This window comes from Lolium perenne, chromosome 2, assembly GCF_019359855.2.
Source record: "Lolium perenne isolate Kyuss_39 chromosome 2, Kyuss_2.0, whole genome shotgun sequence".
Taxonomy (NCBI): Eukaryota; Viridiplantae; Streptophyta; class Magnoliopsida; order Poales; family Poaceae; genus Lolium; species Lolium perenne.
This window is the reverse complement of record NC_067245.2, coordinates 287554398-287625389: the sequence shown is the minus strand read 5'-3', so window position 1 is coordinate 287625389 and position 70992 is coordinate 287554398. Positions and strand designations below refer to the sequence as shown.

General features: G+C 44.8%; 5 protein-coding genes and 2 long non-coding RNA genes across 8 annotated transcripts in view; 4 read left to right on the top strand and 3 right to left on the bottom strand.

Annotated features, from left to right (window-relative positions):
- Positions 1-2122, bottom strand: part of LOC127336326 (probable protein-S-isoprenylcysteine O-methyltransferase) — a 5497-nt gene extending 3375 nt beyond the window's left edge. Inside the window, exon 1 of the mRNA XM_051363130.2 lies at positions 1808-2122. Coding sequence (XP_051219090.1) covers positions 1808-2021 — 214 coding nt within the window. The 5' untranslated portion in view covers positions 2022-2122. The remainder of the gene's footprint in view (positions 1-1807) is intronic.
- A 3333-nt stretch (positions 2123-5455) lies between these two features.
- On the top strand, positions 5456-6412 carry LOC127330699 (uncharacterized). The gene is made up of 3 exons (XR_007869393.2): positions 5456-5751; positions 5829-6025; positions 6268-6412. It is a non-coding gene; the product is annotated as an uncharacterized lncRNA (long non-coding RNA).
- Positions 6413-19316: 12904 nt separating this feature from the next.
- Positions 19317-27043, top strand: LOC127336327 (dual specificity protein kinase YAK1 homolog). Of its 2 annotated transcripts, none has more exons than XM_051363132.2 (18): positions 19317-20082; positions 21088-21287; positions 21799-21952; positions 22032-22141; positions 22230-22299; positions 22373-22455; positions 22553-22634; positions 22733-22773; positions 22911-23033; positions 23207-23351; positions 23444-23543; positions 24132-24214; positions 24471-24545; positions 25026-25115; positions 25224-25996; positions 26074-26232; positions 26454-26710; positions 26792-27043. In XM_051363132.2, exons 1-18 carry the CDS (start codon positions 19894-19896, stop codon positions 26869-26871), a joined length of 2814 nt encoding a protein of 937 aa, XP_051219092.1. In that variant the 5' UTR covers positions 19317-19893; the 3' UTR covers positions 26872-27043. The 2 variants fall into 2 exon arrangements, with proteins under 2 accessions (XP_051219092.1, XP_051219091.1); XM_051363131.2 differs by having other exon boundaries at positions 19318-20082; positions 24126-24214.
- An 841-nt stretch (positions 27044-27884) lies between these two features.
- Positions 27885-30645, top strand: LOC127336329 (alkylated DNA repair protein ALKBH8 homolog). The gene is made up of 6 exons (XM_051363134.2): positions 27885-28422; positions 28530-28616; positions 28989-29114; positions 29303-29587; positions 29997-30062; positions 30205-30645. Exons 1-6 carry the CDS (start codon positions 28012-28014, stop codon positions 30262-30264), a joined length of 1035 nt encoding a protein of 344 aa, XP_051219094.1. The 5' UTR covers positions 27885-28011; the 3' UTR covers positions 30265-30645.
- Positions 30646-31198: 553 nt separating this feature from the next.
- LOC127336328 (pentatricopeptide repeat-containing protein At3g22150, chloroplastic) lies at positions 31199-34237 on the bottom strand. The gene has a single exon (XM_051363133.2). The coding sequence runs from the start codon at positions 34133-34135 to the stop codon at positions 31769-31771; it is 2367 nt and encodes a 788-aa protein (XP_051219093.1). The 5' UTR covers positions 34136-34237; the 3' UTR covers positions 31199-31768.
- Positions 34238-35830: 1593 nt separating this feature from the next.
- Positions 35831-38999, bottom strand: LOC127336330 (pectin acetylesterase 11). The gene is made up of 13 exons (XM_051363136.2): positions 38848-38999; positions 38564-38752; positions 38336-38418; positions 38113-38239; positions 37950-38029; positions 37788-37874; positions 37502-37626; positions 37283-37343; positions 36959-37012; positions 36803-36880; positions 36591-36696; positions 36301-36446; positions 35831-36116 (listed from the first exon to the last, which is right to left on the bottom strand). Exons 2-13 carry the CDS (start codon positions 38715-38717, stop codon positions 36009-36011), a joined length of 1209 nt encoding a protein of 402 aa, XP_051219096.1. The 5' UTR covers positions 38718-38752; positions 38848-38999; the 3' UTR covers positions 35831-36008.
- Positions 39000-45098: 6099 nt separating this feature from the next.
- On the top strand, positions 45099-45722 carry LOC127330700 (uncharacterized). The gene is made up of 3 exons (XR_007869395.2): positions 45099-45387; positions 45469-45567; positions 45636-45722. It is a non-coding gene; the product is annotated as an uncharacterized lncRNA (long non-coding RNA).
- The last annotated feature ends 25270 nt before the right edge of the window (positions 45723-70992 follow it).

The following is a 70992-nucleotide window of genomic DNA, read 5'->3' as shown; positions in this document are numbered from 1 at the left end:
ACGGGGGCTTTTCTGCTTCAATGAAGCAATTGCAGGATTGGGGTGGGAGACAGAAGGGAATTGGACACGTGTCGCTCTCTGGAGGGGGGATCAGGGGAATTATCCCTCGGTGGGATGCTCAGCACTTGTCATTAATTAATCAACTTCTGGTTTTGTTTGTAAAAAAGCTAGTCTGTAGAGGCACTCAAAATGTACTTTCTGGTTTTGGAGTTTCGCGTCAACCTTGATGTGAATCAATTGATACTTGTTCTTTTATTCTACCCTAAATTCATGAAAGTATAGCACCTGGTAGCAATCGCAAGAGATCAGCCAGCACAGGTGTATTATGGGTATTTTCCATCTCAATGCTGAAGTGAAAAATTGCTGAGGTACCTAGTTTTATACAACTAAGGAAAATTGCCGAAGTAAGCATTCTGCCAATACCACTGAAGTCCTAAGCAATCTCAACTATATGAACAAAACCAGACCAAATCAGCAACAATTCAATTGGATCAGTTGGAGCGACGCATTTGGCATCCTTGTGCCCCCATATATGTGCTTCGCATTATCACGTATTATTAACTATAAAACTGCAATCTAAGCATACAAAAAGGCACACGCTTCGGTAACACAACACCTTCTCCAATACTGGTATCTAGACAATTTTCACAACCACCGTCTTGAATTGCAAGAGGGGGAACGAAGAAAAGAACTGCAAGAGGGGAACGAAGAGGCGGCACACTCACAGGTGGCGGTGACGTTACGGTGGCCGTGGAAGTGCTGGGCAGTGCTGCTGCTAGTCGGCGTCAGGGATGCTACTGGCCAAGAGTCATGTGATGCTTCAAGTGCTGGGCAGCGCTGCTACAAACGGCAATGCGACCAGCGGGGGCGTGCGATGCTACTTGCTAGCGGCCAGGGTCGGTGACGTGGGCGGCGATGCTACAGTCGTTGGGTGGCGGTGCTGCCGGAGAGGTCTCGCCGGATTCTTTTTGTCCAACGGGGCGCTTCAGGCGGATGATGGCCAGGATGTTTTTGCTACGCTCGGGTTTTTTTAAACTCCGAATGGGGGCTTTTCTGCTTCAAAGAAGCAATTGCAGGATTGGGGTGGGAGACACAAGGGAATTGGACATGTGTCGCTCTCTGGAGGGGGGGGGGATCTGGGGAATTATCCCTCGGTAGGACGCTCAGCACTTGCCATTAATTAATCAACTTCCGGTTTTGTTTGTAAAAAGCTAGTCTGCAGAGGCACTCAAAATGTACTTTCTGGTTTTGGAGTTTCGCGTCAACCTTGATGTGAATCAATTGATACTTGTTCTTTTCTTCTCCCCTAAATTCATGAAAGTATAGCACCTGGTAGCTCGTTTCGGTTGAAGTGTTAAACTAAACAGAATCTCGCAATCGCAACAGATCAGTCAGCACATGTGTTGTGGGTATATTTTTCATAACAATGCTAAAGTGAGAAATTTCTGAGGCACCTAGTTTTATACATCTAAGGAAAATGCCAAAGTAAGCATTCTGCCAATACCACTGAAGTCCTAAGCAATCTCAACTATCTGAACAAAACCAGACCAAATCAGCAACAATTCAATTGGATCAGTTGGGGCGACGCATTTGGCATCCTTGTGTTGTGACCCCATATATGTGCTTCGCATTATCGCGTATCATTAACTATAAAACTAAAATCTAAGCATACAAAAGACATGCTTCGGTAACACAGCACCTTCTCCAGTACTGGTATCTAGACAATTTTCACAACCACCGTCTTGAATTGCAAGAGGGGAACAAAGAAAAGAACTGCAAGAGGGGAACGAAGAGGCGGCACACTCACAGGTGGCGGTGACGTTACGGTGGCCGTGGAAGGCGGCGGCGAGGACGTACTCGGAGCCGTGGAAGAAGACCAGGGCGGCCGCGAACTGCCACGCCTGCGCCCGCGCCGCCATGGGCAGAGCGGGGATCTGGAGGCCGGAGCTTGCGCTGTGGGTGAGGGCTTGGGCAGTGGGGGTAGATGCTTGGCGAGGTGCCGGGAGGAGGAGATGCCGCATGCGGAAGCTTTTTTGCTAGGGACCTGGACGGGTACGGGGAAAGCTTGGGGCGGCCATGGCGAGGCGAGGATGCTGTCGGGCCGACGGGAGAGAGAGAGAGACAGAGGAGATACTGGGACGTCGAATGGGCCGAATAGGGCTACGAGTCGGCCTTTGTGGGGGATGTATGGCCCACTTTCCATGATTCCAGAGCTTTCAGCCCAAGGGCCTAGTTCTCCAATCCACCTCTCACATCTTTGTTCATTTGTCATCTTAGTGAGATTGAGTGGGAGAAGAATGAACCTACCAAACTAGGGGCGAGCGGAAATAAAGATGCTAAGTGGCTGCCACAAATTTCACTGACCCCCCGGGCCCCCCCCTCCTTCATAGCTACGCCACTGTTCTGCAAGATCAACGTGGATGGTGCCGTAGCGAAGCCGTGCGTTAAAGGGTTGTTGGTGCAGTTTTTCACGACGAACGTGGGAGGTTCTTGCCTTCTTGAGAGCAACGGCCAGCTGCAAATGGCAATGCAGGTCTACTGACCCAACCATGCTGGAGGCGTACGCGTGCGTGCAAGACCTAAAACAACACAAGTTGATGATAGCATCTGATTGTCTAAATGACATCCATGACATTAAAGCTAAGTATTACAAAGGCTACTACTACATGATTCTGCGAGACATAAAGCAGCGTCGAGTATCGTTTTAGGCGACCAAATATGGTCACGAACAGAGGGAAGCAAATGGGGAAGCTCACAGGATAGCTAGGATGGCTACCACTTTAGAGGTTGGGGGTCATGTTTGGCTTTTGGATCCACGGGGTCATTTTTTTATACGCATAAACATTGTGCAATAAAGCTTCTCCTCTTGTTCCTAAAAAAACATATTTGTTCATTTGTCATCTTAAAATATTGGTATTAGTAGTTGTAATAATAACGTGTTCTAAAAAAGTAATTGTAATAACTCTTTTAAATATAGCTGCCTAATTTTTTTATTTTTTATTGTCCACTGCTCGAGTAATAATATGTACTCTAAATAAATACATGTATTATCCTTCTATTTTGCAGACCTTTGCTATGACATGCTTAGTTATGTTTAGGGTTTCTTCGATCTTAGATTTCGTCTTTAAAATTTCAAAATAAAAATGTCAACATGATATACTACAGCGACGAAGCTAGGAAAAGAAAGGAGCATGGGCGAACCAAAAGCTAAGCGAAAAAATGAGAATCAAAGGGCATATTTAGATATATGTACAATTAAAAATATAAGTACTAAATTGATAACTACACGTTCATAACACTTTAGAAGCACAAAAGCTAAAATGAAATATGATAAGTAATTGCTCACTAGATAATAATAACATTCTAGATTTCCAAATGCTTATTCAGACACCCAAAATGGAACTTGTGAAATTTTAAAAGGAGAGTAAGAACTACTAATCTATAAAGTTACAAGGACTTATTCACATTACAAAGCATGACGTTGTACCATTATATACTAATGACGTCGTGGCGAAATCCCTTTATGACTCTTGAAGGCATGAAACCGTATAGTGACATACTTAGCTCCATGACTATCAAATTTATTGTCAACTTCTACCTAGAGGTGTTAAAACCACCATTATAGTGATATTGGATATTCAACTAGACAATTGTACCCTTAAAATCCCGAAGTTTCTATTGGTTATCATTTGGAGTTGTTGTCATGGACCTAATCTCAAATCTCAAATCTCGAATAATCAACAATTGGGACCCTAAGTCAAGGCAGTCGATATTGCAGCCTTTGCAGGAGAAGAGTGGACAGGGATAAAATGAGAATGAAAGAGCAAAGTAGTGATCGACTAAGATACCGAGCATGAGGGTTGCTACAATATGGATGCGACATTCGAATACCCACGACTGGACTGTTGGTGCATTAGGTTAAAAAGTTGTAATTTGAAGCTGGACGATATTTTAGTACCGAAAAACTTTCCATTACGTGTGGAAAAAGGCATGCCATCATGGGCCCTGCCGTTTTTTTAATTCGTAGGTCCACTTTGTTCTAGACGTGTAGTTGAGATATAATTCCTCCATTTATATTAACATGACTTGTCTAAATACACATGTACCTAGGCGCATTTTAGTACACAAATACATGTGAATCTATTTAGATAAATCTGCGACATTTAATATTGAAAAGAAGGTTAATTAATTGATCAGGCTTTATCTTGACATAAATATATCTGTACACTAAAAGTTTTGTCAATATTAAATTGGAATGTGGGAGCATTGGGGGTGTAAACGGATAGGATAATTTGCACGCTGAAATCGGCTCCGAGCCCGTTTTAAGGTCTCCATATCCGATTTTAAATAATCCAAAATTTAAGCAGGTTAATCCAAAGGTTTAATCCAATTTTCGAGTCAAATGCCAATGCCAATTCACAAGGTTAATTAGTAGTTATTGAGTTACCGAATTTATTTGGCAAGCATGTTCAACTCCAGATTCTATCAATTATTGATTTTTAGCATAAATCGTGTCTATCTTTCTATTCTTAATAGGTGATCCCATTTTCCTGTTCTACGGTGAAGCCACGTCGCCTCCTTTTTGTCAACCCGTTCTCGCTGCGTAGTCCATACCCTTCTCGCTGCGTAAGTGAATTATTCCCCCGTCCGCTGTAACGACATGGGCTGAAATTCTCCTCCTCGGCTGCCCACCTCATCTACCTCGTGGGCTTTTTAATCTGCCGGAAAAATAGTAACCTCTGTTCTCCTCTTGCTCCTCGCCTCTATTCCCGCGATCCCTATTCGCCGCTCAATGCGGGAGCGATTCGCTCCCGCTCAAGCGACAGACAGTGTGGGCCGGCCCATTAGCGTCTAGCAGGTATGGTTTCTTCCTTTGTTTTTCGGTTTCTCAGGTTTTTCGGTTTTTTGGTCTGTTTTTTTTTGTTTTTGCTGTGTTGGTTTGCTGATTTCGAAATTTGTTCAGATTTTTTTCTCTGATTTACAAATTTATATTATAACTTTGTTCAAATTCGAAATTTGTTTTAATTCAAAATTTGTTTAAATTCGAAATTTGTTTAAATTTGAAATTTGTTCAAATAATTTTTTTGTTCAAATATGAATTTTGTTCGATTTACAATTATTTGTTTTTAAAACTAAACAATTGTTAAATTTGAACATTTTTAAAATTTGAACATTTTTCAATTTGAACAATTTTTATGTTTGAACAATTTTCAAATCTGAACAGTTTTCAAATTCAAACATTTATTTAAAACTTGAATATTTTTCGAAATAAAAACCATCAGGAAAACAACAACAGATACCACGTATGTACATACTAACGAACTAGCTTTGGTTTCCATCCAGGATGAGATAGCTCGTACGAGATTAATGGGCCCGGCCCATATGGTGTACCCTTAAGCGATAGTGTCCAAGCAGATCGCTTAAAGCGATGTATAGGACCTCCCCTCTATTCCTCTTCATCAACATCTCAGCCGACTCCCCTCCTCCCAACGATTTACGTAGCCGGGCAGCCGGCCTCCCTTCTCCTCAACAGCCGTGGATTAACGCCTGCTCCTCGCCTTTCACATCACAGCAATCAAAACTAGAAACTGCTCATAAATCCCAATAATCACCAATAGAAACTGCTCCACCGAAATTATACGCCGCCGCCAAATCGACCTTAAAAAGAAGTCCATGTTGCCATACGCTTCACCCGCCAGGCTACTCGTGCCCCTGCTCGCGCAGCCAGCACCGTCGGCGGCCACCACGCTGGTACCTCCATTGTCCCCATTCTAATTCCTCTTTTTTTTTCAAACCCTGCATACGTATACTTATTCCTACTCTGCTAGGTTGACCTCCACCTGGAAATCCCATTCACGGTTTCCCCCAAATCTGATATTATTGGTGCCTCCAATCTGATACTTGAAGCCCCCTCGATTTTTTTTTTTTTTGGATATTTTGGCATCTCGCTCTGATTGCTGAAGCTAGAAGACGCTGGCCATCATATCCTCTACTGTGTGACTCTGCACTATACATGTTTCCGTTGGTAAGATTATTATACTCTAACAACTTGATATTATAGGCGGCCTATTTTTTTCCCCCAGGAAAAAAGGAATTTTACTACTTAATAAAGGTGTTACAATCAGAGTCTATAGCAAAATAGATTTCTATAAGAGCGTTGCTAACCAACACCCCTTCCGCTATAAGTTTTACTACTTTAAATTGTACTTTTGTTTATTTTCAATGCCCTGCAACAACGCACTCTCACTATGTATTACAATCTGGCAGGTTAACCTCAGGCTCGCAGATCCGCCTCATGTTTTACTCGGATCGATTCTGCCTGCTGGTACCACTTTGCCGCCTGGTTTATTTCAAAGTTTCGCCTTCCCTGATTGCTCTCTTAGGATTCATGGGTACGCAAATCTAATCTTATTCACTTAGGTTTGAATTTACATTCTGTGAGCACATGCATCTTTTCTGTTTTACCTCCCGGCTAATTATAATGTACATTGTAATTTTATCTCCTGCACGTCTTCACTTAAGTTTGAATTTACATTCTGTGAGCACATGCACCTTTTATGTTTTACCTTCCCTCGGCTAATTATAATGTACATTGTAATTTTATCTCCTGCACTTTTCCGTCAATGCATGTGTTCACAGACTACAAAAACACCGCCTCTTCTTTTCAATTTGCCCATGTGCGCTTGCAGAGATGGATGCCCCTGAAAATTCTCAAAATACTCCAAACAATCCTGGTAGTCATTCCATCTCACGCAGTCGTGGATGACCACACCGTCAGTCGCAACCTGCTGTCATCCCACAATTAAACCATTCAGTTTCTTGCGATAATCGACACCATCAAGCGCAGTCTGGATCAGTGTGTCTATACAAACATTCTATTGCACAGACCAATATTTGTATCAACTTATTAAATTCTCATGTGCTTCATATCGATCACCAGAATGTTCAGTGCGTTGGCGATTTTTCAGCAATGCAATTTTTACATGCAGGAGTGGAAAAGGTGAAGATCTCCCAGCTCAAGAACTTGAATTTTATAATGTCAAACGACCTAAGCAAGAGTATGTATGTTTCCTCATATTGAAGGAGATATGCCCTAGAGGCAATAATAAAGTGGTTATTATTTATATCTTTATGTTTATGATAAATGTTTATATATCATGCTAGAATTGTATTAACCGAAACATTAGTACATGTGTGATATGTAGACAAACAAGAAGTCCCTAGTATGCCTCTTAAACTAGCTTGTTGATTAATGGATGATTAGTTTCATAATCATGAACATTGGATGTTATTAATAACAAGGTTATGTCATTGTGTGAATGATATAATGGACACACCCAATTAAGTGTAGCATAAGATCTCGTCATTAAGTTATTTGCTATAAGCTTTCGATACATAGTTACCTAGTCCTTATGACCATGAGATCATGTAAATCACTTATACCGGAAAGGTACTTTGATTACACCAAACACCACTGCGTAAATGGGTGGCTATAAAGGTGGGATTAAGTATCCGGAAAGTATGAGTTGAGGCATATGGATCAACAGTGGGATTTGTCCATCCCGATGACGGATAGATATACTCTGGGCCCTCTCGGTGGAATGTCGTCTAATGTCTTGCAAGCATATGAATGAGTTCATAAGAGACCACATACCACGGTACGAGTAAAGAGTACTTGTCAGGAGACGAGGTTGAACAAGGTATAGAGTGATACCGAAGATCAAACCTCGGACAAGTAAAATATCGTGAGACAAAGGGAATTGGTAATATATGTGTATGGTTCATTCGATCACTAAAGTCATCGTTGAATATGTGGGAGCCATTATGGATCTCCAGATCCCGCTATTGGTTATTGGTCGGAGTGAGTACTCAACCATGTCCGCATAGTTCTCGAACCGTAGGGTGACACACTTAAAGTTGGATGTTGAAATGGTAGCACTTGAATTATGGAATGGAGTTCGAATATTTGTTCGGAGTCCCGGATGAGATCCCGGACATCACGAGGAGTTCCGGAATGGTCCGGAGAATAAGATTCATATATAGGATGTCATTTTATGTGAAATAAAATGTCGCGGAAGGTTCTATGGAAGGTTCTAGAAGGTTCTAGAAAAGTCCGGAAGAAACCACCAAGGAAGGTGGAGTCCACATGGGACTCCACCACCATGGCCGGCCAGCCCTAGATGGGGTGGAGTCCCAAGTGGACTCCACCATAAGGGGGCCGGCCACCCCCCACATGGGAGGTGGGAATCCCACCTTTGGGTGGGAGTCCTAGTTGGGCTAGGTTTCCCCTCCTATGGAAGGTTTTGGTTTCGGGTCTTATTCGAAGACTTGGACACCAACACTTGGGATCCACCTATATAATGAGGGGCCAAGGGAGGGGGCCGGCCACCCCAAGAACACAAGCTGGCCGCCCCCCATAGAGTGGCCGGCCACCTCCTCCCAAACCCTAGCCAAGCTCCTCCACTCCATATTGCCCGCATTGCTTAGCGAAGCTCCGCCGGACTTCTACACCGCCACCGACACCACGCCGTCGTGCTTTGTCGGATTCAAGAGGAGCTACTACTTCCGCCGCTGCCCGCCGGAACGGGAGGTGGACGTCGTCTTCATCAACAACCGAACGTGTGACCGAGTACGGAGGTGCTGCCCGTTCGTGGCGCCGGAACCGATCGTGATCAAGATCTTCTACGCGCTTTTGCAAGCGGCAAGTGATCGTCTACCGCAGCAACAAGAGCCTCATCTTGTAGGCTTTGGAATCTCTTCAAGGGTGAGACTCGATACCCCCTCGTTGCTACCGTCTTCTAGATTGCATCTTGGCTTGGATTGCGTGTTCGCCGTAGGAAAATTTTTGTTTTCTATGCAACGTTATCCTACAGTGGTATCAGAGCCGTGTCTATGCATAGATGGTTGCACGAGTAGAACACAATGGTTTGTGGGCGTTGATGCTCTTGTTATCTTTAGTTTGAGTACTTTGCATCTTTATGGCATAGTGGGATGAAGCGGCTCGGACTAACTTTACATGACCGCGTTCATGAGACTTGTTCCTCGTTCGACATGCAACTTGTATTGCATAAGAGGCTTTGCGGGTGTCTGTCTCTCCTACTATAGTAAAGATTCAATTTACTCTTCTATTGAAAACATTAGTATCAACGTTGTGGTTCATGTTCGTAGGTAGATTAGATCTCTCTCGAAAACCCTAAACCACGTAAAATATGCAAACCAAATTAGAGACGTCTAACTTGTTTTTGCAGGGTTTGGTGATGTGATATGGCCATAATGTGATGATGAATATGTATGAGATGATCATTATTGTATTGTGGCAACCGGCAGGAGCCTTATGGTTGTCTTTAAATTTCATGTTGAGTAGTATTTCAAAGTAGTTGTAATAGTTGCTACATGGAGGACAATCATGAAGACGGCGCCATTGACCTTGGTGCTACGCCGACGATGATGGAGATCATGCCCGAAGATGATGGAGATCATGTACGTGCTTTGGAGATGAAGATCAAAGGCGCAAAGACAAAAGGGCCATATCATATCACATATGAACTGCATGTGATGTTAATCCTTTTATGCATCTTATTTTGCTTAGATCGCGACGGTAGCATTATAAGATGATCCCTCACTAAAATCTCAAGATAATAAAGTGTTCATCCTTAGTAGCACCGTTGCCAAGACTTGTCATTTCGAAGCATCTCGTGATAATCGGGTGTGATAGAATCAACAAGTGCATACAACGGGTGCAAGACAGTTTTGCACATGCGGATACTAAGGTGGCCTTGACGAGCCTAGCATGTACAGACATGGTCTCGGAACACGTGATACCGAAAGGTAGAGCATGAATCATATGGTTGATATGATGAACACTTTGAGTGTTCGCCATTGAAATCACACCTTGTCTCGTGATGATCGGACAAAGGTGCGGTGGATTTGGTTCGTGTGATCACTAAGACAATGCGAGGGATATTGTTTTGAGTGGGAGTTCACCTAGGGTTTTAATTATGTTGAATTAAAATTTGAACTCAATTTGTCATAAACTTAGTCTAAACTATTGCAAATATATGTTGTAGAGATGGCGTCCCCAATCAATTTTAATCAGTTCCTAGAGAAAGAGAAACTTAAGAGCAACGGTAGCAACTTCACCGACTGGTTCCGTCATGTGAGGATCTTCCTCTCTGGCGGAAATCTGCAATTTGTGCTTGATGCACCGCTAGGTGACCCTCCTGCAGAAGATGAATCCGATGAAGTAAAAGCTGTTTACGCAACTCGGAAAACTCGGTACTCTCACGTTCAGTGTGCCATCCTGTGCGATCTGGAATCCGATCTTCAAAAACGTTTTGAGCACCATGATCCTCATGAGTTGATGAATGAGTGAAAGCTATATTCGAGACTCATGCGGCGATGGAATGCTATGAAGCATCGAAACATTTCTTCACTCGTATGATGGAAGAAGGCAGCTCCGTTAGTGAGCACATGCTCGCCATGACCGGGCATGCGAAGAAACTTCGATGACTTGGGAATAGTGATTCCTAACAGATCGGGGATTAATCGTGTCCTTCAATCATCGCCACCAAGTTACAAGAACTTTGTGATGAACTACAATATGCGAGAACATGAACAAGGAGTTACCTGAACTCTTTGGCATGCTAAAAGCTGCGATATTGAGATCAAGAAAGAGCACCAAGTGTTGATGGTCAACAAGACCACCAGTTTCAAGAAACAGGCAAGTCTAAGGAAAATTCAAGAAGGGTGGCAAGAAAGCTGCCACGCCTCCTATGAAACCTAAGAACGGCCCTAAGCCCGATGCTTTGAGTGCTATTACGCAAGGAGAAGGGACACTGGAAGCGTAATTGCTCCAAGTATCTGGCTGATCCGAAGAGCGGCCTTGTCAAGAAGAAGAAAGAAGGTATATCTGATATACATGTTATAGATGTTTATCTCACTGGTTCTCGTTCTAGTACACAGGTATTTGATCTTTGGTTCGGTTGCTCATATTTGTAACTCGAAAGCAGGAACTAAAGAATAAACGAAGACTACCGAAAGATGAAGTGACGATGCGCGTTGGAAATGGATCCAAAGTCGATGTGATCATTGTCGGCACACTTCCTCTACATCTACCTTCGGGATTAGTTTTAAGCCTAAATAATTGCTATTTTGTACTGCGTTGAGCATGAACATTATATCTGGATCTTGTTTAATGCAAGACGGTTATTCATTCAAGTCTGAGAATAATGGTTGTTCTATTTTTATGAATAATATCTTTTATGGTCGAGCACCACAAAAGAATGGCTTATTTCTATTAGATCTCGATAGTAGTGATACGCATATACATAACATTGATGCTAAGCGAATTAAACTTAATGATAATTCTACTTATATGTGTAACTTGCCGTCTTGGTCATATTGGAGTGAAACGCATGAAGAAACTCCATACCGATGGATTACTTGAATCACTTGACTTTGAGTCACTTGATAGATGCGAAGCATGTCTAATGGGAAAAATGACTAAGACTCCATTTTACGGTATGATGGAGCGAGCTTGACTTATTGGAAATCATACATACCGATGTATGTGGACCAATGAGTGTAGCATCGCGCGGTGGTTATCGTTATGTTCTAACCTTCACGAGATGATCTGAGTAGATATGGGTATATCTATTTCATGAAACATAAATCCGAAACTTTCGAGAAGTTTAAGGAATTTCAAAGTGAAGTAGAAAATCAACGTAACAAGAAGATCAAATTTCTACGATCTGATCGTGGAGGTGAATATCTGAGTTATGAGTTTGGCATGCATTTAAAGAAATGCGGAATACTTTCACAATTGACACCGCCGGGAACACCACAACGAAACGGTGTGTCCGAACGTCGTAAATGTCGAACTCTCTTAGATATGGTTCGTAGTATGATGTCTCTTACTGATTTGCCGTTATCATTTTGGAGTTATGCCTGAGAGACAGCCGCAGTCACTTTAAATAGAGCACCCTCAAAATCCGTAGAACCGACACCGGATGAAGTATGGTGTAATCAGAAACCTAAGTCTGTCGTTCTGAAAGTTTGGGGTTGCGAAGCCTATGTAAAGAAGTTACAACCGGACAAGCTAGAACCCAAAGCGGAGAAATGCGTCTTCATAGGATACCCTAAGGAAACTATAGGGTACACTTTCTATCACAAATCCGAAGGCAAAATCTTTGTTGCTAAGAACGGAACCTTTCTTGAGAAAGAATTTCTCACTAAAGAAGTGACTGGAAGAAAAGTAGAACTCGATGAGATTGATGAATCTATACTCGTTGATCGAGTAGCGCAGATCGGAAGTTGTACTGTACCGCCTACACCGGCAACAGAGGAAGCTAATGATAATAATCATGAAACTTCGAACGAGGAAACTACTGAACCTCGCAGATCGACAAGGGAACGTGCCACTCCTGATTGGTATGATCCTTGTCTAAATGTCATGATTGTAGATAACAATGATGAGGACCCTGCGACGTATGAAGAAGCAATGATGAGCCCAGATTCCAACAAATGGCAAGAAGCCATGAAATCCGAAATGGGATCCATGTACGATAACAAAGTATGGACTTTGGTAGACTTACCTGATAGCCGAAAGGCTGTCGAGAATAAATGGATCTTCAAGAGAAAAACAGATGATCTGATGGTAATATTATCGTCTATAAAGCTCGACTTGTCGCAAAGGGTTTCCGACAAATTCAAGGAGTTGACTACGATGAGACTTTCTCACCTGTAGCGAAGCTAAAATCTGTGAGGATTTTGTTAGCAATAGCTGCATTTTTCGATTATGAGATTTGGCGTATGGATGTCAAAACGGCGTTCCTTAATGGAGACATTGAGGAAGAGTTGTATATGGTACAATCCAAAGGTTTTGTCGATCCTAAAAATGCTGACAAAGTATGCAAACTTCAGCGTTCAATCTATGGACTGAAGCAAGCATCAAGAAGTTGGAACCGACGCTTTGATAAGGTGATCAAAGACTTCGGGTTTATACGGGTCATGGAGAGGCCTGTATTTACAAGAAAGTGAGTGGGAGCTCTGTAGCATTCTGATATTATATGTAGATGACATATTATTGATCGGGAATGATATAGAGCTATTAAGCCGTGTTAAGGGATATTTGAATAAGAGTTATTCAATGAAAGACCTTGGTGAAGCATCATAGATATTAGGCATCAAGATTTATAGAGATAGATCAAGACGCCTAATAGGGCTATCACAGAGTACATATCTGGACAAGATTCTAAAGAAGTTTAGAATGGACGAAAGTAAGAAAGGGTTCTTACCTATGTTACTGTGCAAGGTATTGAGTAAAACTCAAGGACCGGCTACGGCAGAAGAAAGAGAAAGGATGAGTAACATCCCCTATGCCTCGGCGATAGGATCTATCATGTATGCCATGCTATGTACTAGACCAGATATAGCACATGCCGTTAGTTTGACTAGCAGATATCAAAGTGATCCAGGAATGGAACAACTGGACAGCGGTCAAGAATATCCCGAAGTACTTGAAAAGAACTAAGGATATGTTTCTTTGTTATGGAGGTGACCAAGAGCTCGTTGTAAACGGTTACACCGATGCAAGTTGGAACACCGATCCCGATGACTCTAAGTCACAATCTGGGTACATGTTTATATTGAATGGTGCTGCGATGGTGGGCAAGCTCGAAGCGGTGCACGGTGGCGAAATCTTCAACGAGAATCGAGTACATAAGCGGCTTCAGAGGCTTCATCGAAGCGGTATGGATGAAGAGGTTCATTGTAGAGCTCGGTGTGGTTCCTAGTGCATTGGACCCATTAATCATTTACCGTGATAACATGGGTGCCATCGCCAATGCACAAGAGCCAAGGTCACACAAGAGGCTGAAGCATATCAAGCTGCGTTACCACTCGATTCGCAAGTACATCGAAGATGGAGAAGTAAAGATTTGCAAAGTACACACCGATCCGAATGTAGCAGATCCGTTGACTAAAGCTCTCCCTAGGGCAAAGCATGACCAACACCGAATGCCATGGGTGTTAGGTATATTACAATGTAATCTAGATTATTGACTCTAGTGCAAGTGGGAGACTCAAGGAGATATGCCCTAGAGGCAATAATAAAGTGGTTATTATTTATATCTTTATGTTTATGATAAATGTTTATATATCATGCTAGAATTGTATTAACCGAAACATTAGTACATGTGTGATATGTAGACAAACAAGAAGTCCCTAGTATGCCTCTTAAACTAGCTTGTTGATTAATGGATGATTAGTTTCATAATCATGAACATTGGATGTTATTAATAACAAGGTTATGTCATTGTGTGAATGATATAATGGACACACCCAATTAAGCGTAGCATAAGATCTCGTCATTAAGTTATTTGCTATAAGCTTTCGATACATAGTTACCTAGTCCTTATGACCATGAGATCATGTAAATCACTTATACCGGAAAGGTACTTTGATTACACCAAACACCACCTTTGCGTAAATGGGTGGCTATAAAGGTGGGATTAAGTATCCGGAAAGTATGAGTTGAGGCATATGGATCAACAGTGGGATTTGTCCATCCCGATGACGGATAGATATACTCTGGGCCCTCTCGGTGGAATGTCGTCTAATGTCTTGCAAGCATATGAATGAGTTCATAAGAGACCACATACCACGGTACGAGTAAAGAGTACTTGTCAGGAGACGAGGTTGAACAAGGTATAGAGTGATACCGAAGATCAAACCTCGGACAAGTAAAATATCGTGAGACAAAGGGAATTGGTAATATATGTGTATGGTTCATTCGATCACTAAAGTCATCGTTGAATATGTGGGAGCCATTATGGATCTCCAGATCCCGCTATTGGTTATTGGTCGGAGTGAGTACTCAACCATGTCCGCATAGTTCTCGAACCGTAGGGTGACACACTTAAAGTTGGATGTTGAAATGGTAGCACTTGAATTATGGAATGGAGTTCGAATATTTGTTCGGAGTCCCGGATGAGATCCCGGACATCACGAGGAGTTAGGAATGGTCCGGAGAATAAGATTCATATATAGGATGTCATTTTATGTGAAATAAAATGTCGCGGAAGGTTCTATGGAAGGTTCTAGAAGGTTCTAGAAAAGTCCGGAAGAAACCACCAAGGAAGGTGGAGTCCACATGGGACTCCACCACCATGGCCGACCAGCCCTAGATGGGGTGGAGTCCCAAGTGGACTCCACCATAAGGGGGCCGGCCACCCCCCACATGGGAGGTGGGAATCCCACCTTTGGGTGGGAGTCCTAGTTGGGCTAGGTTTCCCCCTCCTATGGAAGGTTTTGGTTTCGGGTCTTATTCGAAGACTTGGACACCAACACTTGGGATCCACCTATATAATGAGGGGCCAAGGGAGGGGGCCGGCCACCCCAAGAACACAAGCTGGCCGCCCCCCATAGAGTGGCCGGCCACCTCCTCCCAAACCCTAGCCAAGCTCCTCCACTCCATATTGCCCGCATTGCTTAGCGAAGCTCCGCCGGACTTCTACACCGCCACCGACACCACGCCGTCGTGCTGTCGGATTCAAGAGGAGCTACTACTTCCGCTGCCCGCTGGAACGGGGAGGTGGACGTCGTCTTCATCAACAACCGAACGTGTGACCGAGTACGGAGGTGCTGCCCGTTCGTGGCGCCGGAACCGATCGTGATCAAGATCTTCTACGCGCTTTTGCAAGCGGCAAGTGATCGTCTACCGCAGCAACAAGAGCCTCATCTTGTAGGCTTTGGAATCTCTTCAAGGGTGAGACTCGATACCCCCTCGTTGCTACCGTCTTCTAGATTGCATCTTGGCTTGGATTGCGTGTTCGCCGTAGGAAATTTTTTGTTTTCTATGCAACGTTATCCTACACATATCACATACATCTCATTCACCATTCTCATTGGTTTATCCTCAAACAGCGTATCAGACATCAACGTTGCGGCAAACATCTAAGGAAGGCAGCAGGACAAAAAATAAAATAACATAGGTATTTCCATTTCTTATAGTGCTCTTTCTCTGATCACATGCAGTGCATCATCAAGGACGCATGGAACAATTCAAGATTGCAATGACTTCTACCTAAATTACTTATGTAGTTGCTTACATGAAAAGTTGATGATCAACGCATTTAGTCGCTTCTATTGTAATCCATAATAACGCAGTGTAATCCATTATGTGTCTTTATGGCAATAGTTTTCTTTTCGGCATTTTCAGTTTGCTTTAGTACCACGCCAAATCCTTCATGTATTGTTCACGTCACAAACTTTTATATCAATATTGGTGACATCATATGCAAGTGCAGAATATGTGGGGATTTACAAACTTCTGAACATTCTTTCATGTCCAATTGCTATTTCTGTGGCGCAAGTCAGATTATTGCAGTTACTAACACTAAGGACATGTGTGAAAATACCGATTTTTTTTCTCAAAATCTTCATTGACTGGTAACCAAAATCCTCTCTACAGTTTAGGTCAATTGTTTCCTCACCCAATTATTGATGCAGATTTTGCATCATGTCATTTCTACATTATGCCCGCCGCAACGCGCGGGGTATCATCTAGTTTTTCTTAAAGACACAAGACCGAAAGTTTAAATCCCTCTCAAGATTTACAATAACTATAACTGTCTACCCATGAGAGTATATATCCGACTATGTTTATTTCCGGTCCAACTCTGCCCGTTTCGATTCACATCCCGATATATGTACATTCGAATCTGAAATCGATCAATATCTGCTCCGATCCGGATCCGACAAAATATTGGTAAAGAATATGGTATCCTTTTTAGTTAACGATGTAACTTCTATTTTGAATGAATAAAGAGGTCAATCCGTTGGGTGGCGGACTTTCTGGAACAGGACGGATTGTGGGATGAGCAAAGGCTAAACCAATATTTCTGCTGGGAGGACATTGCGGATATCCTGAAAATTAGCACGTCAAGGCGTAACGAAGAGGACTTTATAGCTTGGCACCCTGACAAACGTGGCATATTTAGCGTCAGAAGTGCCTACAGGTTAGCCTTGCACTTGACAATGCAACATCAAGATCGTGGAGCTACTAGTTCTAGACCTGATGGCGCTAGACCAACATGGAAGATCATCTGGGACTGCCCTGTACCACCCAAAGTCAAAATTCTGGCATCGAAAATCTGTAGAAATGCAATATCAACACAACTGAATCTGAGAAGGAGAGGCATCTCAACATCCAGCATGTGTCCTATTTGTGGCTGTGAGGAGGAGGACTCCTTCCATATTTTCCTCCGATGCCCGCATGCACGCGACCTTTGGCGTGCCATGGACGAAGTCTGGGACCTGCCCGCCGGTGACCTGCTAAGGCCGATAGGACCCGAGTGGCTCCTTCACCTCTTGGTCTCCATCCCAGCATGCCAACGCGCGCCGACCTTGATGATGTTTTGGAGGATATGGCACGCCCACAATGAGATGACTCATAACAAACCCTGCCCGCCAATTGAGGGCTCCCGCCGATTCCTAGTAAGCTACCTCAACTCTCTCATGCTCATTAAACAATTTCCGTCCGCAGATATAAGTAAAGGTAAGATAGTCGTCAACCCGGAACAAGGATTCCAGAAGACTGAAGCACAAACCGATGGTAGACAGAAGGTGGGGAAGAAATGGGTGGCGCCGCCGCTAGGAGAGGCTAAGCTGAACACGGACGGTGCTTACTCGAGTCAAGCTGCAGGCACGGGCATGGTTCTACGGGACCATAGAGGTGAGATCATCTATGCAGCATGCCGCTCTATACCACAATGTGGTGATGCAACTGAAGCGGAAATCATGGCCATCGAAGAGGGGTTGCAGCTTGCCCTACACTGGACATCGCTTAAGTTCACAGTGGAGTCATACTGTGCGGAAGCGGTGGACATGATCAATGGAAGCACTCCTAATGTTTCAGCCTATGCTTTCATGATCAATGGAAGCGGTGGACATGATCAATGGATGGCAATGGAGCGGGTTTGGACGGATATAGAAAAACCAGATCCATGCCCAAATCCATCAGCCTCGCTCTGCCCCGCCCACGAAAGTATCCATGGGTATGGATGTCGCCCCAAATCCAAATCCGATGGATACCTGGATATCCATGGATATCCATGCCCATAAAATTTGAGTATCATTTTAGCAATATTTCACTTGCATTTCATCAATAATAAGCTAACATGAATATTTTGGCAGCATTTCGACATTATTTCAGTAGCATTTCAGCCGCAATTATGTCGACAATTCATAGGAATATCAAAGCAACAATATATCACATTACCGAGGAGGCAGAGCAATCAACGAAGATCCACAGTCAATGCGGCCGACGGAAGCCCTACCAGCACAAGGCGGTTTCGTGATTATTTAGAGTATAAACTCATTAAAGCTTAAATTAAGGGTTTGGTGATTTAGGCCTAAAAAGGACAACCAATCGTAGGTAAAAACGCACGTGTCACTGACATGTGGGTCGCACATGTCAGTTGGATATCCATCGAATATCCATGGAGCAAAAGCTTTGCCCGTGCCCGCTCCATGAATTATCGGATATCCGCCCCATGAAATCCGTGGACACAACCAACCCTCCATACCCGTGCCCGGTGGGTCGAATATCCGTGGATACCCGAATCCGTGGATAAAATTGCCATCGTGATCGTGAGTTTCTTCGGGAAAGAGATGTAAAATTAATAAAGATTAGCCGCGAGGCTAACATGGTAGGCCACGAGTTAGCAAACTAGGACGGGTTCAGAACAGAACTGAATCTTGGTTCCGATATGTTCCCCAGGAAATCGCTACGGCGGTTCAAACTGATTGTAATTCCCTTGTGGCTTAATATATATCTTTTTCCCCGAAAAAAAAAAGAATGAATAAAGAGGTCCGTTTATGACAAAAAGAAAATCCTCGCGTGGAGCAATGGATATAGCGAGTACGCGCGCCACCTGGAAGGGGAAAAATGTGCACGGTATGGTTTGACGGGACAATTCACAACGTCACCTAGACAGTTTCACGGAAGAATACAAAACGTGGTGGTGGCGCCCTCCTACCGTGCACGACATTGACACGGGACACCATGACCTGTCACGTGGTCCCTCCTTTCTTCTTCCGGCCGCATCCAGCCGTCCGTTCCCGAGCGTGGCCGGACTCCCCGCCGTCGGATGTCGCACGCAATCTCCTGAGCTGGCCACTGACACGCCTGACCCACGCGCAGAAAACGACACGTCCCGCAGGTAAAACAACGGCGGCGCAGTCAGCGGGGAATAGAATAATAACTGGAGGGTTTGCCTAGGATGAGATGAGATGGTAACAAACACGGAGAGAGCTGGGCAAAGGTTGGTGTTATCCTCCCCTTAATTACTCCATCAGCACCAACTAATCGAGCGTATATCCCTTTTTCCACGCGGAAAGAAAAGAGAAAAAAGAGCCGGAAAATACTCTAGCCGAGAGGCGAGGGCGAGGCCGAGGCAGAGGAAGACGAAGCAAATTCCAGGAATCCGGATTGAGCCCTAGGTCGCCAATCCCCAATTCCCGGTCGGGACTCGTCGCGCCGCCGATTCGGGGCAGAGCTCGAACCCAAATCCGGAGTCCACCCCCACCACCACTGCTCTTTTATCCGCGAATTTACCTCGCCTCAATCGTGTCGTCGTGATACAAAACCCTAGCCAATCCGTCCCCTTTGGAAGAGACCCAATCATCCAAGCCCGCGGAATTGCCAGCCAGCCCCATCTACCATCGTCGCGCCGGACGATCGCGATGGCCGCCGCATAGGGATGGAGCTGGATTCCTCAGGCCGCCGCCGCTCGGCTGCTACCAGGGTCGGCTTCGGGTTCGGGGGCGCGTGGTGGTGGACGTCGGCCGCGAGATCTCCCCGCGCGGCGGAGTAGCTTTGGCCCCGCCCCGATGGAGGAGGGGAGCGGCAGGCAGGAGGAGGGCGCGGCGCCGCCGCCGTGGAGGCCCAGCGGGGCCACGCTGTTCCGCCGCTTCGTGGGCGCCACCGCTACGCGGGGGGCGCCGCACGCGGCCCATCGGGCGGCGGGCGGCGGCGTTGCCCCGCGCGTAAGCAAGCTCCACGGCGTCAAGAGGAAGCCGGTACGCCTCATTCACCTCCTTGATGTACTAGCTGAATTCAGCTTGCTCGTGCTCATGTAGCTTCTGATTGATCAACGTACAGATAGTTCCTTGCAATTGCTGCTGCTTTGCTCTTTACTAGTAGCTTGGAAGACGGTGCTGCTTTTTTGTGAAGTTACTTGTTGACTAGTAGAATTGAATGGAGGTCACAAATAGGGCATTTTTTTTAACATAGCAAACTAATTTAGTTGTGTCGACTAAGAATGTTCTGAGATACGGTACTCATTTTAGCCAAGCAAAATGCTGTAGGTGGTTTCTGCAAGTTTGATGTGTATTTGAACAAGACACCCCCTGCATTATCAAACAACACCGGCACAAACATTCTTAGGCCCCGCTTGGTTCAGCATTTTTGTACGTAAAACAACCCTAGAAATTAGGGGCAATAACTGTTCGGCCTTGTTTGAAAGGGAGGATTTCTGTGTATGGTAGTGTATTCTCCGCCGTGTTTTGGGAGGACACCCGATTCACTTCTCCAGGCCATGAAACTCGAGTGGAAAAAACGCGGTACCCACCTCGCGTCTGAAAATCAGCTCAACCCAACGTGTTTTCAGGAGTTTACTCGGGCTTACGTGACTACAAACCGGGCTGCCAAACAGCTATGAAGTGTATTTTCGAGTAAATGGATGGGCTGGTATGATACGCGCGTATCCACCTAGAAACCGGGCAACCAAACAAGGCCTTCAGGATATGAGGGCTTGGTTCGTTGTAATTTTCATCGCTCCTATTTCCCCCCACGCGTGTCTTGCATTGTGAATCCGGAAAGTTTCACGGACCGCTTGAGGCACCCCTATAAATCCAGGGGCACAACAAAACACGGCAGTAGATATTTCGGGAGGGGAACTAAAACCGATATTCCAAGCGCCAACTTTACTAGTTTTTACTCAGCACTGTAAACAACTCGGTACACCATCTCTCACTTATTCATTATGCTTTTTTTCATTCAGCTGACACTTATTCATCATGCAGTTTGTTGTGAGGCTGACGGCAGACATCATTCAAACTTTTGAAAGATGCCACCCAGAGTTTAAGTACTCAGAGGCGCTAAACCCAAAGCGCTTTCTAACGCATCCTTCGACCCCAGTCCACAATAATGGAGTCGATAATAAATACTGGGACCTTATATTGTTTGTCAACCAGGAATTGCTCAACGAGACATCAAACCGAAGGTAATTGTTTCCTCAGACTTGTTGTTCGATATGCCCATTTGCTCTGTTTCGTCTTCCAGTCCATATTTTCAGTGGTTGTGCTGTTATCGGACAAATTAGCGGACTGAATTATTCCCCCAGAATCAATCATATGAAATTGGCATTATGCATCCTGATCAGTGATCAATAAACAGATATATCGATTCTTGACCTTCCCTATTGCATGTCTTTCGAGAAGTACTCAGAGTTTGTACTTATACGCATTTAAGGTACTACCTCCGATTCATATTAATTGACTCTAATGTGAATGTATCTAGACACATTTTAGTTCTAGATACATCCATACTAGAGTCAATTAATATGAATCGGAGGGAGTAGATGAACTGGCATTTCCAATTTTGATGACATGCCAGAAGTTCAGTTAATAAACCAGCGCATTGTCTCACCATTTCCTGTTCCGAGTCAGCAAAGCTGAAGCTGAGCATGACTAGCATATCATTGAACTGTAACTCTTTCTCATTTTGGTACTCAGATTCATTGTCAAGGAAATGCTTGGTCAAGGCACGTTTGGCCAAGTTGTGAAATGCTGGGACACCGAAACTAACGACTATGTTGCTGTGAAGGTTATAAAAAACCAGCCTGCATTTTATCAGCAGGCGATCGTGGAGGTTTCACTCTTAAGAACGGTATTGACAGTTTATTAGGAACTTCCACTTTCTTTATATATTCCATAGCTCACCATTATAATTATGTATATCTTTGCAGCTAAATCAGAAATTTGATCCTGATGATCAGCATAACATTGTCAGAATGCTAGATTATCTCACATTCCAAAATCATCTGTGTATTGCCTTTGAAATGCTTGGTCAAAACCTGTGAGTTAACTTATTCAGAACTTATTCACTAGTAGGTTCACTCCTTTTTACCTTTGTTTAGACTTCACTATAAACTTCAACATTATAGGTATGAGCTGTTAAAAAGGAATCATTTAAGAGGTCTGAAAGTGAAATATGTACAAGCCTTCTCAAAACAGGTATGGTCTCATTCTATATTTCCCATTAACTAGTAACTTGTACTTGTTACCTGATCTGGTGTTATGTTTTCAGATATTGGATGCCATGATTGTGATGAGAGATGGTGGCATCATTCACTGTGATCTAAAACCGGAAAATATCCTCTTAGCCCCAACGTGAGTAGCCTCTATCAGTATTGAATTTTTCAATATTAGATATTCGATGCTATTTTCCCAGGCAAACTGGCTTGATGGTTGTACGATGAATTTACAGTGCCAAGACAGCTGCAGCAGTGAAAGTTATCGATTTTGGATCAGCATGCATGGAGGGTAAAACTGTGTACTCATACATTCAGGTTTTTTGAAGCTTCTCTAACACCATTTCTCATTTTTTTCTTATTTAAGTAGTGATGGTTATTTTAAAATAAGACCTCGATCCTTTCTTTTTTGCTAGAGCCGCTATTACAGGTCTCCAGAAGTTCTGCTCGGCTATCCGTATCCTATATATACATGGGAAGTTGTTGCATATCATTCACCATAAGCATATTGCGCACCATTTTCTTTAATGCACTTCTTTGATGAAGTGTATCCTTTTTTTCCTTTCCAAATTATGTGGACCTTAACAGTGACAGGTATACTACTGCAATAGATATGTGGTCATTCGGTTGCATAGTTGCTGAACTGTTTATAGGGCTACCGCTATTTCCTGGAGCATCAGAATATGATGTGCTTAAGCGTATGCTAAAGATTCTCGGGTAAGTCCTGTACCTATAATTTATCTTCTAGTTGTATCAAGTACATGTCAGCATGCTAAATCAGATGCCTTGATTGGGTTAAAAAAGTTAATCCTGCACTTCTTTAGCTCCTCTGATCACCATATTATAATGATTGTATTCTTTTTCTGTTGTTCCTTGAATAAACTTTTTAGGGGGCAACCACCAGATGACTTGCTAAGGGGAGCTAAAAATACTGGTAGATTTTTTAAACCTCTTGGAAACATTAATCCGGGTATCAGGTCACACGAAAGCCCTAGCACTGCATACAGAATGTTAAGTGAAGAGGAGGTTGAGGGGGTAAGTTTCTTGATATTTCACAAGAAACATCTATTTCTGTTGTATTCTAGACTGTCTTAATCCACTGCCTCATTATCTATACCAAATATTAGAGGGGGGCAACAAGACCGATATTAGGGAAATGGTACTTCCCTCAGCAAAGGTTGGACCAGCTAATATTTACCTATCCTTGGGACAATACAGAATTGTCAGGTTAGTCTTTTTGTTGCCTCTTTAGTTCTTTGATGAATAAGATTCTGGTTCAGCTCTTGTTTTAGAATAGGCTAAGACCATTCATGTGTACTTGTTGATACTCCCCCCAGTTTGCAAAACCATGTCACTCTTCAACCTCCGTCAAACTCTTGAGACTTTGACTACCATTATCTGTATGATCAGATTTTGAAAATAATATGTATTTTTGCTCAAAAGTAATTTGGGAATATTATAGTTTTGCCGGCCTTCATGAATATTGCCGTAGAATTTTCCATATCTGAGCTAATGCTGGTGTCATTTTGAGTTGTAATTTCACATTTTTCTTTCAAAGCATTGTATTTTGATCTTATAAGGATATCTTGTTATAGTTGGGCGTTGCTATGGTAGCTCCTTACTATGGATTGTTGAGTATAGACTTCAATTGAGTATTTGCTTCAATTTGGGATTTGCATTTTTTGTAAGAAAATCACACTTATAATCATAATAATGAAACGGCTAGCTTGAATCTGAACAATTGAGCTCTTAGAATACTACAACTTGCAACTTTGATATTATGTTCTCAGGTGTTGCATTTTGATTCAGAGACAGAAAAGTCAGATCGCTCGGTATTAGTTGATTTCTTGAGGGGGCTTCTTGAATTCGATCCAAATAAGCGATGGTCGCCATTTCAGGTATTCTCATGCTAGTTGTGCAATTATATTGCCTTGTCCTTTGTTGTAAAGTTTGAGCCTTCATGTTAATATACTCTTATCTCATTCGAGTCTACATGAAGTTAAGTTGATGAATCATCATTTTTTTTATCAGAATATATGTTTTGACTAGGTTTGCACTTATGAACACAAAATCATTCTTCTTAGATACAAGTTTGTGATCTCAAATTATTCAGATCCATATAGAAGGACTTATTTGTACTAAATCCTGTTTCAGGCGTCTGGCCATCCATTCATTACAGGCGAACCTTTCACTGGTCCATATAAGCCTGTCTCTGAGACTCCAAGAATTGTGAGTTTAGTTTTATTTCAAGTGTCTTAACTTCGTCCTTCTTAAAGAAGGAAATGAAATTACACTAGATGATATGCTTTTGCTTTTGGATTAAAATTATCTTAGGAGGAGTAACAAGTATATGCAGTTGCTTCATAAAAATAAGATTAGTCAGTGACAATAAACTTATTACTATGTCTTGATTTTTTTTTGGTATATTCCCTTTTTGGGGATAATGAACCGTGGACCACAGATAATTAACACAGTTTCCTCTCTCTCCCTTATACACTAATAGACACACCTTTCAATAGGTAAAATGCTCCCCTTTGTACAGGAGAGTGTTATTCTGCAGGACGAGTATTCGATTGCCTTGTGCATCGCTTGGTAGATATAAGATAGCTTTGTAGCTTTATTAAAGCATGGTTTAATTTGAGATTTTGAACACATTCATTTAGTCATTTTTTTCTCTCAAACCTATCTTGTTTTCGGTTTGTCTTGTAGCCTGTTGCTCATGCTGCAGCAGTTGATCACAATCCAGGAGGAGGGCACTGGTTAGCTGCAGGTCTTTCTCCTGCAGATCTTTCTCCCCAGGTGATACTCGTGTGCTGCTCCTGAGTTGAATTGCAGGATTAATAATCTTATATCGTCTTTTTATTCACCCCTCTAACTGAAATGTCCTGTGTTTTGATAAATAATTAGATTGGAAGTGCGAACAGATGTCTACCTCCTAATAACCCCTATCATCCAAGAATGCCCTTTTCTTATGGGAGTAGTTATGGAAGCTTTGGTAGCCATGGTAGCTATGCTGGCAATGCAGGTCCTGCTAGCAGCTATGGAAGCTATGGTGATGTTAATAATGTCAACATGTATTACTCACCAGTAGGTCCTTCTGGGTTTCCACATGTTGGCTCTAGTCCAGATATCAGACTGAGACCTCGTATCTCATATGATAGAGGCATTCGGTTAAGCCCTGGAGGTATGGGGCCTATGTCCCTTGGTACCAGTCCATCTCAGTTTACCCCACCAAACTACCAGATGCACATCCCAGCTAATTCTACTGGGAAGCATGGTTCTGGTTCTCCTGCGAGTGGAAGCATTCATGGCTCTCCATTGGGAAAAGCTGCACCAGTAGGCCAGTACAGCAACAGGAAGAACATGCCGATGCCGCCACATGAATTTGCATCTCAGCATGGACAAGGACGACATGGGGATGGTGTCAGTTTTAGTCACTCTGATGCCTATATTCGTGGACACGCTGGCTACTCTCAGCACTCCTTACCTAGTTCTGGTCATTCTAGTTGGAGACCGCAAATAGCTTCTGGAGGTGGATTTACCTTGGAGGCTTCTTCTAGTCATGGGTCTTCCGGAGCATTCCATTCACACAATGTGCCACCTTTGCCCTCATTTGACATTATACCAGATACATCAGGTCCATCAACACAAGATCCTTCTGACTGGGATCCTGATTATAGGTAAAGGAAATGTGTGCTGAAGTTGCTTCCTGTAAAGATAGCCTGAATATTAACGTTTACGCCGTTCGATTTTGCAGCGAGGAGTCACTATTGCAAGAGGACAATTCATTGTCAGCTGATTTAACCAGCAGTCTCCATCTTAGGGACGCAACTGGTCAGCCGGGCGGATCTGCCAGATCAACCCGTGTCCAAAGCCACAACTTTGCAAGCTCAAACCCTCTACCGACAGGCCAAAGGTATCACGTTCTACCTTCTGATAAGTTTTCCTTGAAACAAGAACCCACCTGACATAATATTTTGAGATGCCCTTCTTAGTTGCTATGCTTCCCTTCTTAGTTGTTTTGCTTCAAGAGATTTGGTCTTTTGTGTTTGAGACTAGGACACGACAAAACCACCTCATATGATCTGCTCCTTCATAAAGTTATGCCAAGTAAATTACTTGTGTTTTGCTTCTCAGCTACAGAGGGGATCAACAACTCCCCTCATCCTCACTTGGAAGGGGCACTCGCCCTACTGTTCCAATCATCTATGGTGGTTACACACCCCCGAATTATGCTCAGCAAAGTCTCCGCGGTCGCCATGGACATCAATTTCTTCAACCGAGATACAGTCAGGCAACCACTAACAGTCACATGCGACCGCCAATGGGGAGTCATCAAAGTGGGCAGCCGGCATGGCCTCCTCCCTATGGCGTGGGTGAGGGAATGCCCTGGGGTAATTTTACTCACTCTTTTAGCAGATCGGAGAAACACCTTTTTTTTTTGGTATCATTAACCATGCTGTCCCAATTTGCAGGAGGAACAGGTGTGCATTCGTTTACGACAGGCGGTTTACCCTCGTCCCTTCCAAGGAAAGACTATGGGAGCATAGTTTAGTGTGGACTCAGAGCACTGCCATTCATTGCCAGGATAAATTATTTGTACGGGTGGAATCGACTCTGGCTATTGATTTTTCTTTCCTGCAATGTTGTATTTGCATTGCCCCATTGGGTCCTCCATTGTGAAGACAGTTGAGAACTCATATATAATACAATCGGTCGTTACAGCATTGTCTGTGTTCACCTAGTGCAACTTTTGGATCCTCGGGAGCCCAGGCTCACGGCTGCCTAGTCACAAGATTTTCACAGATTATATATTTTTTTTATAACTGTGGACAGGAATTTGGTGCACATGGGTGCCAGTGCCAGTGCTCCCTCCACTTTCAGTTTTTTGAAATTTTTAAAATTTCACCCTTTTATGTTTTTAAAAATTGTGACGTTAAATATGTAGATAGATATGTTCATGAGAAGTGTATGCAAAAAAGTCCCGGTAAAAAATACTTTAAATTTTAGGAAATAAAAAAACAAATTTCTGACAAAAGGATACACTATTTTAATACTAATTTACTTCCATTAACTGTCAGAAATTTGTCTTTTTTATATTGTTCAAAATACAAAGTATTTTTTAACGAGATTTTTTTGCATACACCCCACCCGCATATATCTATCTATATATTTAACATTATAATTTTTTGAGACTTAGAAACGTGAGATTTTAAAATTCTCAAAAATCTAAAAGTGAGGCCCATGTACCAAAGACACTTTCCGTATAACTGTGCGCTGTTCGCCTTGTTTCAATGCATTGTCTTATTGATCGTGTACAGTTACTGTCTTGAGCCTTGGATTTTTCCTTGACACCTCCAGAAACTGAATGGATTTCTGTGGAACTCCATGTAGTTGAAGATTCCTATGTAGTTGAAATTCCGCGGTTCTGTTTGTGTTTGGAATGTGGAATTTTTTCATAGATGTAGTCGATGTTCCGTGGTTCTGTTTGTAATGCGGAAACTCTCGTGGTATTTGTTCGAACTTCTGAGGCTTTGTTTGAAATTCCAGTTTTTGTCTCGACACCCTGAACATAACTGTCGAAACTGGGCCGTAGCGCGGGGAAGAAAGGCTAAAGCCCCGACACGACCGCCCGCCGCGCCGCCGCTGCTCGCGTGCTCTCGTTCCCCCCTCCCCCTACCCCGCCTCTCCGCAGATGGCGAAGTCCGGCTACACGCGCGCGCCGCCCATCGCCGAGGACGCCGCTCCCAGCGCCATCCTGTTCGTGGCCAACTGCGGGCCGGCGGTGGGGCTGACCCACAACGACGTCGCCGCGGCCTTCGGTGCCTTCGGGGAGGTTGAGGGGGTCAGCGCCGCCGACGACAGCGGCGCGCGCGTCATAGTCCGGTTCCGCGAGCCCGCCGCTGCGGGGGCCGCGATGGCCGCGCTCCACGGGCGCCCCTGCGGCCGCCTCGCCGGGCGCGTGCTGCACATACGCTACTCGGTGCCGGCCCCCGCGCCCAAGGCCCCGGCCGGCGTCTCCCTTCGGGTGGCCCTGTCGTCGTCCGAGCTCGGTATCCCGGGCATTCACTTGGTCCAGGAGTTCGTCACTGCCGCGGAGGAACAGGTGGGGTGAATTGGAGTATTGCACTCCTCTCTGCATTAGCGCCTTGTTTACTTGCTAGTACTAATATACTGGTTTGAGTAACATTTGTGATTTTGCTCCTTTTGCAGGAACTTCTTGCCGCTGTGGATAGCAGACCGTGGAAAAGATTGGCCAAAAGGCGAGTTCAGCATTATGGTTATGAGTTTCTGTACGAAGTAAGTATGCAGATTGTGCTTTTCTCAATACCGTTAATCTCCTTTAGTAACTCACTCGTGAGCTTTTTTAGTACAATACGTTTTTGTACTATCCAGATGTATCATGATTCTTACTTGAATACAAAGTAAAAATAATGATAATGTGCCTATCCAAAATGTGAATCGCATCATGCCTTCATTTTTATGCTCTGTAGCAGCTGTGGGTCACCTGCCATGGTCCTTAATACTGCCAGTGCCATTTTGACATTGCCAACTCTTGTTTAGTCGCAAATCTTCGTAATCTGTATTTTCTTTGCCACTCCTTACCTTTAGTCATCATATCTTGACCGCTAGACATATTTACATTGTAACAAGGATTTGTTGACTTTTCAGACGAGGAATGTTGATTCGAAGCAGTTCCTGGGTGAATTGCCATCTTTTGTTTCGAAAATCCTTGAAAAAATTGTGACATTCCCTGGCGTGAAGAGCTGTACTACTAAACTGGTCGATCAATTAACAGTAAGTCATGTACCTAGGATTGTTTGTTTTGGTTCAAATTGAAGGTGGCAACTTAAGCTGAAATTTATTGTGTTGTTGGTTTGTTTCAAGGTGTAGTTGCGGATTGTTTTTCTTATTTATCTAATACTAACAGTAACAGCATTACCTCTTGAAATCCAACGGTAGAATTAACCCGCTCGTGTTAACAGGTAAATGAATATCCTTGTGGTGTAGGTTTATCTCCACATATAGATACACACTCAGCATTCGAAGAAATGATCTTCAGCCTTTCTTTGGCTGGACCTTGTATTATGGAGTTTAGACAATATCCTAAAGGCAGTTGGCGTGCTCCAAGTATGGTCAATGGAACTGATGAACCTAGCATCCAAGATCCACAATGCATTAGGAAAGCTGTCTTCCTTCCTCCCCAGTCGATGCTACTGATGTCTGGAGAAGGCCGATATGCTTGGCATCACTATATACCACACCATAAGGTATCTGACATTTAAGTTAATGTTTTCTCCTGCTCTAAACACAACAATTCATACACACTATTAACTAGTACCTTTTGCAAACTTTGAACAGTTAAGATGTCTTGCTCCTGTTCTAAATATACCATTTTCACATACTCCCCCGGTTCATATTAATGGACTTCCTCTTTTCTAGATTCGGATGTATCTAGTTAAGTGTTTAGGCTAGATGCATCTGTATCTAGTCAAAGTTAAGTCCATTAATATGAATCAGAGGGAGTACAATAATTTGAATTTTTACATAATTGATTAGTACAGTAGCTTCAGTTTTGCCTTGTTCGGCAGAATGAGTACTCTCTGGCAATTCGTCCGCTGTATCTAGTACCCAAATGCGACATAGTATAGTAGTTGAATGTAATCTCTTTTCTTGTAGATTGATGATGTGGCTGGTCAAGTCATTAAAAGAAGTTTGCGGCGTGTTTCTTTCACATTCCGAAAGGTCAGCTCTCAATTGGACACTTGTTTCACTGAACAATTCAGGACTTTATGGCATCCTAGTATTCACATTATTTAGTTCTTGGGTTTGCAAGTACCTGTCTGGCTGCAATTATAAGAGTACCTTATCTGGGTTGACATTTCAGGTGAGAATGGGCCTTTGTGATTGTGAATATGGGCAATTTTGTGATTCTCAGAGCAAGTAAGATATCAAGATCGACTTGAGGCTAAAATTTTGGACATCGCCTACTAAACCATTGGTGAAGCGATTATAACTTATCACAGACTGGTGGTCTTGTTGGTGATCTTTGATAGTACAATCCCACCAACTAAGCGAAGTCAGCTGAAGCAATAGATTGTTGAGCAAACCAGTGGATAACTACTGTACTGAATCATCTGCCTGCAACTTTATACATTGTAGCAGACTAAGTTGGGGTCTGACATTCTCGAACGAGCATGTAGTTTGCCCCTGGTACCCGATTTAAACAATTGAGATATATTTTTATTTTATTTTGATGATAACAGATCATCATTGTTTGTCAAATTGTTGATGTTATTGTGGAATTCAATTGTAACATTCTTTCGCTCTGATACCAAAGTGGTAGGGGCTAGGGTTCTACCGGGTCTAGGGCGGAGGTTGTAAGGGTGGAAGTGAGGGCGGAGAAGCTGGAGGGCTCGGCGCCGGCGGCTGGGTGCCGTCGCGGAGGAAGGAGGCGGCGGCTAGGGTTGGGTGCGGCTGGGCGCACGGGGTCTCCCGTCTCCCTTCAGGAGACATGTGTTTATATAGGAGGACGGCCTCCTCTAAACCCTAATTTACTTGGGCTAAGCCCACAACTAGCCACTAGTGGGCTTCTTGCGTGTATAGGTCAGACCGACCATAACATGAGTGTGGTCATGTCCTCTGAGATTCCAGCTGTTGCTGGTTTTCTTGAGTGAAGGACTGAAGGTGCTACCTGGTTTTGTTGAGAAAAGGTGCCACTAATCCTATACTTCTGGTTGTACATTTGGGCCCTAGTATTTTATACCTTGTGCAGCAATTTCAAATATTTTATTACAAACTGCAGAAAAAAAAACATGCAAACCTTTACATTAGGTAATCATCTCATCCTAATTTGTCATGCATATTTGTAGTGTAGGAGAGAATCGAGAGATATTTGCATAATCATATTTCCTGTATAACTGTGTCATAGTTTTCTTTAATTTTTGATTTTACATTGATGTTTACAGCTCCTGTCACCAGTAACTAGTATTAAGTAAAAAAAATGATGTACACTTCACTCAAGATCGCATACCCATATGCCAGTCTCAGAATTAACGCCGTCCAAGCATGATGCTACGCTGTTTGTGAATGGATAACTTGTCAATGTTCAGTAGTCACTGTAAGGTTACAGCTTGGCCACCTGCAAGGTTGCAGTTGGTTCTGCACTTCTGCATCCCAGCCTCTTCCAGCCTCTTCTTTCGTTTCTGATGGATGCGTATATTGTTGTCTTGCTGCACATGTTTACCTTTTGACCATTGCAGCATTGCCTGTAGGGTGGGAAATCTTTCCTTTCATCCAGTCAAAAGATCAAAAGGAGCTGCACGAATTCTGGGAGAAGGCAAGTCGTGTTATAGCAGATAACAGGTAACTGAATCCGGCAGAGCATGAGCTAATCACCACCCTGTAATCTCCAGGTATCAAGAAAACTGCAATCTATTCGTACCAGAAGGTCAAATATCCCCATCAAGCATAAATAATATGTTACCATTTTCAGGATAATTTTGGTTTCTCTCGATAGACCTGTCCTGTAATGCTGGACTTTGGACTTCAATCCAACTTGAACCTGCTTTTTTCATCAACCTCCTTAACCTCATCTCTTTTCTCAGACTATCAGCACTACTCCAGTTACCCTCAGCAGCAAATAACTGGGACAGCAGAACATTGTAGCCTGCATGACCATACTGTTTCTCGATGTTGAGCACCTTCTCAGTCGCCCATGCTGCCAACTCCATCTTGCCCTGTGCTTTGCAGGATGCAAGAAGCGATCCCCAGATAGCGATGAAGTTCCCATCCTCACCCAGGCTTTCTACAAAGTCGTATGCTTCGTCCGCCCTCCCGGCTTTAGCCAACAAGTCCACAATACAGCAATGGTGCTGAGGAGTGGCTGAAAGTCCAAATGTTTCCATTGACCTGTACAAAGAAAGACCTTCATCGACCAGTCCAGAGTAATTACATGCTGAAATGGCCGCCAAGAAGGTCACAGCGTCAGGCTTTAACCCCTTGTCTTGCATCAAGTAGAAGAGGGATAGCGCTCTCTCGCCGAAACCGTGCTGACCAAGACCAGAAATCATCGTCGTGTAGGTGACAGTGCTCTTCTCCGTCATGCCACCGAAGACATTTTCTGCGGCAGAAATCTCCCCGCACTTGGAGTACATATCGACAAGAGCTGTACCGACAAAGACATTGGTATCCAAAGAATGGCGCAGAGCAAAAGAATGGATCTGCTTCCCTGCACATACACCCACTCCAACAGGGTCACAAGCGGGAAGCACCGAAGCCAGTGTCACCGAAGTAGGTTCCACACCTGCCTGAATCATCGCGCGGAATGCTAAGACCGCCTGTTCAGGCTGGCCACTCTGTGTGTACCCTGCTATCATGGCATTCCAAGTGACCTCGTCTCTGCCAGTCCCATAGCCATCAAACACTTTCTGGGCCATGTCTACACGACCAGATTTGGAGTACATGTCTATTAGATAGCTCTCCAAGCCCTCACCCTCAATGCCATGCCTGATGAGATAACCGTGTGATTGCTTACCAATCTGAAGGTCTCCTGTATTGGAAGCTGCAGACAGCGCTGCAGTCAACGTCACCGCATCAGGAACGAAGCCTGACTTCTGCATCTGATAAACGAGCAACAAGCCCTCGAAGTCGAAATCATTTTGCACAAAAGCAGTTACCATGGTGTTCCAAGAAACAATGTCCTTCTCTGGCAGCCGATCAAACAGCTCAAAGGCAGTTTGCACATTGCCGCACCTCGAGTACATCACAGCAAGCGCATTGCCGAGTATCACGGGCAGCTCGCTGCGCAACCCTTTCATCAAGTAGCAATGCAGCTGCTGACCCAGCCTGCCATCCTGTGACTGCGAGGCCGCCGTGACGGCTGACAAGAAAGTCACTACATCCGGTGGAACCGCTTTAGACCCCAGTACCTGGATAAAGAGATCCATGGCTTCAGAGAACCGCCCGTTCTGCACGTACCCGGTGATCATCGTGTTCCAAACCTCGATGTTCTTCTTTGCAGCGCGGTTGAAGACCGTCCGAGCTGACTGCACATCCCCGGTCTCGGAGAACATGCCGATCGCTGAGCTGACGACGAAGAGATCGTGGATATACTCCACTCCATGTTTTATCAGCAGACCGTAGAGCACGAATGGCCAGCTGGGGTCTACGCTTCCCGCCGCGGGGCAGATGTTGACGAAGCTGACCGGGGTGGGCCTGACGCCGTCCTCCAGCATCCGCACGAACATCTCCAGGGCCTCCTGGGGACGCCCGGTCCTGACGTACCAGCTGAACAGGGTGTTCCAGGAAACGGCGTTCCTTTTCCTGGTAGGCATTGCGTCGAACAGGCTGCGGACGACGTCCACGCCGGCGCCGTGGCGGTAGCGCGCGCAGGAGGCGTAGAGGTTGAGCAGCGAGTTGCGGAGGACGGCGGTGTCCGGGAGCGAGCGGGCGCGGCGGAGGAGGTGCGCGTGGACGGACCTGCCGTGGCGCAGGCGGCGGGCGCGGGCGCAGGCGGTGAGCGCGCAGGAGTAGGTGTAGTGGTCGGAGCGGGGCGGCGGGCGCGCGGCGTGGTTGAGGAGCGCGTAGAGGCGGAGCGCGTGGTCCGGGAGCGCGGCGGCGGCGTAGGCGATGAGGAGCACGTTGCAGAGCAGCGTCGGCGGCGGGCGCGGCAGCGCGTCCAGCAGCAGCCGCCGCGCGTGCTCGAGCCGGCCCTGCTTGCACAGCTTCTTGACCTGCGTCGCCGCGAGCTGCGTCCTGCTCTTGGCATTGGTGGGGGAAGCGGGAGGCGGGGAGACGGCGCACTGAGGAGGAGCCATGGGGGTGGTGTCGCGAGGCTCCTCCTAGCAGCTCAGCTCTCGCTCATCTCCTCATCCCCTCTCTTCAGCTGTTCGTGCCGGTTCGAGCAGCGAGGAGGGTGAGCCACAGACGCATCAACGGCAGAAGCGTCTTTCGGGAACCCGCTTTCCTTGCTTAATAGCCTTTTTTTTCTCAACTCTACTACATTACCTCTTTGCATAAGTTTTTTTCCTTTTTGAGAAAATACCTCGTGAATAACTAGGGTACAGCTAAAAACATACTACGGTTTAAGTAGGATCTAAGAAGCGTATGAAACAACAGTGTATTGAATTGTATCATGGAATATGACTGAAGAAATCTACAAAGAGAGCATGCACTATTTAGTTTCCACGACAGCTTCTCCGGCAATCAGTGGAGGATCTAGGTTATGAAAATTGACGGTAGAGAATTGGGGAAGGGGGAGAACAAGAGATAATAACAAGTCGATGTTTAAAGCAATAATAAAGAGCCGTCTAGGTTTATAAAACAGATAAGAGTTGACTCAGAAAGAAATTACTGGAATCTCCATCGCGGAATTCTAACCTAACAATTCAACGAGTAGTGAAGAATGATTACTATCACATATGATTTAACTGAAAATAATATACTTCATTGGGTGGGATGGCGGAACAAACCAAAATAATTGTTGTATTTGGCAAGGTTATAGATCAACAAATAAGACATGAAAGAGTAAATATACACCTACGAAATCCCTTACTTCACTTACTGAATTAGAATACTTCACTATTGTTGAATAATAGTAAGATAGAGTAAAATAGTTTTTCATTGCCAATTATGCAGTAAACAATCCATTAGCCGACCTTGTGTGGAATAGTTGGTATTGCCATGCTCACCTTTGGTTCATTTTTTTTGGAGGACCTATAGATCATATTTGGATTGAAGCACAATTTAAAAGCATTTTTATGAAAATCATATTTAATATCAATCACATTTCATTTTATGAAAATCACATTTTGTTCTTTATAGTATAGTTGGGATCGCCATTCTCACATACAGTATATTTCAAATTGAAGCACATTTTCAAATCATTGGCACCTATGAATCCATTTTTGTAACTTAGCAAACATCACAATTTTTGATTAGAATCACTTGTTCAGAGTGTTACAAAAGTAATTTCCAGAGAGGTATAGGGTGGAAAGTTTTGCACAGGTCGTTGATAGTTATATTTGTTACGAAAATTTACAAGTTACTGCCAAATAATGCACGAGTTCTGTACCCATTTCAAAATCAATAATCTGATTTTTGTTATGACCATGTCTGGAATAGCAGTCTCCATATTTAGACGGGCAATTGTGAACCATATATTTTATCAGCGGGGATGAAATTGGATGAGCGAACAACTGTATACATTATAATATAATATATAAATTTATTAACCTCATTGTCAAGCAATAGTTTCAAAAAACTACATTTTTGCCAACATTAGAAAATCACGCTTTTTAGTTATGAGCCACCATCCAGGTATAAATTCTGAAAACAATTGTCTTGTCGTCTTTCTTTCAAAAGAATTTCTTTGTTGTTTTCCCGGCCTCTGCACCGAAAATAACGCACGCATGGACCATGAGCGTTAGTTTTAAAAGATGTGGGTTTCTGAAACATTAGAATAAAACATGTGGTTTCCTATCAATTCTGAATAAGCAGTTGCCGCAGCAAGGTTAAACCAAATTTCCTCTTTTTTATTCTCAGTACCAATAAAAATCCACAAACGTAGGATGTGCAAGTAACTATTTATGTAGAATGACCTATTCTACTTGTAGCTATGGATGTGATCTAATCCCCGTTTCCCCTGCACGACAAAAAAAAAGCATCTAACTGATATCCAGATACAATTGCTCAATCATCTTCATTGTCCTTGCAGGTCTGGTTGCAAGGATATGGGCAATCAATCCGCTGGGATACCGCCCGTTCAAAGAACCAGTCCCCCACTGCTTTGCCAATTTGCTGCAAATAGACAGGTATACATCATATTAAGTAAGCTGCGAGCGGGTTTCAATCATTTTTCTCTGAATTGTTTAGTCCTAGTCCTAGATTGAAATCGAGTTGCCTAGAAAACGTTCGGCGTCCAGCAAAACAAGTAAGGAATATACTTTTTTTTTAAGGAAGTAGGGAATAGATATAGACTTACCGTCTTCTGAATGGAAGGGGAACCTTCGGCAAGCCATGAGTCTTGTGCTCCAGATTGACAGTGAGCAAAGCATGAGTCGATGAACATGCCTAGAGAACGAGACTGCCCCGGTTGAGGAAGCGCTGCCAGATACTCTTTCCTGAAATCTGTGTCAAAATTCAACAAATAAAATGATCAAACAAGTCAGATGAACAAAACAGTTGGATTATCTAGGAAGATCATCACCCAAGTAGCTGAAATGATAAATGCAGATTGTAAAATGCAACATTGAAGTTAAAAGGATCACTAACTCTGCATGGTCACGAGTTGGCTGGAGGAGCAGTTCTTTATGTCAAGCTTGCATTTGGCCCAGGCCTTGCTTTTATCAGCAGCGCTAGGTGCTAGTATGTTCCTGATCTGGAATGCAGGTACCAGTTTGTTATTCTTCGTTGCTGATACACATCTATCTTAACCAAACCGAATCTATGCACAAGGGTACCTGCTAAAAGGGTATGGAATTTACCTGCCATGAGTCATACGCTGCGTTAAGTATGAATAGCGGTGTGCGCAATGTTGGGATGACATACTGCGGGAAGAAGCACTGCATTTTTTCCCTTTAATGTTAGTCCACATGCTATAACATAAGTGTTCCCTTCAATTCTAAGTGAATAAAACTGACCAGCTCAGGTGATTGCGTCGATGTACATGAAGATGGCAAATTTTTAGCTGATTCCTGGAAGAGATTGAAAAGGTTATTAGGCTAAAAAGGGTGAAAACTTGCATGAAAATTTCATAAATTATTCGGATGATCAGTCTTGAAACTCATGATAGCGAGGGAAGAACCGGTGAAGATAAAATGTGTATCTAATTGTTACTGTAAAAATAACATAATAAAGTTTTCTCGGGCAGTGAACCGAAGTACTGAACTAAAAAGCTAGGATTTGTGAGATTAAGCGTTAGATAATTAGGATTATGGCCACTGTAAGGTAAGAAGACAACATACATGTAGGTTTACAATATCCTTATAGACCTTTCTGACATATTTGTTGCCGGTGATATCTGTCCTGCAATGACAACAACAATGATCGCATTTATCAAAAAATGTGAATCACTTAAAACATGTAAAAGTAGTGAGACATCAAACAGAAATAATCGAAACCTGCATGAAAACCAAAAATAAATTACTCATAACAAATTGAATAGCAATAAGTTCATAACTTACCCATCAAAAAAATAACCAGCATCTGAAAAGCACTTGACTTTTGCCGATGCTGGAAGCAGATCACTGAATTTGTCACAATGCAGTATTGCTGCTAGACCTCCGGCTGAACATCCAGAAAGAAGAGCCTGAAAAGGTGTAATGCAGTAGTTCATCTTCTAGGATCAGAATGCAAATTAGAATATAAGAACTTCTGCAGTTATGGTTCATGATCCAAATTGGTAAAATGAACAATAATATTGTTGTCATTAACTAACTTGTACTGATACAAATTGCCAGCAGAACATACATTCTGTGCCTTGCTCATCCCCTTCTGGAGTAGATCTTCGATGATGGCATTCCAAACCCTTGCCCCTCTGTAATGCAGGTTTGTCGACTACATTCCAAAGACAAGGCCAATCTCACAACCTTGAACAAAACAGAACATACAATCGACAAGTCCAGAACGTACAGATTCTACTGCCGCGACATCACCGGTAAATGATGAACCATCGCAGTATCTGACCTTCACTCTGTTCCAGTTGTAGAAATCTGCCATGTTAGGTGAGAAAAATCAGCGCTGAAGCGAATCGTAAGGGGACAACGACGAAGAGCAAATTCCATGTAGACTATACCAGGATTGTATTTCTGGCTGCCCCCTAATATCCCAGAAAAGGAGAGTGGCTTCATGTACTTGGAAGAGCCCCTGAAGTTGCCCTTCCGGATTGCGCACTCCTCGGAGGTCTTGCACCACCCTCCTCCCTTCCAATTTTTGTACAAAGGAGATCGTTTCATTACAAATGAAATGTATAAGGTTGATGCAGATATATAAAAGCTAAGTTAGATTGGTTTAATTACCTCCATATGAACCACCCAGTTATTGGCGCCAGAGCCGGAGCCAGGGGAGAAGTGGTAGACCGGGGGAGTCCCGTCCAGGCACACTGCACAAATGAGCCAGTGGCACACACAAAGTGTAACCATTGTCGAAGAAGAACTCGAGGATGAAATCGTGGTGAGCAATGCAGAGAGACCGAATTCAACAGAATATAGTACAGTAGTTAAGAAGTTGCAGAATCTAGTACACACCTGCTCCTTTGGCGACTGCGCTTTTGAGGAACACCATGTCCACATTGTCCGCCCAAGCTGACGGCACCGCCGCAAGAGCCAGCACCAGCGTCACCAGCGCTGCCGCGTGGGGCAGCCACGCTCCGGAAGGGATCGGAGCCGGGCCAGAAGCCATCACGCAGTGCAATGCAAGACCAGATCTTTCTCTTCCTATCAAGTGTCTCGTAGTAGGAGTGAGAAGAAATTGAATAGAGAGATGGAAATATCAAGGAGGAGGAGATCGAAGCACAATAAGTAGCACGTACCTGTGGAGAAGAGAGAGAGAGAGAGCTAGCGGAAGAACTGCGCAGCCTCAGGCTGGGGCACTCGTCACCGCAGCTAGTGGGGGGAGCGACGACATAAATAGCAGCGCAGCCTGTAGGAGGAAGACAAGCATTAAAAGAGGGCGCCGACAATGGCGGTGGCATCAAGCAAGGTATATATGGCCGATGGCTCTTCGAGTAGGAACCAAATCTGCAGCATGGCATGTATCCGTTGTTCGATCTAGTTCACTACTAAATGAGGTAAATTTCGATGGAATTTTTGGTGATGTCGACGTGTGGAGTTTCTCTGTCCTCTGCAAGTCTACATATTCTGGACTGGTGAAAAAAGAAAAACTTACCAAAACTAATCTATCCGGTCATGGTGAAAGTTTTCTTTTTGGCGAAAAAAGTCCACCGAATCTATTGATAATCATTCATGGTAGTACAAAGAACCCAAAAGAGTAGTAAAAAAGAATACAAATTGCTCTTTAGACCACCTAGCGAAGACCGCAAACACTAGCACGTACCGAAGGCGCGCCGCCATCCTCGCTCCTCCATTATTGAAACGGAACAAAGTTTATCGTACTAGAGCTTGTTGCAGTAGATAATCGGGAGATCATCGTGCTAAAACTTCAAAGGAACCAACACACTGGAGCAGAAACCATCAATAAAATTAGAGACACCTCCCGCTACAAGCTAGACTCGTTCTAAGTTACCTTACAAAATTTTGATCTTACTGCCACCGTTGGTATTATCCCTGTTTTTCTAGCCTAGCTAAATCCACTCACTCACACGACCGTACGTCGCAGCACGGCCGCAATGTGGAATGCGCGCTGAGAACAAAAACGCTGCAGTGTTGTTTCACACGTGACGTGAAAAACTAAGCCAGCTGCTCGCTCGTGTCGTGTGGTGAGGTAGCTTACAAACGCCTTGCTTGTCCCGTCCACCAGAAGACATCCCGTGTATTTACTCGTTCCCTGGAATAATTCCCCGTCACAACAACGATCCCTGACTTTTTTTTTTCCAAATGGGGCAAAGCCCAGTCTCTGCATCAATATGAATATGATGCACACATCTTTCTTTATTAAAGTATCTCCAAAGTACATCAATTCAAATTCTTACATCATGGATCAGAGAGGATCGATACATGCACCAACCAACGAAAAATGGAGAACAACATATTATTATTCATTTTGTAGCCTACTAGTGTGTCGCCACCCAGTAGCCGGAAAAAAAGTCCTGAGTAACCGTTAGCAGACGGTTGCATTCAGTAACCATAGTCTCCCGCTGATCCTCCAGGAGAAGTAAAGCCCATTGTTGAATCCAGTACGCCGCACGTCGGATAACCTGCAAAAAATTAGTTCCCTTTTGTTTATCAAAAATTATGTCATTCCGACTCGTCCAAATAGACCAACATATAGCAGATATGCCGATCCTAATTCTGGCCTTATCTAATTTCTTTACCCCATTAAGCCAGTTTCCAAACATATTAGTAATATTGACAGGTGGGGGTAAATTGAAAGTTAAGTATACCATACGCCAAACAATTTTGGCAAATGGACATGCTAAAAATAAATGATGTAAAGTTTTTAGTTCATTACAGAAACAACACTTTTGACACCCATTCCAATTTCTTTTGGCCAGATTATCTTTAGTAAGCAAAACTTTATTATTAAGAAACCACATGAATATTTTGATTTTTAATGGAATTTTCAACTTCTACAAATTTTTCCGTAAGCCTATGCTATGTCCATTCATTAGGTCAAGATACATAGATTTGACTGTAAAGATGCCCGAATCATTAAGCCTCCAGACAAAATTATCAGGGCTATTCGTCAACTGTACTCCTATGAGTTGTTGACAAAGAGTGATCCACACTAACATAAGGTGTCACAAAACCTTACGAACCCAACATCCTCCCGGGTCGCTCTCGCGCGGGGCGACTCCGGAGGCACCCCCAAACCCTAGCAGAGCCGCCCCAGATCCCGGCCACCCTTAGCCGCTGCTGCCGCCGGCGCCGGCGGCGGTGGCGGCGCCTGGCCGCTGAAGACGGAGGGCTTGGCGGGTGCCCCCGAAACCTCTCCTACGCGCGTTGAGGCGGCGGTTGTGGGGGTCGCATGGTGCGGCACGGCGACCCGTCGGTGGGTGCTCGCGCGGGCCCGGTGGGGCGAGGGTGCGACGGAGGTCCCTGGAGGCGTCGGCGCGGGCTCGGGCGTCGGCCGGCCGCGGCGCGCCGCGCGCGGCCGGCCTAGGCTGAGGTGCGGCGGCGCGCTCTCCCGGTGGCGGGGTGGCCGCCTGGAAGGCTGGTGGTGAGGCAGGTCGCGGCGGCGGCGCCCGGGCCGTGGGTCTCTGCCCAACGTGCGCGGTGTCTCGTCCGCCCGTGGTCCTGTTTCTGGTCGGGCCGGGGCACCAGCAGTGTTGGGCGGCTGTTCCGGGATCTCGACGGTGGCTCCTTTGCGGCGGTGGCGCTGCTGTCGCGTTGGAGGTGTGTTTTCAGCGGGGTGCGGGCTGGCGGCGATGCTCCGTCTTGCTGTCCGGCCGCGCGAGGAGGTGAAGATTTCGGTTGCTCCGGGCGAAAGCCTGATCGCGCGGCGTCCGCGGATGTCGCCATCCTCCTTGGGGGGCGGTCGTGGAGCTCTCCGACCTTCGCGCCCTCGGGTTCACTTCTTCGGGTGAAAGCCTAGATCCTAAGGGATCGGACGACGGCGTCGTTTCTTCATCGTTTCCCCTCTTGAGGGCGTCCTTTTGAAGTTGATGATCCCCTCCGCGCACTCCGGCGGGCTGTACACACAAGGCATCTGGGTTGGCAGGAGGTCAACCGGAGATGCGGGTGTTCCGGGTGGAGGCTTGTGAGGCAACGACGATTGTGGTGGCCAAGGTCTGGTTGCGGCAAGGTCATGTTAGTCGGCTCCGTTCCGGCGTGTCCGGATGTCTTCGTGCTGGTCTCCTCTTGCTGTGAAGTCGAAGCTGCCCTTGGGCGGTGTACGATGACCTTAGAGGGGCGGTCCGGTGAAGGTCCTATTCGGCGCTTTTCTTGCTCATCTCCACTCCGAAGCTCGTCTTCAGAATCAGAGCTGCCGGTCTCTCCTCGAAGGGCCATCTGTTTGGCATAGGCCAACTTGAGCTTCTTGTGTAGCTTTTGTTGGTAGTCAGGATAGCTAGGTGTGTCCCTCGCGGGAGTGTGGGTGGTTGTGGGTCTGTCTTGACACTGTTGTGTTGTTGTTGGTTTTCGCCCGGTTTTCTCCTAAAAACCGGGCACCTTCTGCTTAACGAATGGATGAGGCAAAGCTTTTGCCTCCGTTTAAAAAAAAAACAAAGAGTAATCCAAATGTTCCATTTATGTTCATTTAAAGTCCGCCTGAAGGTAATATTAAGAGGTGCTTGAGCTAACACAGTAGACACTAACACATTCTTTCGCTGTACAATGTTATACAAACTCGAATATCTAAGCGCTAAAGAAGTGTCTCCTAACCAGACGTTCTCCCAAAATCGGACTGAAGATCCGTCTCCCACTTTAAAATAACCCCTGGCGAAAAAATCAGTTTTCACTCTCATGAGGCCCTTCCAAAATGGGGAATCAGTAGGTTTTTCTTCCACCTGTGCTAACTCGTTTGGTTCTTTAAATATTTATTAGATAAAATCAGTAGGTTTTTCTTTGACAACGATCCCTGGCTGCTCGTGATCTGCAAGAGAAGTAAGAAGATGAGCGAAAATGCCGGGCAAACAAAAAAGAAACTACGGGGGCCAAAAGCTGGCGATCGCCATTGAAATGAACAGCGAGCGATTTGTGGTTACATACATGAGGCGATTTGCACAAAAATAACCCAAAAGTAAAAGAAAAGCACAGACTGACCCTCCGGCGAAACTATTTCACCCATCCAACCCTTTTGTGTGGCGCCCCTTCCATCGGCGCCACACATGCCAGTGTGGCGCCCCTCCTGCCGGCGCCACTCTCGCAGCCGACGTGGCGCCCTCGACGCTGAGCTGGTGCGCCGATCCGACGTGGCAACATGTGTGGCGCCCTTCCCATCGGCGCCACACATGCCAACTTATATCACCAGTTGGGTCGAAAACATCCAGGGGCTCCGGATGTCTGGGACTTAGCCGTTTTGGCGAGGCTCTACGTGTGGCGCCGATGCCGCGGGCGCCACACTAGCATGTGTGGCGCCGATGCCACGGGCGCCACACATCCACTTAAGTGTGGCGCCCGCGCCCGCCCCCAGCCCGACCCTCTCTTTCTCTTCTTTCTTTCTCTCCTCTCTTTCTCTCCTCCAACTGCCGCCGCCGGCCGCCTCTCCTCCGCCCCCACCAAATCCTCCACGGATTGGACAGATCTGGCCGGCCAAATCCATCCCCATACAATCCTCAAGGTATTCCCCTTCGTTCCCCTTCGATTCATCCAAGATTTGCTCCGATTTAATTCGATTTAGACATGGAACCTAGATTGGAAATGTTTGTTGTTGGAATCTATATTGGTGTGTATGTATTGAAATTGATAGCCTCATTGTATGCATGTGTTTGAACCATACATTTGTTGGAACCATAGATGTTAAATTTTGCTAGATTTGTACATGAACCCTAGACATGGAAACTAGATTTGAAATGGCTATGTATGTGTTGAATGTGTATGTGTAGGAACCCTAGATATGTATGTCTCCTAGATTTGTGGAGGAACCCTAGGCATCAAATTTCATGAATGTGTATGTGAAGGAATAACTCATATGGTGTTCTATCCCTAGATATGAATGTATATGTATGTATTTGATGTATTTGTGATGGCTTATTTGGATATATTCTCATGTATGTGTTGCTCATAATATGGTGTATTTGTGTAAACATGTAGGATGGTGTGGCTCCTAGATCAAGAGTATGACAGGGATCACCGGGCTGTTCATATGACGGAGAGGACAACGGATCTTCACCCTTTGAAGATTCGTTACCATGGCACAGTGGATATACCGTATGACGAGAGGTACACGGAGCACATCGAGCCTACCGGTCTTCTCCCGTTCATATCCCTTGTAAGCCGTGGGGGGCCGAACATGAACGCCGCGGCACTCACCGCTCTTGTCGACCGGTGGAGGCTGGAGACGCACACCTTCCACTTGAGGGCCGGCGAGATGGCCCCTACTCTCCAGGATGTTTCCATGATCCTTGGACTACCTATTCAGGGCGAGCCACTGTGTATGAACACAGCTTCTGATGGGTGGCGCCAGCAGATGGAGGCGCTTATTGGCAGGGCTCCTCCGCTGCCAGCAGAACCAAAGGCGAGGGCTCCCGCCGGCGCGTCTTTCTCTTGGATTAGGCTTAACTTTGGACAATGCCCTGAAGGGGCCAACGAGGACACTATCAGGACGTACACCCGCGTGTACTTATGGTACATGATTTCGAGGACTCTCTTTCCTGACAGTGGGAGGAAGCTGGCCCATTGGTGTTGGCTGAAGGCGTTTACGGTGTTGGAGCACCGGTGGAGTTGGGGAACAGCGGCACTTGCCTACCTCTACCGGCAGGTGATGATTTGTTCTATGTACTATTTTCCTATAGTAGTGTGCTAGACAAAGTACTAACCAAATGTCTTATGTACGCAGTTGGACGAAGCTTGTCGCAGGACTGGGAGCAGGACTGGGAGCGGCGGTATTGGTGGATGCATGCTCCTACTTTCCGTATGGAGCTGGGACCGCCTATCAGTTGGGCGGCCTAGGACACTCACCGAGAGGCCATGGCCTCATCACCATGAGAACCTTGATCGGGAGCCGACTTGGGCATACCTTTGGGACAATGTCTCGGAGATGACGAGCGATCCAAAGATCATGTACATGCAGTACACTGCGGAGTTGGACACTCTTACCGCTGAGCAGGTAACCGATCACTCTTTTGCAATCCTAGTTTTCATTGATTCTACTGGCATGTTCTAAATTCTGAAATATTTGTATGCTGCAGGTGGAATGGAAGCCATATGGTACCTACTACCGTATTGGCGCGGCGATGACTGACCTCAACCACAAGTGCACAGAGGAGGCGCGGTTCTGGCGTATGCGCTGCCCACTCATATGCATGTGGCTTGTTGAACACCACCAGCCGCACAGAGTGATGAGACAGTCCGGGCTGTATCAGGAGTGCCCACCTCAGTGGCAAGACACGGACAAGGCGCTTCATAGGTAAACTTCTGGAATCATGCGATGGAAGATTCTTGATTGAAGAGGTAGAATATAACTTGTTGATTCTTGCAGGCTTGATAGGCAGCGGCAGAGGAAGATCACAAATTGGCCTGTCCATCATAGCGGCCACATCACAGCGTTCCAACACTGTTTGGAAGCGACACGGAATGCTGGCCCTGTGGAGATTGTGCCTCATGACTTGGCCGCTTTCAACAACTATCTCCAATGGTTTCATCAAAGCACGCGTATCGAGTTAGTGAAGCACGCGTATGATGACGACATCTTGGACGACCCCATCGAGTTCGATGAGGTTGCGCAAAGCCAGCACGACACCTTTGCTCGCAGAGGGAGATCGACTTCTATTGCTTCCGAGCTGAACTTCGTGGTAATGGATTCTCTCACTAACTAGTACATCATCTAGATTGCCATGTGCTCGCTTAAATTGTGTATGCTATGTTTGTCACAGCGGACGGAGATCCAAAAAACAGCTGACGAGTGCGAGATTATGTGGGACCAGAGCGGGAGAGATGAAAAGCCTGTCGGACTGTTGCGGCATTTCATTAAGGTATGATCACCAACTTTGAATGTACGCTATGTTCTGGTGGTTTTGTAACCATGAGTTCCATGACGCAGAACACTGCACGAAAGATGCGGCGGTTAGCCAACTTGCTAGGTTGCCGCGAAGGCGAAATTCTTACATCCTCCTCTTCTGAAGAGCGGGAGGTATGGACTATTTTGTTGCTGTCAAACATGTTCTTACTAATTTCAACTTTTGTAATCTCATGTGTTCATGTTTGTGAAGATTCCTGAGGACGACGAAATTCTGAGTCAAAGCATTAGTCGCGGCAAGAAGCAAGCCCCACGGTCTGCTTATCAGTTGAAGCCAAGGGGCAAGGCTCCAAACCGGTACACTCCGGAAGATTATGTCAACCGAGGAAAGAAGGTTGTCATTGAGGAGGATGAGGGGCCGCCGCGGAGATCATCTTTGTCGAGGATGAGGAACGACGAGCCGTTATCTTCAGAGGAGGAGGAGCAGGAGGAGCAGCAGCAACAAGAGCCACGGCAACGGACGAAGAGGATGGCCGTCCGGAAGCAGCCCATGAGGACGACACGTCGAGGACGACACTAGGATGTGCTACGTGTTGTTGTGAACTATATCTTCATAAGTATCGAGTTGTGAACCCTATGTCATTTCGAACCATGTCTGTAATGCTACTTGTTGTTTGAATCTACTTGCTACGATGTGAGCTATGAAGTGTTATATGTGTATGTTCTGAAATTGCTACTTGTGGTGTCCAATTTTGTACTCAAAACTGTTGGACTTTGGTAGGATTTTTCATGATTTTAACACAAGTCAATGTGTGGCGCCCTTCCCACTGGCGCCACAATGCACTGTGTGGCGCCCGTGGCATCGGCGCCACACATGCCAACTTATATCAACTTCTGGGTCGAAAACATCCAGGGGCTCCGGACGATAAGTCCTTAGCCGTTTTCGCGAGCCTCTTTGTGTGGCGCCCGTGGCATCGGCGCCACACTATCAGGTGTGGCGCCCGTGGCATCGGCGCCACACAAACAGGGTCGCAAAACGGCTAAGTCCCAGACGAATTGTCTCACAGTATGTTTTGGGCAATTACAAATGCATGTGTGGCGCCGATGGGAGGGGTGCCACACATGCTGCCACGTCGGATCGGCGCACCAGCTCAGCGTCGAGGTCGCCACGTCGGTTGGGAGAGTGACGCCGGCAGGAGGGGCGCCACACTGGCATGTGTGGCGCCGATGGGAGGGGCGCCACACAAAAATGTTAGATGGATGAAATAATTTCGCTGGAGGGTCAGTATGTACTTTTCTTTCACTTTTGGGTTATTTTTTGTGCAAATCGCCCATACACAAAGACTGAGCTAGACTGCAGTGAGGCAAGTGCGATGTCGGGGAAGAATGCTTTGACACTGTGACATCACGCGGATCGTGTGGCTGCTTTGGCCCGCCAAGAACGTGCACCCGCGTCACTGGATCCCAACACAAGGCCTCTGGCACCACCCACATCAATGGTACTTCCTCCACTTTAAAATAATTGTCACACATTCTAAATTTATACTAAAATTCTTACACTTAATGCTTTAGGATAAGCATCATTAGAATGTTAACATCGTCTTAGAAAACCTCCTTTAAATTAGAACTTTTGTACATGGGACGGCCATGATGGTCAACGATGACTCACGCATGGTGAAAAGGTTGGAGAAGAAGATCAGGTGCAACAATTCAGTGAGGTGGAGATGTCTGGGATTCCGCCGACACGACCCTCCTAATGGCCGACGGTGGTAGTTGATCTTCTAATCCCCTTGACCACACTTTTAGGATCGATGGTTAGTAGTATTTCGGTTTCATCCGTGCGGGTGGTATCTTTCCAGGTACACACCTCTTCTTTTTCTATGCCGTGCTAAGGGGTCACGGACAAAACCAAAATATTGTTTTGGAGTGCTGGATCATGCACCAACGTAACAATGGGGTTGTTGACCATGTACCTTGTTTTCTCTCTTGGTTGTTAGCCCAGATCTATTCCAACATTCTTCCCTAGATCGTATGGATAGCAAACATCACAAGAACACTCTCAATAGGAATAAACATACCAACGTAAGGTGTTACAGGGACCAATGACATGCTACTGCATACTTTTGGTACACCATCCTATCTCGAAATGGAATACATAATACTTTATGGGTGTTAGTTTATTTGACGGTCCTTATTTTCTGGATCAAAAAAACTTTCTATCAACTCATGCTGGCAACATAATCATAAATATGGGTGACAACCTTCGAGAAATGGTTCCGTAAAAAATAGAAAAAACATACTTATATTCTTAACACCATTTGACTTGATGTTACTCGCATAGAAAACATCATGTCCATAATGCAGTAAGTGGTTTTAGAAAGTTTTCTACCACATTAATTTCGGCAAAACACCTTTTGACATACAACCTTCTCAATAGCCTCTTAACATGTCTCGTAATAGTTTACATCATTACTGATACCATCAATATCAATTTGGAGATTTCCCACGACATATCTCCACATGTGAAGGTTAGTATTCAACATGGCATGGAAACCTTAATATCCACAAACACACCTCGCAAAAACAATGTCTACATAACCCACGAGATCGAGGCTACCATACTTCTTAATTATTGGTGAGCGTGCAAACTTTATTTCATTGCATGTACTACAAGACTTTTTGTTGGCTTTTTGAGTGGTCCATTTCTAGACTTATTGTATATTTGTCAATTATCCCAATCATAAATAGGATGTGTTCATTCTTGAATCCACATGTTGCTTCTAACAACTAAAGCATAAAGAACCGACATTATCTGATCAGTTAAAAATGGTTCTTCCAACATTGAAATGTCCAACTTTATTGCTCTGAACTTTAGTGGAATGTGAGATAGAGTGCTAGGGCATAATGTTTTTATTTTGTACTATTGCCATATGTCATCATAATAGAACTTATAGTCCTTTCGGACCTATATCTTAGTGAAACTCAATGCAATCAAAAGTATGAGGTATTTGACATGGGTATACCCTCCGGGTACCCATTATTAGTATACCTAGCTCGGCGCCCAATATGGAGAAGGCCTAACAAGGCAACCCGAAAAGTAGTCGACTAGGACTCTTGTAAAACCCTAGACTGGTTGCATATATAAAGCCAGTCAGGGCACCCGATAGAAGGGAGAGACAATAGATAGATAACATAGCTCCGCCTACGGCGGCACCCTGTAAACATACATATGATCATATACTGGATTGCTAGCAGCACGTAGGGATCCTCCACCGAGGGGACCCGAAGCTGGGTACGTCGTGTGCCTAATCTCGACCCCCAGAATCTCCATCGTCGCTCTTCCCGAAACCCAAGTCTACAATACGTAGGCATTGACGAGGTGATCCATCGTCAATTGGCGCCGTCTATGGAAATCGCGACGACTGGATTTCGTTATCCGGGCAGGATTCCTAGAGTTCATCATCAACAATGTTCAGATCAGATTGGAGAAAAAGCATCGACAGCCTGTTAGCAATCGACAGATGAGCAAAACGACCGGCCGACGCAGTTGCGAAGTTACGCGGAAAGGAAATCAAATTGGTGTACGCCACCATGACAGACCCGAACAGTCCAAGATTCAATAGGCTAAATACTGCCTACGTATAAGCTAAGATCTCTTCCCTACTTTTCTTTGATTGCAAGAAAATAGCTAGCTATGCATACGATTAATTTACTTGTTGCAAAGTTCGGCTGAGGTTATTCCTCATGGTGATTGCAAATTAGTCTATTACACCACTTTTTATTACCACTGACATATACATCTATAAGGATTACCAAAGTCAAATCAACAATTTCGGCCGCTAGGCTGAATGCGGCTTATAGTACCAATGGCGGCTATGGAAGCGTTTGACGCCATAACGTGGACGATGGGGAACATTTAAGGAGGATTTCGCAACGCTCACGAATTTGTCATCACAGACCAGACGACGTGTTTGTGCCGCGAGTCGCCACTCTGATTTCATCCGATACAAAACTATCAGGTGTTCTATTTCTAATTAATTACTATTTGGTTAAATATTTTTTCGGCTTGTGGTGTTATTTGCGCGCAGATTTCCGTGCTCCAATACAAACTTCAGATCGGAATAAGCTCCGATTACTTCGCCTCGCGCAGTCGCATGTTCGGGGGCTCGTCTGCCATAAATCGACAGCGCGCACTTGCCTCTCTCGGGAGCTCGCCCGCTGTGAACTTCGATTGCGTCATTGATTATATCTATCACATCGACTGCGCCCTCTTCATCGACTACTTTCGGTCAAACGCCGCGCAACTTCATCGACCGCGTCCGCTACACGATCTGCTTTCACGTTGGCTCCGTCGCACTCGATATAAAGCTAAGTGTTACTTTTCTGAGAGTCAATTATTATTTATTTTCGCCACACCCGAATACTCGGGGGCTGCGCCATTACATTATTACAGCAAAATCACCCAAAAACTGGGGGCTGCGCCATTACTTCGTTATCACAAATATACTCGGTTACTTGGTGAATTTCTTTTCTTCGGCCCTGGATATATCTTCTTCGGCTCAGTGAAATTATTTTCTTCGGCTCAGTGGAATTATTTTCTTCGACTTAGTGGCTTTATCTTCTTCGGCTCACTGGATTTATTTTCTTCGGATTACTGGATTGGTTTTCTTTGGGTTATTATTGGTTCACTTATACAATATTACCTGATGCGTTTCCGGGTCGATTGATTCATCTTCTATGGTTATTACTGGAACTATTTTCTTCGGCTCAATGGATTCATTCTCTATGATATCTGCGGATTCATCTTCTATGGTTATTACTGGATTCTTCGGGTCAATGGATTCATCCTCTATGATATCGGCGGATTCATCTTGAATATATGATTCATATTTGATGGTGTAATCTTTAATATGGATTCATCTCAAGTACTTCATCTTGGATTCATCTTCAGTATTTCATCCTTAATGGCCTTCTTTCGGTGTCACAGATAATACTCGGGGGCTCGACAATGACTTCGCCCCAAGTAACAGCTGTGACACGGCGTCTAAGCAACAATCATGACATCACCCCAGCAGTGCTCGGGGGCTCGGCTATCTCTTCATCAACAATTTGTTGGCATCCACTTTCACTATTCGGTGGTTTCTACTTCGGCTCGACTTTTTCGCTACACTCGAAGACTTCATCGCGCATCGACTCTGTCGTGTTCAATAAGCTAAGTGTTCCTTTATTTCACATAAAGTTGATTATCATTTACTTTGGCCGCACCCGACGCTTGGGGTCTGCACGACATATATTCACTTTACATATCATCGAATCCGAGCATCTGACACCGCATGCGAAAAAGAGAGTCAAGGAAAAGATAGAATTTTTTTTGTTTATTTGTGCAGGAGAAAGCAAATTTCAAAGTATATAAGTTCTTGAGCCTATGTTCGGATGCACGCACCCGACCATAGCCTCGGGGGCTACTCCCATCGGGAGCGCTGCCGCTCACCCGACAGAATCTTGAGAGAACCCGGAGAATTGTCCTCAGGGAGGACCCGAAGAATTTTCCTCTAGGAGGATCCAAAGAAATTTTCCTCAAGGAGGAACCCGAAAAATTTTCCTCAAGGAGGACCCGAAGAATTGTCCTCAAGGAGGACCCGAAGAAATTTTATTCAAGGAGGAACCCGACGAAATTTTCATCAAGGAGGAACAAAAAAAGGGGTGGAAAAATCTTTGGGTTCATTAATTCATAAATTATTCCGAACAAGGAGCATCGGCGAGGTACCTGACGACAATATAGAAGAACCCAATATAGTCGGCTATCCCATCACGCCGCGAAAATTATAGAAGAACCCGAAAAATGGGTCATTACATCAGCCGAACAAGGTACTAGACAATATATTCGCGGAGCGCGTCCGCCGCGGTAAAAACTCCGAATGTCGTGACTCGTAAAAAGGTCACGAAGGTAAGAACCCGAATGCGCTCTGCCACTTTTTCCACATCAACAGATGTGAAGAAAAATCCCGGTGGACGCGTTGTGGACCCGATAATTTTGCTGGAATTCAGTTTCGGTAAGTCCTAAAGCGGCACGTTCTGAATTACGCCAGTATCCCGAATTCGTGTCCGGGGACGTGAGTTTGAAGTAGGTTTATACGGATTGCCACAAGTGCATTGACTGGTACCCGAGCTTTCGGATGAACCAGCCCTATTTACCAATATCCCTTTGCAATATAGAATTCGAGAAAAATATAGTGTTTCTGTGCACTCGAAATATATAAAAAACAAAGAAATGAAGTCTGGAGATTTCATCCGATTTCATCCTATTCTGCGACTCAAATAAATATAGCAAAGTTGTTTACCCAAAGCTTCGGCTTCATGAAGAAAAATGTATATCAAAATAAGACAAGATAGCAAAATAGTTTACTCGACCCGAGTTTTCGTGTTTTTGTTTTGCAGGTAAATATACAAAGGTTTGTAGACTCAACTCGACTCTGCGACTCGAGTGGAGCCTACTCCCATCAGGGGCGCTGGATTTCATTAAGTCCTCCAACAGGAGTCGATAAAAAGGAGGCTGCGCCCAGAAATATAGTCAAGTTCTTCATCGAGTAGTACAACTTGAGTCTATGCCTAAGTGCAAGCACTTACCCATAGACTCGGGGGCTACTCCCATCGGGAGCGCTGCCGCGCACCCGACAGAAAAACAATTTCGAGAATCGTCGACATCATCTACGCTACACATGATCTACGACATGGACCTCGCCTTGTATTTTCTTTGACTTCGGAGATGATTATGCTTGGAGTCTCTATGCAAGTCTTCGACTTCCCTAGATACTCGGGGGCTACTGACATGGGTATACCCTTTGGGTACCCATTATTAGTATACCTAGCTCGGCTCGGCCCAATATGGAGAAGGCCCAACAAGGCAACCCGGAGAAGTAGTCGACTAGGACTCTTGTAAAACCCTAGGCTGGTTGCATATATAAAGCCAGCCAGGACACCCGATAGAAGGGAGAGACAACAGATAGATAACATAGCTCCGCCTACGGTGGCACCCTGTAAACATACATATGAGCATATACTGGATTGCTAGCAGCACGTAGGGATCCTCCACCGAGGGGACCCGAAGCTGGGTACGTCGTGTGCCTAATCTCGACCCCGGAATCTCCATCGTCGCTCTTCCCGAAACCCAAGTCTACAATACGTAGGCATTGGCGAGGTGATCCCTCGTCAGTATTACTAAAATCATTTATATCATAATTACCCAGATATCGCATCCGGCCTACCAGGCCACCTGGTTTCGAACCGGTATTGGGTCGGTAGTACCGACCGGCCCATACGGTACCCAACCGGTATCGGGCCGGTACTACCGGCCGTCCCACCTCCGCCCGCTTGCCCGCGCCAGGCCTAGCCTCCCGCTCGCCCTCCCCGTGCCTCTGCCCCGCACTGGGCCGCCGCCCCCTTGCCGGCCCGCTCCACCCCGCACCCTGCCTTGGGCCGCGCCGCCCCCGCTCGGCCTAGCTCGCCAGCAGCCGCTGCCGCTCAACACACTCCCGCTCGCCTCGATCAAGGCGTTGATCACACGCACAGTTCCCGCCCGCTCGCTGCCCACGCATGTGCGATGTCCGCTTGCTCGCTTTGCTCCCTCCCGCGCTGATGTTGGGCCACTGCTGCTCCCCACGTCCGGCCCAGCTCCATCTCCCTCAGCCCAAGTCCCTCCAGGCCTATTTCATGTGCTGATTTGTTGTTGATTTTACATGGGCGGTAGTACCAGCCCATAGGGCGGTAGTACCGGCCTAAAATCTGGTTTTCGCATATTTTCTGTCTGTCTTTTCCGCGCAAACGGTACTACCACTTCAACAAGCGGTAGTACCGGTTTTGCGCATTTCTGGTCGTTTTTCCAGCCCCCAACAACTATATTTCTTGGCCCCTATTTATACATCTCTTCCACCTCCGTCCAAGTAAGTTCTTCCCATCTATTATCTCTCCTCCATTATTGACTTTGAAGAGCTTGTTCATCCTCTTGATCTCCCCACTATTTCTTGCATCTTTTTGGGGGAAAGGAGCGAGGAGATCTAGATCTAGTGCTCCATCAAGTGAATCCCCCTCCAAGTGAGGGGATCTTGCTAGATCTAGATCTTTGAGTAATTTGGTATTCCTCCTCATATTTGTTCTTCCTCCCTTATTCCCCCAATGGATTTTGTAGCTTTGTTGGAATTTGGGAGAGAAGAACTTGGGCATATTAGTGGTGTTCTTAGCCATTTCATTAGGTGCATCGGTTTGGGTTCTCTCCGGGGTTTCGGTCTCGCGTGAGTTCGTGTGAGTTCTCTCTAGGGTTCTTGGCGCCCTAGAGGGCTTGTTGGCCTTAGTGGTGTTGTTGCCTTCATGGCCTTGTCACCTTTGTGGTGTTGTTGCCTTTGTGGCGTGTTGTAGCCTTTGTAGTTTTGGAGCCGGTTGTGGCGCGTTGGAGCCTTCGTGGCCTTGTTGCTGTGTGTGGCGTGTTGTAGCCTTTGTGGCCTTGTACTTGAGAGCCTCCGGTGTTGTGGAGTTTTCCTCAAGCTTGATACTTGGATGTTTGCCCCAAGCTTGTACGGGTTCGGTGACCACCCTCAAGGGTCCCTTAGTGGATCGAGGCTTTCCCTTTGGTGGAAAGGCTCGAGGAGAATACGGTGGCCCTAGCGGCTCATTAGAGTGCCTCGTGCCTCCACACCGCTCCAACGGAGACATATCACCCAAGGGTGTGAACTTTGGGATATATCATCATCTCCTCATGCACCGGTTACTTCTCAACCCGAGCTCCTTTACCTATGCACTTTACATTTTGATAGCCTTCGTGCTTGATGTTCTCTATCTAGTTTGCTATCACCTTATTGCTCATCATGCTTAGCATAGGTTGTTGGTGCACATAGGCAAACCCTAGTTGATAGGCTTTGTGCTAAACAAGTAAACCTTAAGTAGTTTTATTCCGCCTTGTTTAACCCTTAAGTAGAAATTTTTACAACCCGCCTATTCACCCCCTCTAGGCGACATCCTTGAACATTCTGACGAGCGCGTCCTTTTCTGGGGCATTCCAGGGCGCACCCTGGAGAACGTCATCGACGGCATCCACAACGGTGCTCCAAGGTTGGAGACGCCGTCCTCACCGCCACCGTCACCTGCAGCGCTCTGGAAGCCGAGGAGGACGTACTTGTTGCGGTGACCCAGCATACCACTGCATGTTGTAGTATACAAATCGTTGATATGATCTTCATGAAGGGACTTATTCACAAATATCACATCCCTTAGAGTGGTACAACATAAATATTGCAAGTCATAACACTCGAGATTATAATACAATCACAGCCTTAACAAGTTGGTATTATCACAGGTCCGATGAGAACACCCTAAGATACTACTTAAGTTTCATTACAAACCAACAAAAATAGTAAACTGAGCTCAGCAACTTATTTAGGTAAGCTTCTATGCTGCTCGGCTCTATGATACTAGGGTATGACACTATTCCTCCGCCTCATTGTTGTCGGGCCCGTAGACTATCCCATAGTCCACGCCTTCCACCCCTCCGGACAGATCAGGTTCTTCATAGACCAACTCGTATTCTCCTTCCTATGCTATGTCGGTCTTCAGAGGTTGAACAGAACTTCACGGAGTTCCTTTCCTGTCGCGTTCGTAGTTCCCTTCCCGGAACAGGGAGTGGCTGCCACAGTTTGATACCCTCTGCAGAGGTGCATTACTCTTCCCATAAGAAAACTTATCCTTGATACCAACACCGACACGCGTTTCTCGTCCACACTTCCTTGGTGTGGGGCTAGGTGTAAGATCCAAGCCAATCACTGCCTTCTCCGCGACCTTGCATACCCACCCTTTTGCCATCCGTACACCCCCGGTAGACATCTCCCGATCATACGGCTTTACCCCCGGTGTACTATGGACAATCCCTCATAGACGATAGAGCCTCTCATCCACACGGATGGGGATTTTAAAGGATTTCCCAACCTACTGCGTGTTATCCCCAACACCCAGCCAGGCCCTATCAAGTCCGTTGATATGCAAGAGGGAAAAGATACAGCTGACTTCCCAGAGCCATTATAGATCTCATGGTTAACGCGAGTTGTACGTCGCTAGAATCACTAGACAACATTGGTGATTAGTCCTAGATTTATAGAACCCTTACAATGGAACCTCCACCATATCAACACATACCATGGTTCCATTGCCCACCGCATAGTCATATTCATAATTGGAAAAGTAACATTTTCTTTTCAATGCAGGAATGAAAAGTATAGTACTTTTGCGGGTAAATTCATATAAAATAATCAAGATGACATGAGCAAGGGTGAACTTGCCTGGTGACTGCGAGATAAGGCAATTCGATATGTTGGATTGAACCTGAACCTCGGGTTCTGTAAATTAAGAAGCATCATTATCCGGTAAAGACAATGTTATAAGATCCAAATAATGCATGCATGGTTGTATTATTTCATATTGAATCCCTTGCCCCGACATGATTATCACGATTTAGGGTTGAGTTAAGTATTTGTGCCTTTGGCGATAATTTATAATTCTTTAAGTACTTTAACATTGTTTTTCTTTTCTAATAAGAAAAGAGTTGAAAAGTAGTTGATATTTTCCTTTGGAAAATATTGGTTTCAAATAATGAATTTGAAAAGTAGGGTTTTCCACATTTTGGAAATATTAATGAATTTTGAATTATTAAGATATTTCCCTTTTAGAAAATCTTAATTTTCAAAAGAAATGACTTGGAATAGTAGAATTCCTTTTTAAATTATTTGAATAACAATTATTTGAATTCATAAAGAATTTTCCTTGATTTTTAAATCCAAGGAAAATTTGCAATTCCAAATTTAAAGTTCCAATTTAAATCCAAAAATTTCAAAATTTGAAATTTTGTATTAAATTCCATTTCTTATTTTATTCTTGTTAAGAATAATTTCTTATTCATTAACCTATTTTTCTTGGATTTTTAGAGGTATTTTTCATTTATTTTTATTTTGTAGAACTCACAAGTTATTTACAAAAAGAAAAAGGAAGAAATACCCCTAGCCCAATTGGGCCGGCCCACCAACGTGGCCCATTTGGATAGCCCACAAGGCCTGTCCAAAAACGGTTCGGTGGAATGATGTCTACGCACGCTTCTATTCCTGTAGACAGTGTTGGGCCTCCAAGAGCAGAGGTTCGTAGAACAGCAGCAAGTTTCTCTTAAGTGAATCACCCAAGGTTTATCGAACTCAGGGAGGTAGAGGTCAAAGATATCCCTCTCAAGCAACCCTGCAATTAAGATACAAGAAGTCTCTTGTGTCCCCAACACACCTAATACACTTGTCAGATGTATAGGTGCACTAGTTCGGCGAAGAGATAGTGAAATACAAGTAATATGGATGATTATAAGTAGTAAATGCAATCTGAAATAAAAATAGCAGCAAGTGAACATGTAGCAGAACTTGTTGGAAACGGTGTTTCAATTCTTAGAAACAAGGCCTCGGGATCATACTTTCACTAGTGGACACTCTCAACAATGATCACATAATTGAATATGTAGGGATTCGTTGCATAGAAAACAAAAAAATTCCTACCGCGAGAACGCAATCCAAGCCAAGTTGCAATCTAGAAGACGGGAGCAACGAGGGGATGAACGAGTCTCACCCTTGAAGATTTCCAAAGCCTACAAGATGAGGCTCTTGTTGCTGCGGTAGATGATCACTTGCCGCTTTCAAAAGCGCGTAGAAGATCTTGACGGTGCCACAATCGGGCAGCACCTCCGTACTCGGTCACACGTTCGGTGTTGATGAAGACGACGTCCTTCTCCCCGTTCCAGCGGGCAGCAGAAGTAGTAGCTCCTCCTTGAATCCGGCAGCACGACGGTGTGGTGGCGGTGGCGATGGAGATCTCCGGCGGAGCTTCGCTAAGTGTTGCGGGAGAGGGGGAGGAGTGGGGCGGCTAGGGTTTGGGGAGAGGGGGTGGCCGGCCACTATGGGGTGCGGCCAAGCTATTGGCTTGTGGTGGCCGGCCCCCTCCCCTTGGGCCCTCTTTATATAGGTGGAACCCCCAAGTGTTGGACTACAAGTCTTCGAATAAGACACCAACCCAAAAACTTCCATGTGTAGGGAAACCTACCCAAGGTGGGATTCCCACCTAAAGTGGGACTCCCACCCTTCCATGAGGGGGTGGCCGGCCACCCTTGGTGGAGTCCACCTGGGACTCCACCCCTCTAGGGTTGTCCGGCCATGGGAGGTGGAGTCCCTTCGGGACTCTGCCTTCCAAAGTGATTTCTTCCGGACTTTTCTAGAACCTTCTAGAACCTTCCATAAATGCATCGGATCATTTCCAAACTTGGAATATGACTTCCTATATATGAATCTTATTCTCCGGACCATTCCGGAACTCCTCGTGATGTCCGGGATCCCATCCGAGACTTCGAACAATACTTCAAACTCCATTCCATATTCAAGTTCTACTAATACGACATCAAACCTTAAGTGTGTCACCCTACGGTTCGCGAACTATGTAGACATGGTTGAGAACTCTCTCCGACCAATAACCAATAGCGGGATCTGGAGATCCATAATGGCTCTCACATATTCAACGATGACTTTAGTGATCGAATGAACCATTCACATACGATACCAATTCCCTTTGTCACGCGATATTTTACTTGTCCGAGGTTTGATCATCGGTATCTCTCTATACCTTGTTCAACCTCGTTTCCTGACAAGTACTCTTTACTCGTACCGTGGTATGTGGTCTCTTATGAACTTATTCATATGCTTGCAAGCTATTAGACGACATTCCACCGAGAGGGCCCAGAGTATATCTATCTATCATCGGGATGGACAAATCCCACTGCTGATCCATATGCCTCAACTCATACTTTTCGGATACTTAATCCCACCTTTATAACCACCCATTTATGCAGTGGCGTTTGATGTAATCAAAGTACCTTTCCGGTATAAGTGATTTACATGATCTCATGGTCGAAAGGACTAGGTAACTATGTATCGAAAGCTTATAGCAAATAACTTAATGACGTGATCTTATGCTACGCTTAATTGGGTGTGTCTATTACATCATTCATATAATGATATAACCTTGTTATTAATAACATCCAATGTTCATGATTATGAAACTAATCATCTATTAATCAACAAGCTAGTTAAGAGGCTTACTAGGGACTCATTGATGTTTACATAACACACATGTATCAATGTTTCGGTTAATACAATTATAGCATGGTATATAAACATTTATCATAAACACAAAGATATATAATAACCACTTTTATTATTGCCTCTTGGGCATATCTCCAACAGTCTCCCACTTGCACTAGAGTTAATAATCTAGATTACATTGTAAGGTACCTAACACCCATGGCATTCTGGTGTTGGTCATGCTTTGCCCTAGGGAGAGCTTTAGTCAACGGATCTGCTACATTCAGATCAGTGTGTACTTTGCAAATCTTTACTTCTCCATCTTCGATGTATTCGCGAATCGAATGATAACGCAGCTTGATATGCTTCAGCCTCTTGTGTGACCTTGGTTCTTGTGCATTGGCGATGGCACCCATGTTGTCACAGTAGATGACTAGTGGGTCCAATGCACTAGGAACCACACCGAGCTCTACAATGAACCTCTTCATCCATACCGCTTCTGATGAAGCCTCTAAAGCCGCTATGTACTCCGATTCTATTGAAGACTTCGCCACCGTGCACACCTTTGAGCTTGCCTAGCTTACTGCAGCACCATTCAATATAAACACGTAACCAGACTGAGACTTAGAGTCATCAGGATCAGTGTTCCAACTTGCATCGGTGTAACTGGTTACAATGAGCTCTTGGTCACCTCCATAACAAAGAAACATATCCTTAATTCTTTTCAAGTACTTCAGGATATTCTTGACCGTTGTCCAGTGTTCCATTCCTGGATCACTTTGATATCTGCTAGTCAAACTAACAGCATGTGCTATATCCGGTCTAGTACATAGCATGGCATACATGATAGAGCCTACTGCCGAGGCATAGGGTATCTGATTCATCCTTTCTCTTTCTTCTGCCGTAGCCGGACCTTGAGTCTTACTCAAGACCTTGCCTGGTAACATAGGTAAGAATCCTTTCTTACTTTCGTCCATTCTAAACTTCTTTAGAATCTTGTCCAGGTATGTATTTTGTGATAGCCCTATTAGACGTCTTGATCTATCTCTATAAATCTTGATGCCTAATATGTACGATGCTTCACCAAGGTCTTTCATTGAAAAACTTTTATTCAAATAACCTTTTACACTGCTTAATAGTTCTATATCATTCCCAATCAATAATATGTCATCTACATATAATATTAGGAACGCTATAGAGCTCCCACTCACTTTGTTGTAAATACAGGCCTCTCCATGACACTGTATAAACCCGAAGTCTTTGATCACCTTATCAAAGCATCGGTTCCAACTTCTGGATGCTTGCTTCAGTCCATAAATTGAACGCTGAAGTTTGCATACCTTGTCAGCATTTTTAGGATCGACAAAACCTTTGGGTTGTATCATATACAACTTTTCCTCAATGTCTCCATTAAGGAACGCCATTTTGACATCCATCTGCCAAATCTCATAATCAAAAAATGCAGCTATTGCTAACAAAATCCTCACAGATTTTAGCTTCGCTACAGGTGAGAAAGTCTCATCGTAGTCAACACCTTGAATTTGTCGGAAACCCTTTGCGACAAGTCGAGCTTTATAGACAGTAATATTACCATCAGCATCTGTTTTTCTTTTGAAGATCCATTTATTCTCGACAGCCTTGCGGCTATGAGGTAAGTCTACCAAAGTCCACACTTTGTTATCATACATGGATCCCATTTCGGATTTCATGGCTTCTTGCCATTTGTTGGAATCTGGGCTCATCATCGCTTCTTCATACGTCGCAGGGTCTTCATCATTGTTATCCACAATCATGACATTTAGACAAGGATCATACCAATCAGGAGTGGCACGATCCCTTGTCGATCTGCGAGGTTCAGTAGCTATCTCGTTTGAAGTTTCATGATCATTATCATTAGCTTCCTCTGTTACCGGTGCGGGCTGCACAGGAACAACTTCCGGTACTGCGCTACTCTGATCAACGAGAGAAGATTCAGTAATCTCGTCGAGTTCTACTTTTCTTTCAGTCACTTCTTTAGTGAGAAATTCTTTCTCAAGAAAGGTTCCGTTCTTAGCAACAAAGATTTTGCCTTCGGATCTGTGATAGAAAGTGTACCCTATAGTTTCCTTAGGGTATCCTATGAAGACGCATTTCTCCGCTTTGGGTTCTAGCTTGTCCGGTTGTAACTTTTTTACATAGACTTTGCAACCCCAAACTTTAAGGAACGACAGCTTAGGTTTTTTATTAAACCATAATTCATACGGTGTCGTTTCAACGGATTTAGATGGTGTCATATTTAAAGTGAATGCAGCTGTCTCTAATGCATAACTCCAAAATGATAACGGCAAATCAGTAAGAGACATCATAGAACGAACCATATCTAAGAGAGTTCGATTACGACGTTTGGACACACTGTTTTGTTGTGGTGTTCCCGGCGGTGTCAATTGTGAAAGTATTCCGCATTTCTTTAAATGCATGCCAAACTCATAACTCAGATATTCACCTCCGCGATCAGATCGTAGAAATTTAATCTTCTTATTACGTTGATTTTCTACTTCACTTTGGAATTCCTTAAACTTCTCGAAAGTTTCGGATTTATGTTTCGTGAAATAGATATACCCATATCTACTCAGATCATCAGTGAAGGTTAGAACATAACGATAACCACCGCGCGAGGCTACACTCATTGGTCCACACACATCGGTATGTATGATTTCCAATAAGTCTGTAGCTCGCTCCATAATACCAGAGAATGGAGTCTTAGTCATTTTTCCCATTAGACATGCTTCACATCTATCAAGTGACTCAAAGTCAAGTGATTCAAGTAGTCCATCGGTATGGAGTTTCTTCATGCGTTTCACTCCAATATGACCAAGACGACAGTGCCACATATAAGTAGAATTATCATTCAATTTAATTCGCTTAGCATCAATGTTATGAATATGTGTATCACTACTATCGAGATCTAACAGAAATAAACCATTCTTTTCAGGTGCTCGACCATAAAAGATATTATTCGTAAAAATAGAACAACCATTATTCTCAGACTTGAATGAATAACCGTCTTGCATTAAACAAGATCCAGATATAATGTTCATGATCAACGCGGGTACAAAATAACAATTATTGAGGTTTAAAACTAATCCCGAAGGTAGATGTAGAGGAAGTGTGCCGACAGCGATCACATCGACTTTGGATCCATTTCCAACGCGCATCGTCACTTCATCCTTTAATAGTCTTCGTTTATTCTTTAGTCCTGTTTCGAGTTGCAAATATGAGCAACCGAACCAGTATCAAATACCCAGGTACTAGTACGAGAACCAGTAAGATAAACATCTATAACATGTATATCAGATATACCTTCTTTCTTCTTCTTGACAAGGCCGCTCTTCAGATCCGCCAAATACTTGGAGCAATTACGCTTCCAGTGTCCCTTCTCCTTGCAGTAATAGCACTCAGCATCAGGCTTAGGGCCAGTCTTAGGTTTCACAGGAGGCGTGGCAGCTTTCTTACCACCCTTCTTGAATTTTCCTTTAGAGTTGCCCTGTTTCTTGAAACTGGTGGTTTTGTTGACCATCAACACTTGGTGCTCTTTCTTGATCTCAATCTCAGCAGCTTTAAGCATGGAGAAGAGTTCAGGTAACTCTTTGTTCATGTTCTGCATATTGTAGTTCATCACAAAGTTCTTGTAACTAGGTGGCAGTGATTGAAGGATACGATTAATCCCTACCGTTAGGAATAACTATTTCCAAGTCACTGAGTTTCTTCGCATGCCCGGTCATAACGAGCATGTGCTCACTAACGGAGCTACCCTCTTCCATCATGCAACTGAAGAAGTGTTTCGATGCTTCATAGCATTCCACGGCCGCATGAGTTTCAAAGATAGTCTTCAACTCATTGATCAAATCATGTGGATCGTGGTGCTCAAAACGTTTTTGAAGATCGGCTTCCAGACTGCACAGGATGGCACACTGAATTTGAGAGTACCGAGTTTTCCGAGTCGCGTAAACATTCTTTACTTCATCGGTTTCAGTTTCTGCAGGAGGGTCACCTAGTGGTGCATCAAGCACATATTGCAGGTTTCCACCAGCGAGGAAAATCCTCACATGACGGAACCAGTCGGTGAAGTTGCTACCGTTGCTCTTAAGCTTTTCTTTCTCTAGGAACTGGTTAAAATTGATTGGGGACACCATATCTACAACATATATTTGCAATAGTTTAGACTAAGTTTATGACAAATTGAGTTCAAATTTTAATTTAACATAATTAAAAACTAGGTGAACTCCCACTCAAAACAATATCCCTCGAATTGTTTTAGTGATCACATGAACCAAATCCACCACACCAAGTCCGATCATCACGAGACAAGATGTAACTTCAATGGCGAACATTCAAAGTGTTCATCATATCAATCATATGATTCATGCTCTACCTTTCGGTATCACGTGTTCCGAGACCATGTCTGTACATGCTAGGCTCGTCAAGGCCACCTTAGTATGCGCATGTGCAAAACTGGCTTGCACCCGTTGTATGCACTTGTTGAGTCTATCACACCCGATCATCACGAGATGCTTCAAAACGACAAGTCTTGGCAACGGTGCTACTAAGGATGAACACTTTATTATCTTGATATTTTAGTGAGAGGGATCATCTTATAATGCTACCGTCGCGATCTAAGCAAAATAAGATGCATAAAAGGATTAACATCACATGCAATTCATATGTGATATGATATGGCCCTTTTGTCTTTGCGCCTTTGATCTTCATCTCCAAAGCACGAACATGATCTCCATCATCAACGGGCATGATCTCCATCATCATCGGCGTAGCGTCAAGGTCAATGGCGCCGTCTTCATGATTGTTCTCCCATGTAGCAACTATTACAACTTCTTTGAAATACTACTCAACATGAAATTTAAAGACAACCATAAGGCTCCTGCCAGTTGCCACAATACAATAATGATCATCTCATACATATTCATCATCACATTATGGCCATATCACATCACCAAACCCTGCAAAAACACGTTAGACATCTCTAATTTGGTTTGCATATTTTACGTGGTTTAGGGTTTTCGAGAGAGATCTAATCTACCTACGAACATGAACCACAACGGTGATACTAGTGTTGTCAATAGAAGAGTAAATTGAATCTTCACTATAGTAGGAGAGACAGACACCCGCAAAGCCACTTATGCAATACAAGTTGCATGTCGAGCGTGGAGCAAATCTCATGAACGCGGTCATGTAAAGTTAGCCCGAGCCGCTTCATCCCACTATGCCACAAAGATGCAAAGTACTCAAACTAAAGACAACATAAGCATCAACACCCACAAAACCATTGTGTTCTACTCATGCAACCATCTATGCATAGACACGGCTCTGATACCACTGTAGGGATTCGTTGCATAGAAAACAAAAAATTTCCTACCGCGAGAACGCAATCCAAGCCAAGGTGCAATCTAGAAGACGGGAGCAACGAGGGGATGAACGTGTCTCACCCTTGAAGATTTCCAAATCCTACAAGATGAGGCTCTTGTTGCTGCGGTAGATGATCACTTGCCACTTTCAAAACCGCGTAGAACATCTTGACGGTGCCACAATCGGGCAGCACCTCCGTACTCGGTCACACGTTCGGTGTTGGTGAAGACGACGTCCTTCTCCCCGTTCCAGCGGGCAGCGGAAGTAGTAGCTCCTCCTTGAATCCGGCAGCACGACGGCGTGGTGGTGCTGGCGATGGAGATCTCCGGCGGAGCTTCGCTGACATGGGCATCCTAATGGGCCTGCCGAAGATAGTACCCGGGGTTTACTGAAGGCCCACATATCGAAGAATATAAAGTTCGGAAGCCCAAGATAGTGTTAAGGAAAGTTAGAGTTGTATTAGGATGCATAGACTTGTAATCTTGCGGGACGGGTCAGAAACCCTCCCGGACTCTGTAAACTTGTGTATCACGAATCCCTCGGCTCCGCCTCCTATATAAGGGGGAGTCGAGGGACAAAGAGAGGATGGAATCATTGTCTTACAAACCCATAGTTTTCATATTCGTCGAGTACTTTTCGGCTGAAACCTTCGAGATCTACTTGCCCTCTACTTCCAGCAAAACCCTAGTCTACAACTTGTAGGCATTGATAAGTTAATCCCTTGTCATTCGCTAAGCGTTGCGGGAGAGGGGGAGGAGTGGGGTGGCTAGGGTTTTGGGAGAGGGGGTGGCCGGCCACTATGGGGTGCGGCCAAGCTATTGGCTTGTGGTGGCCGGCCCCCTCCCCTTGGCCCCTCTTTATATAGGTGGATCCCCCAAGTGTTGGACTACAAGTCTTCGAATAAGACCCCAACCCAAAAACTTCCATGTGTAGGGAAACCTACCCAAGGTGGGATTCCCACCTCAAGTGGGACTCCCACCCTTCCATGAGGGGGGTGGCCGGCCACCCTTGGTGGAGTCCACCTGGGACTCCACCCCTCTAGGGTTGGCCGGCCATGGGAGGTGGAGTCCCTTCGGGACTCTGCCTTCCAAAGTGATTTCTTCCGGACTTTTCTAGAACCTTCTAGAACCTTCCATAAATGCACCGGATCATTTCCAAACTTGGAATATGACTTCCTATATATGAATCTTATTCTCCGGACCATTCTGGAACTCCTCGTGATGTCCGGGATCCCATCCGAGACTTCGAACAATACTTCGAACTCCATTCCATATTCAAGTTCTACTAATACGACATCAAACCTTAAGTGTGTCACCCTACGGTTCGCGAACTATGTAGACATGGTTGAGAACTCTCTCCGACCAATAACCAATAGCGGGATTTGGAGATCCATAATGGCACCCACATATTCAACGATGACTTTAGTGATCGAATGAACCATTCACATACGATACCAATTCCCTTTGTCACGCGATATTTTACTTGTCCGAGGTTTGATCATCGATATCTCTCTATACCTTGTTCAACCTCGTTTCCTGACAAGTACTCTTTACTCGTACCGTGGTATGTGGTCTCTTATGAACTTATTCATATGCTTGCAAGCTATTAGATGACATTCCACCGAGAGGGCCCATAGTATATCTATCCGTCATCGGGATGGACAAATCCCACTGTTGATCCATATGCCTCAACTCATACTTTCCGGATACTTAATCCCACCTTTATAACCACCCATTTACGCAGTGGCGTTTGATGTAATCAAAGTACCCTTTCCGGTATAAGTGATTTACATGATCTCATGGTCGAAAGGACTAGGTAACTATGTATCGAAAGCTTATAGCAAATAACTTAATGACGTGATCTTATGCTACGCTTAATTGGGTGTGTCCATTACATCATTCATATAATGATATAACCTTGTTATTAATAACATCCAATGTTCATGATTATGCAACTAATCATCTATTAATCAACAAGCTAGTTAAGAGGCTTACTAGGGACTCATTGTTGTTTACATAACACACATGTATCAATGTTTCGGTTAATACAATTATAGCATGGTATATAAACATTTATCATAAACACAAAGATATATAATAACCACTTTTAGTATTGCCTCTTGGGCATATCTCCAACATAATAAATAAATGCTACTCTCAAACACTCTCTTGTTGGATAACAAACACCATTCGTTGTGTAGGGCTGCAAAAGCACACCTCAAGCTGGAGTAAACAAGCTCCACAACGTCATAAAGGAATCACACACGATGCGCACACTGTCACCATCACACCGTGGAGAGTGACTCCGGAGTTCATATTAAAGTAACCTCTAGAGTGCATAATAGACAAGAGTAACATCTACATATTCAACTAGATTACAAAGCTCATGATCACATAAAGATCACACCATGGGAGAGAGAGATGAACCACATAGATACCGGTAGAGACCTCAGCCTCGGGGGAGAACTACTCCCTCCTCATCATGGAAGACAGCAATGGCAATGAAGATGGCGATGGAGTCGATGGAGATGGATTCCGGGGGCACTTCCCCGTCCCGGCGGCGTGCCGGAACAGAGACTTCTGTCCCCCGAACTTGGCTTCGCGATGGCTACGGCTACGTAACTTTTTGTGGAGGAAAGCCGGGGCACCTAGGGTTTTTACTTCTGGGAGAATATATAGGCGGAAAGGCGGCCTCGGAGGGGCCCCAGGGTGCCCACACCACCTGGCGGCGTGGCCAGGGGTGGGCCCGCGCCATGGCATGGTGTGGGGGCCCCTTGCCCCCCTCTGGCCCTTCTCTGACTCTCTGGGTCCGTCTCGGCAAAATATTGACTTCTGTCTTCGTGGGGTCCAATTTCGAGAATATTTCCTGTGTAGAATTTCTAAAACCAAAAACAGCAGAAAACAGGAACTGGCACTTCGGCATCTTGTTAATAGGTTAGTCCCGGAAAATACATAAAAATGATATAAAGTGTATATAAAACATGTAGCAATTGGTATAATATAAGCATGGAACATCAGAAATTATAGATACGTTGGAGACATATCATGGAACTGAACCCCTCGGCCCACCTCACCCTCTCTCTCTCTCGCTCCTTTCTCACTCGCGAAACCCTAGCGCCTCTAGCGATTCGGTGGAAAACCCTACTTGGTCGCCGCCTGCTTCGGCCATCTCTGGCCGAGCTAGGGCTCGCCTGTGATGCTCCAACGACTCAGCGCACGACGGCTCTTCTAATCATCCGCGTAGTTTCGTCAACTTCATCCTCGTCCGTGCATGTGCATGTGTGACGCCCACCGTCGCCGATGGATCCGTGGCGATCTCCGTCGATCTGGGGTTTCTCACCAACCCTGCATGCTCGCCGCCCTCTCTGGTGCTGCGCGTGGCCTGGCACGGCTTGGCCGCAGTCTATCGCCGCCGTGGTTGGCCGTGCTACCATGGCTACCGCCTCGTCCTTCACCATGTAACCCCCTTTTCCTTCGGCTACCTCCTCTTCTCCTCCTACTTCTTCTCGATCTGTGCTTGCCACACCTCTGTGTATGCTGCTGCCGTGCTATCCTGCTGATGTGCATGCTATGCTTGCTGCTATGCTGCTGTTCCTGATGTTCTTGTTATGCTGCTGTGCTGCTGCGCATGCTATGCTCTACCCTAAGCCTCCTGATACTGTTCCTATGCCTACTGGCTTACTGTGATGTGCTTCACCTATGTGTTCTGTCTATGTGTTGTGCAACTGCTTACTGGCCCTTGTTCATATGCCTATTGGACTTGTTCATATGCCAACTGGCTTGTTCCTATGCTTACTGATGGATTCATATGCTTACTGGCTTGTTGTTGGCCTAGGTTAGCTTTATTGACACTTGTGGTGTCAGTGATGCTCACCCATGCCCTGTGTAGGCTTCAGTTGTTCCAATCCTTGGATCAGTGCTTGTCTATGATGTTCTGCTATGCCTTGTGCTTGATATATTTGAGCAATTAGATGCTAGTGGCTAATTACTGGTCAATTCCTTGCTATATGAATGAATTACTAGCTATTGTCACTACAAGAAAAGTTGCCATGGCCGACGAAGTTGAAGTCGCACCGTGGTTGCTGGTGTACCATGGCCGACGATTTTTGGTCCCTCCGTGGTGCATGTCAAAACTTTTTTTTTCTCGTTTTTGAGGCCACCTAGCCCGACGAAAGCGGCCAAAACGTCGCGTATGGTGGCCCGGGACGTGGTGCATCTCGAAATCTCGGGTTCGCCGGCCGAGTCAACGCAAATCCGCACCGCCGAGGGATGTAGGGCCCAGATGGCAGCCTCTCTGGCATTGTTTTTTTATCTCGATCGCGCCATCTCGTTCAACGTTCTCCGATCGAGCCGTTTACGATGCAGGATCATGGGTCCCGCATGTCATCCTCTATGAACCAAAATTCTTTCTATTCTTGGATTTTTTTGACCCTCTGATTTCTGGCTACTTCCTTTTTCTTTTGATCCCTTGCCGCCTTGGAAACGTTGAGACCGCTGCTGCTAAATGGGACCCGCATGTCATCCTCTATGTGCAATCAACTTTCTTTTCTTGGAGTTTTTTTTGCACCTCAAATTTGGTCACTTGCCTTTTTCTTTCGATCCCCTGCCGCCTCTCAAACGGTGATACCGCTGCTGCTAACTGGGACCCGCATGTCATCCTCTATGTACTATAAAACTTTCTTTTCTTGAATTATTTTTGGCACCTCATATTTGGTCACTTACCTTTTTCTTTCGATCCCCTGCCGCCTCTCAAATGGTGATACCGCTGTTGCTAAATGGGACCCGCATGTCATCCTCTATGTACTATAAAACTTTCTTTTCTTGAATTATTTTTGGCTCCTCATATTTTTTCACTTGCCTTTTTCTTTCGATCCCCTGCCGCCTCTCAAACGGTGATACCGCTGCTGCTAAATGGGACCCGCATGTCATCCTCTATGTACTATAAAACTTTCTTTTCTTGAATTATTTTTAGCTCCTGATATTTTTTCACTTGCCTTTTTCTTTCGATCTCATGCCACGTTTGAAACGTTGAGGAACCTGCAGGCTCATGGGACCCGCATGTCATCCTCTATGTACTATAAAAGTTCATTTTCTTGGTTTTTTTCACCCTCTGATTTTTGGCAATTTCTTTTTTCTTTTGATCCCCTGCCGCCTCTCAAACGGTGATACCGCTGCTGCTAAATGGGACCCGCATGTCATCCTCTATGTACTATAAAACTTTCTTTTCTTGAATTATTTTTGGCTCCTCATATTTAGTCACTTGCCTTTTTCTTTCGATCTCATGCCACGTTTGAAACGTTGAGGAACCTGCTGGCTCATGGGACCCGCATGTCATCCTCTATGTGCTATAAAAGTTTATTTTCTTTATTTTTTTTTCACCCTCTGATTTTTGGCTATTTCCTTTTTCTTTTGATCCCCTGCCGCCTTGGAAACGTTGGGTAAGCTGCTGACTCATGGGACCCGCATGTCATCCTCTATGTACAATCAACTTTCTTTTTTCTTTTGATCTCAAGCCGCATTTGAAACATTGAGACCGCTGCTGCTAAATGGGACCCGCATGTCATCCTCTACGTACAATAAAGTTTCTTTTCTTGGATTATCTTTGGCTCCTGATATTTTGTCACTTGCCTTTTTCTTTCGATCTCATGACGCCTTTGAAACGTTGAGTAAGCTGCTGGCTCATGGGTCCCGCATGTCATCCTCTACGAACAATAAAAGTTTCCTTTCTTGGAGTTATTTTTTACCCCTAATTTCTGGCTATTTGCCTTTTTCTTTTGATCTCCTGCCCCCTCTGAAACGATGAGGACGCTGTTGGCAGGTCGGTCCCACATGTCATCCTCTATGAACAATAAAAGTTTCCTTTGATGGATTTATTTTGAACCCCTAATTAATTTCTGGATATTTCCCCTGCCGCCTTGGAATCGTTGAGGATGCTGCTGCCTCATGGGTCCCGCATGTCATCCTCTCAAAACGGTAAATGTTTATTTTCTTGGATTTTGTTGACCAAAAGATTTTTGGCTTATTTCTTCTTTCGATCACCTGCAGCCTTTAAAACGTTGAGGACGCCGCTGGCTCACGGGTCCCACATGTCAACCTCTATGAACAATAAACGCTGAGGATGCTGCTGCCTCATGGGTCCCGCATGTCATCCTCTCAGAACGAAAATGTTTCTTTTCTTGGATTTTTTACCAACAGATTTTTGGTTTATTTTTTCTTTCCATCCCCTGCCACCTTTAAAACGTTGACGACGCTGTTGGCTCATGGGTCCCCGATGTCAGCCTCCCCGTACAAGAAACATATGATATCTTGATTATTTTGCAGACAATAAACAATGTATTGCGCTCTGAGCTATTTCAAACGGATAATTAAATATTTATTTTTACATAAACAAACTTATATGTTGAATCTCCTTGTTTTTTTGTCTTTGCGAAGCATAGGACTTTCCTGTTTTTTTAGAAAATTCGGAACTTTCCTGTTTTGGAGTGGGCTGAAATTGTACGAGTCAAAAGGCCAAGCAGGATAGTTCGAAAGCCCAGATATCCAGATGCAGCCCAATTGAAATCTTTCTTCTTGGATTTTTTTCACCCCCTGATTTCTGGCTACTTCATTTTCTTTTGGTTCTGTGCCGCCTTGGAAACGTTGAGACCACTGCTGCAAAATGGGACCCGCATGTCATCCTCTACGTACAATAAAATTTCTTTTCTTGGATTATTTTTGGCTCCTATTATTTGGTCACTTGCCTTTTTCTTTCGATCCCGTGCAGCCTCTCAAACGGTGATACCGCTGCTGCTAATTGGGACCCGCATGTCATCCTCTATGTACAATCAAGTTTCTTTTCTTGAATTATTTTTGGCTCCTGATATTTGGTCACTTGCCTTTTTCTTTCGATCTCATGCCACG

Coding starts and splice junctions, on each gene's coding strand:
- LOC127336327 (XM_051363131.2), top strand. CDS start 19,894: ATGGAGGAGGGGAGCGGCAGGCAGGAGGAGGGCGCGGCGCCGCCGCCG. Junction 24,215..24,470: donor AGCGATGGTCGCCATTTCAG/GTATTCTCATGC, acceptor ATCCTGTTTCAG/GCGTCTGGCCATCCATTCAT. Junction 25,997..26,073: donor GACTGGGATCCTGATTATAG/GTAAAGGAAATG, acceptor TCGATTTTGCAG/CGAGGAGTCACTATTGCAAG.
- LOC127336329 (XM_051363134.2), top strand. CDS start 28,012: ATGGCGAAGTCCGGCTACACGCGCGCGCCGCCCATCGCCGAGGACGCC. Junction 28,423..28,529: donor TCACTGCCGCGGAGGAACAG/GTGGGGTGAATT, acceptor CTCCTTTTGCAG/GAACTTCTTGCCGCTGTGGA. Junction 29,588..29,996: donor ACTATATACCACACCATAAG/GTATCTGACATT, acceptor CTTTTCTTGTAG/ATTGATGATGTGGCTGGTCA.
- LOC127336328 (XM_051363133.2), bottom strand. CDS start 34,135: ATGGCTCCTCCTCAGTGCGCCGTCTCCCCGCCTCCCGCTTCCCCCACC.
- LOC127336330 (XM_051363136.2), bottom strand. CDS start 38,717: ATGGCTTCTGGCCCGGCTCCGATCCCTTCCGGAGCGTGGCTGCCCCAC. Junction 38,419..38,563: donor CGCAGTCGCCAAAGGAGCAG/GTGTGTACTAGA, acceptor TCATTTGTGCAG/TGTGCCTGGACGGGACTCCC. Junction 37,875..37,949: donor ATGTCGCGGCAGTAGAATCT/GTACGTTCTGGA, acceptor TTTGGAATGTAG/TCGACAAACCTGCATTACAG.